Source organism: Salvelinus sp. IW2-2015, linkage group LG27 (assembly GCF_002910315.2).
Source record: "Salvelinus sp. IW2-2015 linkage group LG27, ASM291031v2, whole genome shotgun sequence".
In the NCBI taxonomy this organism is placed as follows: Eukaryota; Metazoa; Chordata; class Actinopteri; order Salmoniformes; family Salmonidae; genus Salvelinus; species Salvelinus sp. IW2-2015.
The window spans coordinates 3,578,424-3,648,624 of record NC_036867.1 but is presented as its reverse complement, the minus strand read 5'-3'; the positions used below and the strand labels follow the sequence as shown (position 1 = coordinate 3,648,624).

At 42.1% G+C, this 70,201-nt stretch overlaps 1 protein-coding gene and 1 pseudogene across 1 annotated transcript; one reads left to right on the top strand and one right to left on the bottom strand.

Moving 5' to 3' along the window:
* Window positions 1–5,042: 5,042 nt before the first annotated feature.
* Window positions 5,043–8,314, bottom strand: LOC111953858 (DNA repair protein XRCC2-like; annotated as a pseudogene).
* Window positions 8,315–9,578: 1,264 nt separating this feature from the next.
* On the top strand, window positions 9,579–26,949 carry actr3b (actin related protein 3B). Its single transcript, XM_023973330.2, has 12 exons — window positions 9,579–9,765; window positions 10,548–10,603; window positions 11,048–11,172; window positions 11,464–11,574; window positions 11,904–11,999; window positions 19,832–19,939; window positions 21,828–21,971; window positions 22,143–22,316; window positions 23,050–23,142; window positions 24,860–24,985; window positions 25,149–25,232; window positions 26,262–26,949. The coding sequence occupies exons 1-12, from the start codon at window positions 9,722–9,724 to the stop codon at window positions 26,355–26,357; spliced, it is 1,257 nt and encodes a 418-aa protein (XP_023829098.1). The 5' UTR covers window positions 9,579–9,721; the 3' UTR covers window positions 26,358–26,949.
* The last annotated feature ends 43,252 nt before the right edge of the window (window positions 26,950–70,201 follow it).

The following is a 70,201-nucleotide window of genomic DNA, read 5'->3' as shown; positions in this document are numbered from 1 at the left end:
GACTAGCAGCAAGGCCAGGTGGACCGGGGACAGCAAGGAGTCACATGCCCGGTAGTCCTGACGTATGGTCCTAGGGCTCAGGTCCTCGAGAGAGAGAAAGAAGGAGAGAATGTAGAGAGAGCCAAGATTTTCAAAATGTTCATAAATGACAAGCATGGTCAAATAATAATCAGGAATAAATGTCAGTTGGCTTTTCATAGCCGATCATTAAGAGTTGAAAACAGCAGGTCTGGGACAGGTAGGGGTTCATTATTCTGACATTTCACGTTCTTAAAATAAAGTGGTGATCCTAACTGACCTAAGACAGGGAATTTTTACTAGGATTAAATGTCAGGGATTGTGAAAAACTGAGTTTAAATGTATTTGGCTAAGGTGTATGTAAACTTCCAACTTCAACTGTAAGTTGGTAGCGCATGATGCTTGTAACCCAAGGGTAGTGGATTCAAATCCTAGGACAACCCATATGTAAAATGTATGTAAGATGCTGTGGATAAAAGTGTCTGCTGAATGGAATATTGTTGTCAGTTGTACAACTGAATGCAGTCAACTGAAATGTGTCTTTTGCATTTAACCCACCCCCTCTGAATCAGAGAGGTTTTGGGGGCTGCCATAATCAACATCTACGTTTTCAGCACCCAGGAAACAGTGGGTTAACTGCCTTGCTCAGAGGTAGAGTGACAGATTTTCACCTTATCAGATCGGGGATTTGATCCAACAACCTTTCAGTTACTGGCCCAATGCTTTAACCACTAGGTTGCCACCCCTTTTAATTTTGCAATCTGTTACTATTTTAAACCAGTCAGCAGAGATGGAAAGACGAATGCATGCCACATAGGAGACTAAAGACCATCACTCTGGATTTAATGGAGTTAGGTTAGGTGGCAACTTCCATTATGTTTTACCTTATTTCACTATTTCTCAAAGCCTAAATAAAACTTACACACACATTCAACTAAACACATAGCCAAATAATGAACCAATAACCATTGGTCTCTTGTCTTCTAATTAGGGATATGTTGTTGAACAGTTCTATTTCTTAACCCCAGGCTTGGACTACTAAAGTATATCATTCAGAGCCATAAGCCCTCCCCAGGCATCAAGCCTTTTGTTAACTGCTGAAGAACACACATAAAATCAACAGCAATAAACAAATCAATTAAGAGGAACTGTCTCCCTTTTGTGCACCGCTTGGCATTCATTTGATTTTCTGAACCTAAGTTAAAGACTGCTGTGCTGTCATGGTCTTTGAGTCAGCCAGTTTAATGAGGGCATGGGGACCCAGTTGCAATCAGTAGGTAAACAAATGGATAATTTGGGGTTGGGTCCATTTGATATTGAGCCTGTGTGGCATAATCCGTTTGATATTGATCCTATGTGGCATAATTCATTTGATATTGAGCCTGTGTGGCATCATGTAATGTGCATTACATAAAAATAGATTGATAGCTTGTGCTGACAACATTTACTCACATTTGCTGATAAAGGATTGAGCTATCTGGCCTCTGAGTGGGATTTTGTGAACTAGTATTGTTACTCGTATTCCAGAAAACTAGAATTAAGGTCTTTATAGCCAAGAGCAACACCTTGTGAATATGATTATGAAGGAGAGTATGGGTTATTACTGAACATTTCAAACATGACTGATAATATGAAGATGCACAATTGTATCATTCATGCTGGGGGACATTCAAGTTGAAGGCCAGTGTATACAGGGCATTCAGAAAGTATTCAGACCCCTTTACTTTTCCCACCTTTTGTTACGCATTATTGTAAAATGGATTAAATAAAAAAAGTTCCTCATAAATCTACACACAATAGCCCATAATGACAAAGCGGAAACAGGTTTTTAGAAAAACCTTATTTACATAAGTATTCAGATCCTTTGCTTTGAGACTCGAAATGGAGCTCCGGTGCATCCTGTTTACATTGATCATCCTTGAGATGTTTCTACAACTTGATTGGAGTTCACCTGTGGTAAATTCAATTGATTGGACATGATTTGGAAAGGCACACACCTGTCTATATAAGGTCCCACAGTTGACAGTGCATGTCAGAGCAAAATCCAAGCCACGAGGTCGAAGGAATTGTCTGTAGAGCTCCGAGACAGGATTGTGTCGAGGCACAGATATGGGGAAGGGTACCAAGAAATGTCTGCAGCATTGGCGGTCCCCAAGAACACAGTGGCCTCCATCATTCTTAAATGGAAAAAGTTTGGAACCACCAAGACTCTTCCTAGAGCTGGCCACAAGGCCAAACTGAGCAATCAGTGGAGAAGGGCCTTGGTCAGGGAGGTGACCAAGAACCTGATAGTCACTCTGACAGAGCTTCAGAGTTCCTCTGTGGAGATGGGAGAACCTTCCAGAAGGACAACCATCTCTGCAGCACTCTACCAATCAGGCCTTTATGGTGGAGTGGCCAGACGGAATCCACCCCTCAGCAAAAGGCACATGAAAGCCCGCTTGGAGTTTGCCAAAAAGCACCTAAAGGACTCTCAGACCATGAGAAACAAGATTCTCTGATCTGATGATACCAAAGTTGAACTCTTTGGCCTGAATGCCAAGCGTCACTTCTGTAGGAAACCTGTCACCATCTCTACGGTGAAGCATGGTGGTGGCAGCATCATGCTGTGGCGATGTTTTTCAGCAGCAGGGACTGGGAGACGAGTCAGGATCGAGGGAAAGATGAAAGGAGCATAGCACAGAGAGATCCTTGATGAAAACCTGCTCCAGAGCGCTCAGGACCTTAGACTGGGGCGAAGGTTCACCTTCCAACAGGACAAGAACCCGAAGCACACAGCCAAGACAAAACAGGAGTGGCTTCGGGACAAGTCTCTGAATGTCCTTGAGTGGCCCAGCTAGAGCCCGGACTTGAACCCGATCAAACATCTCTTGAGAGACCTGAAAATAGCTGTTCAGCGATGCTCCCCATACAACCTAACAAAGCTTGAGAGGATCTGCAGAGAAGAATTGGAGAAACTCCCCAAATACAGGTGTGCCAAGCTTGTGGTGTCACACCCAAGAAGACTCAAGGCTGTAATCACTGCCAAAGGTGCTGCAACAAAGTACTGAGTAAAGGGTCTGAATACTTATGTAAATCTGGCGGGTAAATGCTCAAATAGGCCTAGTTTGTGCATCCCTATCACTAGCTATCACACTACCTAACTGTGAAAAATCAGAGGGTGAGTGCGGAGCGTCACTGGGCCAAGCTAGAGCAGCTTATGAAGTTGCTGGAGCCCTTTGCAATCCACACCGATCAACTTGAAACTGACAGCCAGTCGCTGTCTAATGTGGTGCTGTGCCTTCTCAACCTTGAGGCACACTTGCAGTCAACTACTGTTGCAAAACAGTTGGCACAGGTCCAACTGAAGCCACTCCGTGAGTGCTTCGCATGCATACTAACTCCTCTGGCAGCCAAACCCTGCAGCAGCTTGCCCGATGGACCCAAGTGTTCCTCTGGCACTTCACTCAACAGAGATGGAGCCACTGATGAGGGAAGCAGAGTATTTTGTACTTCAGAAAATCAGAGAGTACAACCATGGAGCAGCATGACCCCAGGACGATGCCAGCACGATGAATCCAGCAAGGATCTCGACCCCAGTGCTTCAGAAATATAGCTTCCTCACATCGAAGATTGTGTCTGAGGTCACTGTCCAGGCGGAGTGTCAACCTAGCAGGGCATTAAGTTCCCCGTGCAGGGCTCTACGCTGACCTTTTTTACAAGGAGCATGTGCGAATCTAAGTTGAAAAATGTAGGCGCACACAAATACATTTAAAAGCACAATGAAAAATATTTGAGGTATTAAAGCTAGAATACTTAATTTTTCTAGGCATACTGGTGCTCCTAAATTAAAGTTCCAGGTAGAACAGCAAAAATATTTAGCCGCATATGAGAGTAAAATGTGCGCACTGTAGAGCCCTGCCCTTGTGAGCTGTGGAAATATCTGGAAGAGGTAAAGGGTGTCTTGTTTACAGAGTCACCTCCTCAGTTCTGGCAGGCAAGGATGGCTGTTTATTCAAAGCTGTGCCCTGTGGCACTGGATCTGGTTTCTGCCACTGCTATAGGAGGATGGGCTCATTGTAATGGCTGTGATGGAATTAATGGAACGGTATTAAATGTATCAAACATATGGAAACCACATGACTCCGTCCCATTAATTCCATTCTAACCATTACTCCTATAGCTTCTCCCACCAGCCTCTACTGCATAAACATAACTTCAAATGGGCCATGACTTCATTTGTTGTTTTTTCCTCTATCTTTCTGTTAGATAAAGGTACTTGATTTTTCTTAAATCTACTATTAAAGTAAAAAAAGCATTGGATTGGTATTAACATGGCACTTATCCAGTGTAGGAGCCTTTCCTTTTGAATCCAAGTCACATTAGGATCGATTTATAGTTAAACCTAACCAAACCCATGTCCTGGCCCATCCCCTTATGTATTACTTTCCCCCATAGGCAAGAAGTGACATCCCAAAAAAGGGCATAGGCCCACCCACTTGGGAGCCATGCCCACCCACTGGGGAGCCAGGCCCAGCCAATCAGAATGAGTTTATCCACACAAAATAGCTTTATTACAGACAGAATTCCTCAGTTTCATCAGCTGTCCGAGTGGCTGGTCTCAGACCATCCCACAGGTGAAGAAGTCGGATGTGGAGGTCCTGGGCTGGTGTGGTTATGCGTGGTCTGCGGTTGTGAGGCCGGTTGGACGTACTGCCAAATTTTCTAAAACAACATTGGAGGCGGCTTATGGTAGAGAAATGAACATTGAATTATCTGGCAAGAGCTCTGGTGGACATTCCTGCAGTCAGCATGCCAATTGCATGCTTCCTCAAAATTTGAGACATCTGTGGCATTGTGTTGTGACAAAACTGCACATTTTGGAGTGGCCTTTTACTGTCTCCAGCACAAGGTGCACCTGTGTACACCTGTCAGATGGATGGTCTTGGCAAAGGAGAAATGCTCACTAACGGGGATGTAAACAAATGTGTGCACAAAATTGGAGAGAAAGAAGCTTTTTGTACATATAGAAAAATTCTGGGATCTTTTATTTCAGCTCATGAAACATGGGACCAACACTTTACATGTTGCATTTATATTTTTGTTCAGTATAAATAAAAACTAGTAAATCAAGTCTGAAAACTAACTGAAACTAAACTGAATGTCAAATAAAGTCTAAAAATAGAAATAAAAACAAATATTAAATCACAAACCTATAATAACCTTGGTCACATGACATGGGACAATGAAGTACTGGACTGAACAGCTGCTGCTGGTTGGAGAAGGGGTGGATGGGTACTTTTATCAACTCCTCTTTGAGTAATAACAAACCATTCGGTGCCTAATTACTCTGTAAGGCTAGCCTTATAGAACAGAGAGCCGTGAAACAATACAAGGATCCACAGGGAGGGAACAAAACCCCGCTATTATGTACAGTACAGCTGGTCTCCGTCAATGAGCTACTAGCAGCCTGGGTTCCACGGGATGATTGACTGACAATGACTGTGTAATTTGTTGTTTATCTATGGTATCGCTGTGGGATGCTGGTTGGGTGTCAAAAGTAAGGGGATAATTGAGTAGGGAGAGAGTTGTCCTGCTTGAACACGAAGACCCCATTTTAATAGCAGTGCTTGCTAGATTGACCAAGCACTCCCCATATTATAAGCTAGGCCTGAACCTGGGAATTGATGTTGTGCATCAAAAGTGGAGACCAACAGCCCATGAAAAATATAAAACTATCAATCACGCTAAGTGATTAAGGAAGTCCTAAACAGGGTGAGTTTGGTGAACACTTACTGTACCCCAGACTAAACCTGAAACTGGATGACTGAGCTCCAGATGCTCTGCTCCATCCACTCTATCCTTGAACTGCCTGTCAAAACTCTCTGTCTCTGTCAAATATGCTCATCCCTAAAATACTTAAAGAAGATCTCATGTGAAGAGTAATTTCAGGTTTACTGATATAACACAACATGAAATATTTCAGGCCTTTAGGCTTTCATGAGAATATTTAACCTACAGCTATCGCTACAGAGTAAAGCATATTTAACCGCTTGAATTATACTTATATATTCAGCGCTTCAATGAAGAAAGGCATTGCTGCTCAATGAACAATGTAAATATTTACGTAAAATGAAGACTTTTATGTTGAGGGATGGAGGGTGTGTATAGTACACAAAGTTACATGTTTTGCTATAGCAGCAGGATTTATAGCATAATAACCTTAGAGTTCCCTTCGGCATACCACGTACACTCCGGACCAGACCAGAGGAATGCTACCTATCAAAAGCAAGTTCTCAGAACTTAACTGGTGTGATTTCTTTTCAAAACATTTGCGACCTCTGTGTGTAACAGTTGCCCTATCTTACTCTTTTATTTTTCCCCCTCTTAACAAAACAAACAAATTACATTCAACATAATAACCATCCACATTTGGTGGATTAAAAATAATCCAACAACTGTTAGAAATAAAATCACTAAAAGTTGCTATAGTTCAAAATCATTCTTCTAACAGTTGAACACATCCGGAATTGGAATAGAATTCAATCAAATGAGTTCAACAACATTCTTTATAAAAACTGAAATCCCCTTTACATTACACAGAACGAGGAGTGTTTAGCGCCTCATGTCTTTGTGGTGGTGTATGCAGTTGAAAACACCTGGTTTCTGTCCTTGGTCACGTCTCCTTGTGTGTCACTATCCTCTGCCAATCCCTGTTGATGTAGGCCTTGTCAAAGTCTGAGGCATGGGAGGAGGACCACCGTCTCCAGGGGCTCTGAACACTTCCTGAGTATGGCTTCCTGCTTGGCCACGCTCTCCCCTCCCCCACTCCGGTCCACCCAATAGAAGGATGAGATGCTGTCGATGACCAATAGGCACAGGGCGTGCCGGCTGCAGAAGGTATTCTCCAGGTAGTGCAGTGTGAGAAGCAGCTGGACTGAGCTGGAGCAGAGGACCACGAAGAGTCGGCTCAGGCAGGCTCGCACTCTCTCCTCAGGCTCTACCACCGCATCACCATCCTCCCCCAGGCGCTGCTCCAGTACTTTCACCAGCCTCAGCATGTCAAAGTGGTAGTTGGTGTCCACGTACATGACCTTCACCTCCAGGCCGCCACAGTCGGTTGGGAGGATGCAGTGGGTCATCAGATTGAACAGGGTCTGCGTCTTCCCAATGCCCTCATGCCATGGAACTCCACAACGTCACCTGGAGAGAAAACATGCGACTACTGTGGTTATTTCTTTATATGTACTGACATTGTCCTGTCTTGCTGTCTAAACAGCAGTTAAATGAGTCTATAGGGCCAAACTATCTTGAATTGGTCCAGGAAAGATGTCAGGTTCAATGTCCGTCAATGATCATCTCCCCTTCAATCTAGCAAACACCTAAAGGAAAATACAAACTCACTTGGTTAAAAAAACTAAAGCTTCATGACCCATATGCTAATTCTGATTTTACTTTGATAACAAAGTACTTCTAGCTGCTTACTTGAAGTTCAAGTTCACCTTCAGTAGTCATATTTAGCAATACACACAAAACACAATAATAAACATAATTGGATTTTAGGCAAAATTTTCTTCCCAATGACATCATACCAATCAATAACAGTGCACAGTAGCACCTCTCTGGCCAACGGCGGGAAAACAGGTTGGAAATAACCAGTGGCAGGCTTCAATAAAAATAAATATATAAATAAAAGCATATCAAATCAAAAAACACATAAATATGTATTCTTATTGTCATGGCTTCCACAGTGATTTTACACACCACTACTGAAAATAACAGAGTATCTTCAACCAAGATCAGAATACTAGTGTAGGACACAACCCTGCAATGCAGGACCCACAAACACTAGGGGCCCAACCCCTGGAGGAGCCCCTCCCAAAATGTGTAGAATAATATGAGATAGTTATAAAACTGCACATTTTTCTCTCTGTCCCATGGAAAAATGTGTAGAATTGCAGGAAGTACATTTTTCCCCAAAAAGGGACGTTGAGGGGCCCCGCGAAACCGCAAATCACTATAATATTTGCAATAAATTCATGTAGCTAAGTAACTGCGATGTGTCTGTGTTTAACGTTACTAGATCATGTTGGACGGAATAAATTGTAAACAGTTATCTACATACTCGTTAACCGGTATGGAGTGTCAGTAAAGTTTGATTGCGCGTAGCAATGTTGAAAACAAACACTTAAGACAAACAGGTAGTTATTAGGTGTATGCTGGTGTAATAATTAGCTAGTGTACATTGGGGAAAGACTTGACCGAATTGTGCGCTGTTGATGGGAAATGCGCACGTGGCGGTGGTGGCAAAGTCCATATTTCGTCATGTGACATCAAATTAGTTTCTTACAAACCTTTCGTCAGATACTTTTTTACACTTATAGATTAGTTTGCGACATATTTTTTGCACCGTTCTCTGTCATTTATGTAGTCATCTTCTCTTGCTTGCTGTCAGGAAAAATAACGCGCATTTTCAAATAGTCTTCCTTGCTTTTTGAAAATGTACCGTAATATCTGGCATAGATGAGCTATTTAAATGGTTACAGGATCGTTATCGTGCCTCTCTGGTAGACATAATGAAATACATAATGAAAAATAGTTAAGTATAATTGGTCTTAATCCCAACGTTATCAAGAATAAAGGCTATTAGCTTGTGTGACAGAATATTCGTCACCTCCTTTTTATTGGGCGCGTGAACAATACAAACAAGGTTGCCTAACAACTCGTGGCCAGAGAGGAAACAGTGGGATTCAGATGCCACCTTGCGGTGTGAGTATTGAAATACATTGGTGCCGTGGCATTTAGTTTTTTGCAGCTTCTTCACAAAATTACAAGGTTATTTAATTGCATACACCTTAGCCATATCATTTAGCGAAACATTATTTTCAAGAATACTTTCACAGGTTTCAATAAAGCATTTTTTTCTGTAGCCTAACAGCTGATCCTGTATTAGCAATCACTACATGACAGAGCATTTACGAATGAGAAACTGACTCACGATCAGGTATGCAAGTTCCCATTCCCGACTAAGCTCAAGTGGATAACGGAGCCAGCCAGTTTGTTTTTATTTTTTCAATTTTCCCTTTGACTCGGGAAGTACTCTCGCTGTCAAACTACTACAAATAGAAACAGAGAGAAAGAGGCAGAGCGAGAGGGATAACTGGGCCCAAAATCGGTATTCTCCAGCAGGTGGCGTTTTTGTGTTTTTTCAGTCCCAAAGCAAAGGGTGTTTTGTATGGAGGTCAACGAGAGAGTGTCGAATTTGGTTAACGAAAATGTGAATGGTTTCTTTTCTACGTATGGCTTATTTGATCGACTAGAAGTTTCGTAATGCTTATGTTGTTGCGAGTGTACTGATTTAAGTAGGACACTTGACATCCTGGCAACTTTGAGAAAAAACACTTTATATTGGAGTTGTGCCTGTTGTTGTGCGTATCTGCCCTCTCATTGGCTAGAATGGTCCCACCTAATCGTGCCCCCTCCCCACTGCCTTCCATTTTTGAAGACATTTATTTTCATTGTTAGAGCGGCCACTTGAGTATCTGGTCAATATAATGGCTACTCTGTAATATAAATAACGGTACAGGGAAATAAGCGAGCACGGGGCAGTGCAATCAGCCGTGTAGCCAACCTTTAATCATACATTGTGTTTAAACTAGCTGATACAGTTGTTGCAAATAATCTATGGTGTTCTAGTATCGATAGGACAATCGTCAACACGAGCATGGCAACTCCTCTACCCCCTTGCGTGATAGATTGTGGGACAGGGTGAGTTTGTTTACTTGAAACAGCTACGCTTGCTCTGAAGATACAGTATGTGATCTGCCTTGAAAAGGACATTTACTAACGTTAGGCTATGTTATGCCACCAATCAAGGCAACCTTTGCCACCCAAGTGGAAAGCACCTGCCTGCAAAGTTTACTTGAGAATAAGATTAAATAATACTATAAAAAATGTCATAATGTATAATATATAATAATAAATACTTTCTAATGTATTTTAGGTCTATAGCTAAGATGTTAATGTAAATAAAGTGCAATTGGCCACAGCTGTAGTGTCCTCTAAAACTTAGACTATTTTAGCCGTAGAGGAGCCTACTGTTTTCTGAATCCGAATGCCTGTAAACTCACAGGTGTGATTAACTTGATGAATAACTCAGCCTGTGGGCAGTACATTTTCCAAGATCTCTATGAATCAAACAGCTGCATGTTTTGGCTAACAATATACATTTTAGAGGAGATACATTTTTCCTCCATGATGAATTAGTATGGTTAAACAGGAAGTTGTACTTAATTAGAAAGGCTGGGGTCGAGACAGAACCTGATGCTGTACATTTATTATAGGGAACTAATTGCTAAAGGTTTCGGTTGTTTCTGAAAGGTTAATTGCAAATTGATCGGTAGAGAATATATTGACAAATGCATTCTGCTTAGTCCATGGTACAGAAAATAAATAAATGATTAAGTTGTATATTTGCACAATGCTTAGGGGCAAACATTGTACTTTTTGCTGTGTTATGATGACTTTGTGTTGTTTTTCTTTGAATGCAGATACACCAAGATTGGATATGCTGGAAACACAGAGCCACAGTTTATCATGCCATCCTGTAAGTATACTGTATAGCTTATGTTGCAGATGTTTTAAACACTATCCACTTCTAACTTGAAGATGGCTTTATTTACATCAGTTTTGGAGTTTAAGGTTTTGTTTTTTGGATTTGAATCAAGCTCTGCCTTGGGAAAGCACTAATTAAAGGCAGTGTAGCCTCCCATCTCATCACACGGCTGTGTAACCTTGAGCAAGTTACTGCACTCCAGCTGTCATTTCACTCATTACCATCAATTCATTTCTCAAGGGAACGGACAACAAATGAGTTTCAGACTGTTTTGATCTGTTCTTTGTTGAACACAGAGTTCTAAAATATGCTTGATAGCTGTGTGAACATATGGGCCTTTGGTACGTCATCTGTCCATGTATATCGACTTGATGGACGGGAGGTTTAGAGAAGAATGTAACACCTGTTCGTTACCCTTATGTGTTTCCATTTCAGGCATTGCTATACGGGAGTCAGCCGGTGTAGGAGACCAGGCACAGAGGCGACTTGTGAAGGGAGTGGATGACTTGGATTTCTTTATAGGAGATGAAGGCATTGATAAGCCCAACTATGCAACCAAGGTGATTGATCCTACTCATAGGATCTGTCCCACTGGGCACAGATGTCAGTTCAACGTCAAGTTCAATGTGAATTCAACAAAAGATTTCACCATGTCATTGGATTTCGGTTAAAAGTTGGGTGAAAAAAAGACAAAGTGCCCTTACGTTGATTACTTTTTGCTAACCCTATCAGTTTTCTACGTTGATTCAACGTCATTAGGTTGAAATGACATTTAAACAACGTTGATTCGACCAGTTTTCACCCACAGGGGTGGTTTTAAGTTGTAACCATGTGGCCTTCTGTCTCCAAAGTGGCCCATCAGACATGGGATGGTGGAAGACTGGGATTTGATGGAAAAGTTCATGGAGCAGATCATCTTTAAGTATCTGCGGGCAGAGCCTGAAGACCATAGCTTCCTTATGGTGAGAGACAGTTTATTGTAAAGGTATTATATACCCCAGTATACACCATAACACATATTTTGTTTGTTGTAACATATATGGGAATGAAATAGAGATATTGGTATTTATTTTTCTATTTTTGAAACTGGCATTTCAGTATTTATAAATATCAATGAATGCACCCATTGCCCATTCTGAATTTAGTCAATGTTTTTCAAAATGAAAACCGTCAATAGGTGCATGGTTTTTGTAAGACCTAATTTAAATTGTATTATTTTGTAGCTTTGCTGTTATTGCTCTTAGACTGCGTCAGTTGGACTGTATAGTGTTTTTTACGTTTGTGTCCCCAGACAGAGCCTCCGTTGAACACGCCAGAGAACAGAGAGTATCTGGCTGAGATCATGTTTGAGACCTTTAATGTCCCAGGCCTGTACATCGCAGTGCAGGTACAACAGAAATAATGTCCCATTCACACTATTGATCTGCCGTGATGTTAATGAGGTGTAATACCCCAATGACCCCATTCATGTATGGTTATATACCAGTAGTATATAGTATAAGTATTGAGGATGTCTTATTATTATAACAATGTATTTGATATGATCATCCATTCACTCCATGTAAGCCTAGATAGAAATATACAGTACCAGTCAAAAGTTTGGAGACACCTACTTATTCAAGGGTTTTTCTTTATTTTTGACTGTTTTCTACATTGTAGAATAATAGTGAAGACATCAAAACTATGAAATAACACATATGGAATCATGTAGTAACCAAAAATGTGTTAAACAAATCAAAATATATTTTATTTGAGATTCTTCAAAGTAGCCACCCTTTGCCTTGATGGCAGCTTTGCACACTCTTGGCATTCTCTCAACCAGCTTCACTTGGAATGCTTTTCCAACAGTTTTGAAGGAGTTGTCACATATGCTGAGCACTTGTTGGTTGCTTTTCCTTCTCTGCGGTCCAACTCATCCCAAACCATCTCAAATGGGTTGAGGTCGGGTGATTGTGGAGGCCAGGTCATCTGATGCAGCACTCCATCACTCTCCTTCTTGGTCAAATAGCCCTTACACAGCCTGGAGGTGTGTTAGGTCATTGACCTGTTGAAAAACAAATGATAGTCCCATAAGCGCAACCAGATGGGATGGCGTATCGCTGCAGAATGCTTTGGTAGCCATACTGGTTAAGTGTGCCTTGAATTTAAAAACAAATCACAGACAGTGTCAACAGCAAAGCACCCCCACACCATCACACCTCCTCCTCCAGTGCTTCATGGTGGGAACCACACATGCAGAGATCATCCGTTCACCTACGCAAACATTTTGACTCAACAGACCAAAGGACAGATTTCCACCGGTCTAATGTCCATTGCTCGTGTTTTGTGGCCCAAGCAAGTTTCTTCTTATTATTGGTGTCCTTTAGTAGTGATTTCTTTGCAGCAACTCGACCATGAAGGTCTGATTCACGCAGTCTCCTCTGAACAGTTGATGTTGAGATGTGTCTGTTACTTGAACTCTGTGAAGCATTTATTTGGGCTGCAATTTCAGAGGCTGGTAACTCTAATGAACTTACACTCTGCAGCAGAGGTAACTCTGGGTCTTCCATTCCTGTGGCGGTCCTCATGAGAGCCAGTTTCATCATAGCGCTTGATGGTTTTTGCAACCGCACTTGAGGAAACTTTCAAAGTTTTCCTCATTGTCTGACCTTCCTGTCCTTAAAGTAATGATGGACTGTCGTTTCTCTTTGCTTATTTGAGCTGTTCTTGCCATAATATGTACTTGGTCTTTTACCAAATAGGGCTATTTTCTGTATACCACCCTTACCTTGTCACAACACAACTGATTGGCTCAAACGCGTTAAGAAGGAAAGAAATTCCACAAATTAACTTTTAACAAGGCACACCTGTTAATTGAAATGCATTCCAGGTGACTACCTCATGAAGCTGGTTGAGAGAATGCCAAGAGTGTGCAAAGCTGTCATCAAAGCAAAGGGTGGCTACTTTGAAGAATCTCAAATATAATATATATTTTGATTTGTTTAACACTTTTTTGGTTACTACATGATACCATAGTTTTGATGTCTTCTCTATTATTCTACAATATAGACAATAGTAAAAATAAAGAAAAACTCTGTAATGAGTAGGTGTGTCCAAACTTTTGACTGGTACTGTATGTTTAAACACTTGATAGATCAGTGGATGCATAAAGATGTTAATGAAGGTGAGGTCCAATTAGGGCTGTTGTGGTGACCATATTACTGCCACAATGGCAGTAATGAGTAATGATGGCAGTCAAATTCCATGTGATTGCTGAGTCACGGTAATCTCCTCTTATGCACTCTGGACATGCGTTGGTAGTAGAGGTCTTCAGGGTTCAAAAACGTTGGACCCGTTCCGAAATTGACCTGAGGCTTTCCCACCCGGAACAGATATGCATAAATACATTTAGTAAATATAGAGACCTGTTTCAACAGGACCCGAGGACAGTTAGACCAGTTCTGTATAGACATAGCCCGGGCCGAATCGAGTGAGGGAAGCAGCAGAAAAGTCATGTTTTAAGATACTTTCTTAACCAGAGCTGATAAAGCGTGAGAGGGAGTGAGAGGTGGCGCTCTAGCAGGCGGGAGAGGGGCCCTACTGTGAGCCAGTGACATTCGGAGCAGTGCGGAGGGAGAGACGAGAGCAGCAACCAACCAATCCGGTTCGCGCTATAGTAGACTAATAGCTGCCATAGTTAGGTTTTTTATCATGAAATATGATTACATAGTACCTGTCTTGACTTCATCAAACTAGGAGAAGCTAGTTAAGCTAGCTAAAATTAGCTAGCTAGGCTAATTGAGGCTGCAGCTGTGCATGAGCTTTCTCATCATACACAAAATAACAACGGATCCAACTCAGACCCATGACATAATTTAGAATTCTGGATCTGGAACCCGGTCTCCGGTATTCGGGTATAGGTGGATCTGTGAAGACCTCTAGTTTGAAAATGGGCAACTCTTTATAAGATGATGATTTATTCAAATCATTTAAGACATTGCATTTAGAACACCATACACATATTCAAGCTTATGCATACTCATAGGCCTATACATTGACTTCGGGAAGTATTCAGACCCCTTTACTTTTACATTTTTTTGTTCTGTTACAGCCTTATTCTAAAATTGATTAAATGTTATTTTTTCCCTCATCAATCTACACACAATACCCCATAATGACCAAGCAAATTTTTGCAAATTTATAAAAAATATATATTATATTTTCATAAGTATTCAGACCCTTTACTCAGTACTTTGTTGAAGCACCTTTGGCAGCAATTACAGCCTTGAGTCTTCCTGGGTATGACGCTACAAGCTTGACACACCTGTATTTGGGGAGTTTCTCCCATTCTTCTCTGCAGATCCTCTCAAGCGTTGCTGCACAGCTATTTTCAGGTCTCTCCAGAGATGTTCGATCGGGTTTAAATCCGGGCTCTGGCTGGGCCTCTCAAGGACATTCAGAGACTTGTCCTGAAGCCACTCCTGCATTGTCTTGGCTGTGTGCTTTGGGTCGTTGTCCTGTTGGAAGGTGAACCTTCGCCCCAGTCTGAGGTCCTGAGCGCTCTGGAGCAGGTTTTCATCAAGGATCTATTTTTACTTTGGTCTGTTCATCTTTGCCTCGATCCTGACTAGTCCCCCAGTCCCTTCTGCTGATAAACATCGCCACAGCATGTGGGAAGCCCAGTGACGCGAGCCTACCAGACGAGCTAAATCACTTCTATGCTCGCTTCGAGGCAAGCAACACTGAGACATGCATGAGATCATCAGCTGTTCCGGACAACTGTGTGATCACGCTCTCCGTAGCCGACGTGAGGAAGACCTTTAAACAGGTCAACATACACAAGGCTGCGGGGCCAGACGGATTACCAGGACGTGTGCCCCGGGCATGTGCTGACCAACTGGCAGGTGTCTTCACTGACATTTTCAACATGTCCCTGATTGAGTCTGTAATACCAACATGTTTCAAGCAGACCACCATAGTCCCTGTGCCCAAGAACACYAAGGCAACCTGCCTAAATGASTACAGACCCGTAGCACTCACGTCRGTAGCCATGAAGTGSTTTSAAAGGRTGWRAWTGGCTCACATCAACACCATTATCCCAGAAACCCTAGAKCCARTCCAATTTGRATACRGCCCKAACATATCCACAGATGATGCAATCTCTATTGCACTCCACACTGCCCTTTCCCACCTGGACAAAAGGAACACTTATGTGAGAATGCTATTCATTGACTACAGCTCAGCGTTCAACACCATAGTACCCTCAAAGCTCATCACTAAGCTAAGGATCCTGGGACTAAACACCTCCCTCTGCAATTGGATCCTGGACTTCCTGACGGGCCGCCCCCAGGTGGTGAGGGTAGGAAGCAACACATCTGCCACGCTGATCCTCAACACTGGAGCTCCCCAGGGGTGCGTGCTCAGTCCCCTCCTGTACTCCCTGTTCACCCACGACTGCATGGCCAGGCACGACTCCAACACCATCATTAAGTTTGCAGACGACACAACAGTGGTAGGCTTGATCACCGACAACGACGAGACAGCCTATAGGGGGGAGGTCAGAGACCTGGCCGGGTGGTGCCAGAAAAACAACCTATCCCTCAACGTGACCAAGACTAAGGAGATGATTGTGGACTACAGGAAAAGGAGGACCGAGCACGCCCCCATTCTCATCGATGGGGCTGTAGTGGAGCAGGTTGAGAGCTTCAAGTTCCTTGGTGTCCACATCAACAACAAACTAGAATGGTCCAAACACACCAAGACAGTCGTGAAGAGGGCACGACAAAGCCTATTCCCCCTCAGGAAACTAAAAAGATCTGAGATCCTCAAAAGGTTCTACAGCTGCAACATCGAGAGCATCCTGACTGGTTGCATCACTGCCTGGTATGGCAATTGCTCTGCCTCTGACCGCAAGTCACCACAAAGGGTGACCCCCAAGCCATAAGACTCCTGAACAGGTAATCAAATGGCTACCCGGACTATTTGCACTCTGTGCCCCCCCAACCCCCCCCAACCCATCTTTTTACACTGCTGCTACTCTCTGTTTATCATATATGCATAGTCACTATAACTATACATTCATGTACATACTACCTCAATTGGGCCGACCAACCAGTGCTCCCGCACATTGGCTAACCGGGCTATCTGCATTGTGTCCCACCCACCACCCGCCAACCCCTCTTTTACGCTACTGCTACTGCTACCACCGTTCATCATATATGCATAGTCACTTTAACTATATCTACATGTACATACTACCTCAATCAGCCTGATTAACCGGTGTCTGTATGTAGCCTCTCTACTTTTATAGCCTCGCTACTGTATATAGCCTGTCTTTTTACTGTTGTTTTTATTTCTTTACCTACCTATTGTTCACCTAATACCTTCTTTGCACTATTGGTTAAAGCTTGTAAGTAAGCATTTCACTGTAAGGTCTACACCTGTTGTATTCGGCGCACGTGACAAATAAACTTTGATTTGATGATACCATCAATGTGCTTCACCGTAGGGATGGTGCCAGGTTTCCTCCAGACGTGACGCTTGGAATTCAAGCCAAAGAGTTCAATCTTGGTTTCATCAGACCAGAGAATCTTGTTTCTCATGATCTGAGAGTCTTTGTGTGCTTTTTGTCAAACTCCAAGCGGGCTGTCATGTGCCTTTTACTGGGGAGTGGCTTCCGTCTGGCCACTCTACCATAAAGGCCTGATTTGTGGAGTGCTGCAGACATGGTTGTCCATCTGGAACGTTCTCCCATCTCCACAGATGAACTCTAGAGCTGTCAGAGTGACCATCGAGTTCTTGGTCACCTCCCTGACCAAGGCCTTTCTCCCCCTTTTGTTCAGTTTGGCTGGGCGGCCAGCTCTAGGAAGAGTCTAGGTGGTTCCAAACTTCTTCCTTTCAAGAATGATGGAGGCCACTGTGTTCTTGGATACCTTCAATGCTGGCAAAAATGTTGATACCCTTCCCCAGATCTGTGCCTCGACATAATCCTGTCTCTGAGCTCTACAGACAATTCCCTCGACCACATGGCTTGGTTTTTGCTCTGACATGCACTGTCAACTGTGGGACCTTATATAGACAGGTGTATGCCTTTCCAAATAATGTCCAATCAATTGAATTTACCACAGGTGGACTCCAATCATGTTGTAGAAACATCTTAAGGATGATCAATGGAAACAGGATGTACCTGAGATAAATTTAGAGTCTTATAGCAAAAGGTCTGAGTACTTATGTAAATGAGGTATTTCTGTTTTTTATATTTTATACATTTACAAACATTTCTAAAAACCCATTTTCACTTTGTCATTATGGGGTTTTGTGTGTAGATTGCTGAGGATTTATTTTATTTAATCCATTTTATAATAAGGCTGTAATGTAACAAAATGTGGAAAAAGTCAAGGGGTCTGAATACTTTCCGAAAACACTGTGTACGGTATGAGCCAAAGCCCAAAAAATAAACCTGAATTAAAATAATGATTATGGCATTGGACAATACATAACCTAATAGCCTATTGCATATTATGCAAGGTGGAAAAACATTTTTTTTTTAAACATATATAGATTTAGGATGTTTTTGGTACATAATTGGTCTAGCCTATACTTCAAAATTAAACAAATTCTAGCAATCACCTTTGAATCTGGACTGTGCTATTCATACTGGTTGGACTGGTTACCTTATGATACGCTCCAATCATCAATCCATGAGTCTGGGAGAGAACATATAGGCCTAGGTGATGCTGTTGGTTCATTGATTGTGCAGGGCGGCTTACAGAGTTAGCTTACAATTATAGTGAATTTGTCCATCTCCTCCTCTCCTTCATTCCTTTTTCGAGCACGCAGAGAGAGGGGCGGTCAACAGTTTAAGTTAATTAAATGTGTTGCGTTATGAAAACATGTTACTATCGCTATTCCCAAACAGATTTAATTTGGTTTCCCAAATGAAGCACTGGGTAGCTGCAGGAACATGGTTGGAGAGCCCATAGCATACAGAGTTTGGGTGGAATATCACCTGTCGTGCAGTGAGAGGCTGCATGCTCCTCAAACAGTGGTTGATGCATGAAGTGAAATAAGTGTTCTTATAAGCCCAGACATTTCTATATGCAATTCCGTGTGATAGCAGAGTTTTTGATGGTTGCTACTAAAAAGAGGAGGATCCCAGCTGCTACCATATTTAGGTCTATTTCTCAGCTGCTCCGCTATAAAACCGGACTAGCCTCAGCATGATTTAAACTGGGAAAGCAGCCTCCATTCGCTATTCGAGTGCATACGGATGATGTCTTTTTCCCCCTGCCCCCTGTTCCTACAACACAAGGTTGGCGGTACCTTAATTGGGGAGGACGGGCTTGTGGTAATGGCTGGAGCGGAATAAGTGAAATGGTATCAAATACATCAAACACATGGTTACAGTTGTTTGATGCCATTCCATTTGTGCTGTTTCCGTACAGTAATATGAACCGGCCTCCCCTCAGCAGCCTCCTGTTGTTCCTACCCATTTGATATTGGGCCATTCTAAATCGTTTTTTTCTCCTCCATATTAGTAAAGACAAGATTAAATTGAGAATAGTCTGATGGTTGAAAATATGACCACTTGATGAGAGAACAGGGTGTGCAGCCTGAGGCAAGGAACAGAGTGTAAGCTTTTTTTGCGACTTTTTGTTGCGTATAGTCGCATCATGCAGCGCAAATATGTTTTGATTTTTAAGACAATCTAAGATTTGTATAATTCACATCTAAATTAACTCAAAATCTAGATTAGCATATAGGACCTGTTTCAAATGATCACTTTTACTCTCAACATTGCTTCGGAATGGGAAAAATATCCTTCAGCCAAGTTCAATTATATTCTTCTTACTATAAAATCATATAATATAAAATAATGGCACGGGACTTATAAGCATATCTTGTCTGCTAAATGAACTAGTCTACAGCCTATGGCAGGGCGCATAGCCAGATAACATACAGTAGGCCAACTCATATTCTGTTCTTCTGAAATACATTTTCTTCATATCATAATGTTTCTTTAGACCTGCCTAAAATAAATAATGGATTTATTGTGATGGTATATTAAATGGGTTTATTAGACTTTTTTTCATTGTAGATGTTCCAAAGGCATACATCAGCAGCATGTATGCGTGGAGGCCTGGAGATTCTAAACATGTTTACAATATTTCATGACCGCCACAGCCCTAGGTCTAATCACATTGAAATCTGTCTCTCAGTGATTGTATTGGTTCATTTCAGGCAGTTCTTGCCCTGGCAGCATCATGGACATCTAGACAAGTAGGCGAGCGAACACTGACAGGAATCGTGATTGACAGCGGAGATGGAGTCACCCATGCCATACCTGTGGTAACAAAAGCATATCAAAGTTTTTTTGTTGTTAAAAGACACTATGACATAATAGGTCGCAGGCCTAATAGGTCATAGAGGCTTATAATCACACTTGTCGTGAAAGCTTAATGCTGTCTTATGTCACGTTAAACTGTTATGAAACCGTCCATCAACATTGGGGTTTCCATAATATTCCATGACAGAAGTGCTATGCCAACCTTATGAAGGCATTATAAACCTCAAAATGTGTTGGCATTCCTCAAGAAAAGCTAGGCCATCTTGGTTGCTTAGCTTTAATTGCGGGAACAAAACAGAAATGTCTTTCTTGTGAGTGGAAGCAGCTAGCAAGCCCAACTTAACTCCTTTATTGACCTGTTTTGATTGTGTGTCTGTCCAAATTCAAAGGAATGTCAATATACAACATGATCCAAGGCATCGTGGGTTAATGGGAAGATCCAATGAGGAAAGGCATGTAAGGGGACGTTTTATAACCATCCTATCCCTTCCCTGATAGAAACAGCCCTGTAACATGGGTTGAACCCCCCCTCCCCCCACCCCAGGACATGCTTCAACTCTTTGGTCTTTTGACCAATCAGATCAGCTCTGAAAAATATCTAATGTGATTGGTCAAAAGACCAATTAGTGGAACAAATATCAGAATTGGGCTGCCTGTGTAAACGCAGCCTAAGACTCCCATACGGTTTCTCAACAGTCCACGGTGGCTTTTCCCTCCAGGTCAAGGAAAATTCCCTTGTGGGCCTTCGCCATATTGCTTTTAGCTATCCTGTCTTTTTAAATCAGGGTTGCTGTCCTGTCTTTTTAAATCAGTGTTGCTGTCCTGTCTTTTTAAATCAGGGTTGCTGTCCTGTCTTTTTAAATCAGGGTTGCTGTCCTGTCTTTTTAAATCAGTGTTGCTGTCCTGTCTTTTTAAATCAGTGTTGCTGTCCTGTCTTTTTAAATCAGTGTTGCTGTTCTGTCTTTTTAAATCAGGGTTGCTGGCAGAGAGGAAACAAGGAGAAGTAGCCACTTTAGCTTATTGAGACGCAACACCTGTGCACATGACTCTCCTAAATATAACTCCCTCTCTGTAAAAGTGATATGGCATGAAGTTCTGTGTCTGTTGTTTATGATGAGTAAAATGCTGTGTCAAATTCAATGATTGCTGGGATCCCGTATGTGGACTTTTTCTTCATGGCTATATATAATATAAAATAGAATTGGATACCATAAAATAGAATACCATACAGTGAAAAACAAGTGCTCTACCCATATTGAGATATACTGGTACTTGTTAACGTAAAAGTCCCAGCACGTTCATAGACTTGTTCAGATGCCTTCTTCACTGTCAGCTGTTTTCTAAATGCCCCCACCTCAATTCCATAGACTTTATTTAAAATAATAGTCACTGGTATACCTGTTATTACTAAAGATGCACTATGCAGAAATCGCTCCGCCATTTCCTGGTTGCTAAAATTAGAATAAGTCGCCTAATTTTAGTTTATGTGACAAAACAAGCAAGTATAGTGTAGAGAATCATTGTACCATCTAAACCGCTGGGAAATATCTTCTCCATAACCAGAAATATTGTATTTTCAGCTGTTTGAAGCTGGTGGACAAAACCGAAAGTAAAAGATGCAAAAAAACTTACGAACAGGAAGTATAGAAATAGTGCACATAGAACAGAACTATCGCTTCTTGGACTGGCTTTCAATGAGAATGACAGATCTATGTGAATTTGGTCAGGTCGCCCAAAAATATACATATTGCAGCTTTAAGTGTTTCATGTTTTGCAAATTCATAGTTATGCTACAGGTATAGAGTAACTCTTTGAGACATGATCAGGATCATGTTATGTTAACCTGTTGTTGACTGTTTGAGTCATTGTAACTTATGTGTCCTGTGCTAGGCTGAAGGCTACGTCATTGGGAGCTGTATAAAACACATCCCCATAGCAGGTCGAGACATCACCTTGTTTATTCAGCAGCTCCTCAGAGAGAGGGAGGTGGGCATCCCCCCGGAACAGTCCATGGAGACAGCCAAGGCAGTCAAGGTGAGGAGGAGAATAGTAGTGAAGCTACCTAGCAACATCTAGCGACCTCTTTAAGAGGTTTTGATTGGTGTAATGGTTGTTGGACTGATGCTACATTATGTACATAAATGAACAATGTAAGCTCACACTTGTTTATTTGTTTTTTGTTGTTTTGTTGTTTTGTTTTCCCAGGAGAGGTACTGCTACATCTGTCCAGACATTGTGAAGGAATTTGCCAAATATGACACGGACCCTGGGAAATGGATCAAGAAGTACAAAGGCATCAATGCCATCAGCAAATCTGAATTCCACATAGACGTTGGATATGAACGCTTTTTAGGTCCAGAAATATTCTTTCATCCAGAGGTATTCATTGATATTCTGAATAATGGGTAGCGTTTATTTTATGCTACACTATTTATAAGAACTAACATCACAACAGTTATCAGCCAGTGTTGTTACCCAATAAGGATCCAATTGGATTAATTACTCATTTGAAATGAGTATCTTCAAGAAAGCACCAATTGTTGTCATGTAAGATATCAGTAAAAAAAAAAAGATAAATAATTGTTATGCAGAATAAAGTTGACAAATTTAAGATTATTCTCATTTAAAGGCTCAGTGCAGTCAAAATCATGGTTTCCATGTGTTTTATACATATTAACACACTGAGGTTGGAATGATAATGCCTTTTTAGTGTAAGAGCTGTTTGAAAAGAAAGCCTAATATTTCAGCCTGTTTTGGTGGGATGGCGTTTTGGCCTTCCTGGTGACAACACCAGGCGGTAAATTAAAACATTTAAAAAAGAAAAAGAAAAAAAAAAATAGTTCCAAACCTATCTGACAACAACAGCTAGTTTTCAGTTTTCCCCTCTCCAGACCACTCCCAGACAGTCATAGCTAAATTCTTTCTTGAGAAATTGCTCTTTGCTAAGAAGCTATTTTTGTTTCTTTTCGAAAATTTTAATTAAAAACAATAACAGTAATATTCTTAATTGTTACCCAGAAATTATTTGATATTGAGATAAAAACAGCTGCATTGGACCTTGCTTTAAACATTCACATGTAATACCCACTAAATCTGCTCCTGTGTTTTACAGTTTGCCAACCCAGACTTCATGCAGCCAATCTCAGATATAGTTGACGAGGTTATAATGAACTGTCCAATAGATGTCAGAAGACCTCTATATAAGGTATGGCTTCAACACTACATTCTGCAATTGATTGTGTGATGGGGGAAACGCATGTCTTTCCAGTTTAACAATTCATTTAAGAAAGAATATGATTTGAAGATTATTTTAAATATGTCAGACTTGCTCTGCAATACATTTAGTATTGACAGTTTTGATTCTGAATAATTTTTCATATTTTGTCCACCAGGCGTCAGTGTACACCTTGTTATCTTACTGGTAGATGCATGTTGGCCTTGTGGAGGCAATGAGGGAACATAGGCTTGAACACGGCAGCTGACTTATTCAATGGCCATTTCAGTTCACATTCTACTCTTCATTTAGCTTGGATCATGCCAACAAAACATATATTTTTTCTAAACACAGAATGAGTGCAAATTATCTTGCTCATGTGTTATAAATGTCCATGATCCCCATGCCACTCATCTGCATATCAAATTAAAACATCAAACTGGGGTATTTATAAAAACATTGAGACAAGTCATTGAACTTGTAATAGCCCAGTGAACCAACTGCCTAAAATAAAATATTGCAATCTTCTGGGCAATTGAATACATTTAACAATTCATTGAGCATCCTAACGATCCCCACGAGTCACAACACCTGAGGTGGACTATAAGCTTAAACCATCTTCTTCACAAATTGAAAGGTGGTCATCTGCAGTAAAACGCTCTGCTGCTGGGCTCTCATCTCCTCCTCTGACACGAGTAATAAATGGATTCATTTCAGAAAGGCAAAACATGGATGGAAAGAGGGATGAAAGAGGGAGGGAGAGAGGGATGAAAAATAGATGGAGAACAGTACTTTTTTTATTGCCCCAGAAGTTATTCCAGCTCAGCCCAATCCAAACAACGGGATACATTTCCTCCCAAAGCCTCTAAAGTTTGTTAACAAACGATTGACCCCCTCGACCTGTAATGGCGGAGGATCGCTGGTTGATCCCCTATTATCGCTGAACGTCAATATTTAATTAAGGTCAAATGACTGTCCCGATTTTCCCTGAGCCTTTTCCTTTCTCTCTCTCACTCGCTCGCTCTCTCTCTCTCGTTAGGGTTTGAGACCTGACCAGTGTAGCCTTTACACATTTGATATCAGCAACTTTCAAGGGTTGTTATTTAAGCAATAAGGCCAGAGGGGGTGTGGTATATGGCCAATATACCACGGCTAAGGGCTGTTCTTAGGCACGACGCAAAGCCGAGGTGCCTTATTGCTATTATAAACTGGTTACCAACCTAATTAGAACAGTAAAAATAAATGTTTTGTCATAGCCGTGGTATACGGTCTGATATACCACACCTGTCAGCCAATCAGCATTCAGGGCTCGAACCACCCAGTTAATAATTTGTGATAAAGCCCTAATTCTGTGATGACATTGAAGCCTAACTAGACACAGAAAGCATGCATGCATTTAACCCTAATTGTGCCAGGTGCATCATTCATAATGACTGACCCTGGCTGTGACCCCACACTCCATCGGTGTCTCAGGGAAAGTGGGATATTAAAAAAATACATTTCCAATTCACACATGCGTATAAATTACATACTTGTGTATGTGTAAAAAAGGATAAATATAAGCGCCCACCAATTATTTATTTTTTCTGTCTCTTGATTGTGTGTTTAGCCAGATTGACTACTTCTTGATGAATGAAGGTGTTGTTATTGTTTTGATGGGCTAGAAAACTGACACCCTATAGTTGTGTTGTGTACTGACACATTACAGAATATTGTCCTGTCTGGCGGTTCCACCATGTTCAGAGACTTTGGCCGGCGGCTGCAGAGAGACCTGAAGCGGTCGGTAGACGCCCGGCTCAAATTGAGTGAGGAGCTCAGTGGAGGAAGGATAAAGGTGTGTGTCTGTTCGTGCTTTCCTGCCTCCAATGGTCATGTTTGGTACGACAACGATCATAGGAGTTGGCAATACAGATCTGACATTGTCCAGGCTATTGTGATGCAGGGTAGAAACTGGGCTCAGGATGGATGGTAATCTGTCTACTTTCCTGTGTTTTCAGCCCAAGCCCATGGAGGTCCTGGTGGTTACACACCACATGCAGCGCTATGCCGTGTGGTTTGGAGGATCCATGCTTGCCTCTACGGTAAAGACCACACACAGTGCACATGTACACATTCACACACAGAGCACGCACCCACGCATACACACAGATACACACTACATTTTCTACATGGTCATACTGCGAAGGTTAACAAGTTCTGTTATTATTATTATTATCATTCACTATCACAAATGTCTACTGTATTAATGTGTATATATAATCAATATATAAACAGTACTCAGCCTACAGATGTAGGCTCTTCATTTGATTACTCTTTTGTTGCTGAACATTTTCCTGCAGAATAGTGTATTCTAGGTTTAAAAAGGCTTCTAAAGTTTATTATTTCCACTTTAAAATGTCTGACTTTGCCCTAACGAAAAATGGATCAACTCCTACAAAAAATGTCCATTAATGTTACGTGCCTCCAATAAGGAGGGAGGTGCAGGAATCAGGAGCAGGAGAGCAAGGAAGTCCTAGTGGCACAATCGTTTAATAAGTAGTCCCAACTCAACAACAACATGGGGGGGAACACGCCAAAACGAGGTCGCCACACACAGGGAAATAAACTGAGAAACCTCTACTCCTAACCACCTTCATAAATGGTACAACTGCTGTGAGAAAAGAAAACCCTGTGGTGCAGACACGCACCCCTAACAACGTAACCACAGCAAAACAATCCCGCACAAAGACTAGCAGGCAGCGGAGGTTAATAAACCCACCGAAATCCACTAATAGGACACAGGTGTAAACAAAACAGACAGACACAAACGAAAAGGAAAAATGGATCGGTGGCAGCTAGTAGGCCGGCGACGACGACCGCCGAGCACCGCCCGAACAGGAAGAGGAGCCACCTTCGGTGGAAGTCGTGACAATTAATTAAATCTACATAATAATGCAAATGTCCTGTTGCTGCAGGATTATTTTCCTGCTATAGCAAACTGGCTCAAATTAAGATTGTACATCTGTAATAATGCTGTGTCTGGTGTTATCCAAACCTTTTCATCTGCCTAAAGTACTGAGATAAATCCCCTGTTGCTCCTTGCTTTTGTATTCCGTTTCTTTCCTTCACAGCCTGAGTTTCTCCAGGTTTGTCACTCAAAAAAGGACTACGATGAGTTTGGCCCCAGCATCTGCCGCCATAACCCAGTCTTTGGTACCATGTCCTAATGCTAAGACCCACACCTACAGAACCTGCTGTTGACCCCAGCCTGGGGTCAGTCCATGCATCGTGATTGATGTCCTTACTTTACCACCATAGCACTCTAACCTACCACACAAGAGCCCCTTAGACGTTGATGTGCAATTTAATTTCTCAACTACAGTATATTGTACAATCAGTATAGGCTAATTAGAATTAATGTGAAGGATAAAAGTCATTGAATTAGACAAAGACATCTTATAGCACACATACAGTGAATTTTCAATATTGTCATTGTAGCAACATTGCAGACTATTTAATAGAGTTAAACAAGAAAAAATCTAAACTGGAACACTTTGGTTAAAGCCATGAACTGAAGACTGTTTTCTTGCACCTACTCTCTTAGTTTCGCTGTACACTCTTAAGATTAACTTTAGATCCCATCCCAGGCTGCATGAATCGTGTGGGAAGGCAACCCACGCTACTTCTGGAGCAGCCCAAGTTACGTTTGTCCAATATCCATAGAATGTCATGCTTTGAAATTGTATATAGAATATATAGCTAAAGATACTATATATTACAATATAACATATTTAAAAATGTGTTTATATTTGTATTAATGATTATCAGAACAGATATATAAAGATGTAGATCGTATGCTGTTCTTCATTGACGTGAAATAGTGTAACGTGAAAGAAGAGATATTTCCTTTATTAGGTCCAAAAGTATTTATTAAATTATTTTTATCAGCCACAAATTATCTATGGTATATAATGATATTGAAGTATTTATTTATACATTTCTGTGTATCTAGAAGTTATTTCCGTAGGGAACTGTGCCCACTAAAAATAAAACTGCTGTATGATGTGAATAAAGGTACTTGGCACCTTCATGGCTTGTTGTTTCTGATTGATAGCTAATGTGATGCTTTCCAAGACAGACATACAGTAAATGACTGTCTTTAGTACCAGGAAACATTTAATTAATTTGTTTATTGTGTCCATTTCTGGAAAGTGTATTATGTAGACTTTGTAGTTGTATACAGCCCATTGCCTCCCGAGTGGTGCAGCGGTCTAAGGCACTGCATCTCAGTGCAAGAGGTGTCACTACAGTCCCTGGTTTGAATCCAGGCTGTATCACATCCGGCCGTGATTGGGAGTCCCATAGGGCGGCGCACATTTGTCCCAGCGTTGTCCGGGTTTGGCCGGGGTAGGCCGTCATTGTAAATAGGAATTTGTTCTTAACTGACTTGCCTAGTTAAATAAAGGTTAAATAATAAAAACAATTAAACTGATTGTCTTGTTTGGGGTTGCCACAGAGTCAGCCAAAGTTGCAATTGTTATTCAGTTATTGCATCCAATCTCTATGGCCAATGGCATACAAAATAATGGATTTGATGGTGTAAAAAAACAACTGATATTCTTGTTCCATGTGATATTAATAGCAGTGGTATTCTTTATGATATAAGCTCATGTCGTGGTATCGTATTTTTCCTGATCAGCGTTCAATCCATGTTAAAAGCTCAATATTACCAAAAGTAAGAGGCCAACTTCCTGCAAGGCTTCTGCAAACCATAAATATGTTCTCTTGTTCTTTAATGAATGCTCAGAAGGCATTACAATGGAACTAGGAGTTCTCTGAGTGAACTTGGCACACCCCTCCCGGGACACACAGTCGTTTGATCCAGAGTAAATCTGTGGGAGTCACGTGTCAATTGTACTCTCAGCAGCTTACCTGAAAAATAACCTTATAACCCTGTTGAACACTGATAAGCAGTATCATTACTATGTATTGCACTGCAATAATCTCCCACTGAAGTATTACAGATCAAATACAGTATCTTTCAAAATGATCATCCAGTATTACAAACAGAGGGAAATAAACTCTGGACCACCTTTACTCCACACACAGAGACGCATACAAAGCTCTCCCTCGCCCTCCATTTGGCAAATCTGACCATGATTCTACCCTCCTGATTCCTGCTTACAAGCTAAAATTAAAGCAGGAAGCACTAGTGACTTGGTCTATAAAAAAAATGGTCAGATGAAGCAGATGCTAAACTACAGGACCGTTTTGCTAGCACAGACTGGAATATGTTCCGGGATTCTTCCAATGGCATTGAGGAGTACACCACATCAGTCATTGGCTTCATCAATAAGTGCATCGATGACGTTGTCCCCACAGTGACCATACGTACATACCCCAACCAGAAGCCATGGATTACAGGCAACATCCGCACTGAGATAAAGGCTAGAGCTGCCACTTTCAAGGAGCGGGACTCTAACCCGGAAGTTTATAAGAAATCCCGCTATGCCCTCCGACGAACCATCAAACAGGCAAAGCATCAATACAGGACTAAGATCGAATCGTACTACACCGGCTCTGACGCTCGTCGGACGTGGCAGGGCTTGCAAACCATTATTAACTACAAAGGGAAGCACAGCCGAGAGCTGCCCAGTGACACGAGCCTACCAGACGAGGTAAACTACTTCTATGCTTTCTTCGAGGCAAATAACATTGAAACATGCATGAGAGCACCAGCTGTTCTGGAAGACTGTGTGATCACGCTCCTTACAGCCGATGTGAGTAAGACCTTTAAACAGGTCAACATTCACAAGCCAGCAGGGCCAAACGGATTACCAGGACGTGTACTGCGAGCATGCGCTGACCAACTGGCAAGTGTCTTCACTGACATTTTCAACCTCTTCCTGTCCGAGTCTGTAATACCAACATGTTTTAAGCAGACCACCATAGTGCCTGTGCCCAAGAACACTAAGGTAACCTGCCTAAACGACTACCGACCCGTAGCACTCACGTCTGTAGCCATGAAGTGCTTGGAAAGACTGGTCATGGCTCACATCAACACCATTAACCCAGAAACCCTAGACCCACTACAATTTACATACCACCCTAACAGATGCACAGATGATGCGATCTCTATTGCACTCCACATTGCCCTTTCCCACCTGGACAAAAGGAACACCTATGTGATCATGCTATTCATTGACTACAGCTCAGCATTCAACACCATAGTGCCTTCAAAGCTCATCAATAAGCTAAGGATCCTGGGACTAAACACCTCCCTCTGCAACTTTATCCTGGACTTCCTGACGGGCCGCCCCCAGGTGGTAAGGGTAGGTAACAACACATCCGCCACGCTGATCCTCAACACTGGAGCCCCTCGGGGGTGCGTGCTCAGTTCCCTCCTGTACTCCCTGTTCACTCATGTTCACTCATGCACGGCCAGGCACGACTCCAACACCATCATTAAGTTTGCCGATGACACAACAGTGGTAGGCTTGATCACCGACAACGGCGAGAAAGCTTATAGGGAGGAGGTCAGAGACCTGGCCATGTGGTGCCAGGACAACAACCTCTCCCTCAACGTGATCAAGACAAAGGAGATGATTGTGGACTACAGGAAAAAGAGGACTGAGCATGCCCCCCATTCTCATCAACGGGGCTGTAGTGGAGCAGGTTGAGAGCTTCAAGTTCCTTGGTGTCCACATCACCAACAAACTAACGTGGTCCAAGCACAGCAAGACAGTCGTGAAGAGGGCACGACAAAACCTATTCCCCCTCAGGAGACAGAAAAGATTTGGCATGGGTCCTAAGATCCTCAAAAGGTTCTACAGCTGCACCATCGAGAGCATCCTGACTGGTTGCATCGCTGCCTGGTATGGCAACTGCTCGGCCTCCGACCGCAAGTCACTACAGAGGGTAATGCGAACGGCCCAGTACATCACTGGGGCCAAGCTTCCTGCCATCCAGGACCTCTATACCAGGCGGTGTCAGAGGAAGGCCTTAAAAATTGTCAAAGACTCCAGCCACCCTAGTCATAGATTGTTCTCTCTGCTACCACACGGCAAGCGGTACCGGAGTGCCAATTCTAGGTCCAAGAGGCTTCTAAACAGCTTCTACCCCCAAGCCATAAGACTCCTGAACACCTAATCAAATGGCTACCCAGGCTATTTGCATTGCCTCCTCCCCCTCTTTTACACCACTGCTACTCTCTGTTGTTATCATCTATGCATAGTCACTTTAATAACTCTACCTACATGTACATATTACCTCAACTAACCGTTGCCCCCGTACATTGACTCTGTACCGGCACCCCCCTGTATATAGTCTCGCTATTGTTATTTTACTGCTGCTCTTTAATTACTTGTTACTTTTATTTCTTATTCTTATCCGTATTTCTTTTAAACTGCATTGTTGGCTAGGGGCTCGTAAGTAATAATTTCACTGTAAGGTGTCTACACCTATTCGGTGCATGTGACTAATAACATTTGATTTGATTTGAGCATGGTTTTTGACAAAGGAGTTCCACCATCAGTGTGATATGTACTGTGAAAAACAGGAATCTCTATCCCTGATGAAGTCTCTCCTTGGCAGCTTATTAAGTAGAAAAGTCTATCTGAAGTCACATGGTGGATGGAAAGTGCAGAGGGAAGCCGAGGCGTGATATGAGTCAAGAGGGATGTGGCCAGTGAGCAAAGTGTCAAACTGCACTTTGTCTATCCTGTAAAACTCAGTGGACAGAACAATGTGGGGAGTTACTCAACATTGGAGGGTGGCTGTTTCAGTATTTTTCCTGTCAGCTTTAAGTAAAGTGAAGTGTCCCTCTTCACTTGATACCTGACTAAAGACCAGCCATTTGGAGTCAGTTGAGCATTTGCTACGCTACCTCCTGGCATACCTTGGAGAAACGTTGAGTATACTGTAGCAGTCTAAAGCTGCCGACCAGGCTGTACAGAGACATAACATTATATGCTTTAAAATAAGAAATTTTTCCTGTCAGCTTTAAGTAAAGTGTTACCAAAGTTGTTCCATTATTTTGTTTCCCCTTCCCTCCCTGCCCACCTTTTTCAGGCCTGACATAATATTCCTCTATTCCTATTAGAGGTGTGGATGCTCCAGTCCAGAGAGACTCATTACTGAAGGGAGTGTCTGGGTGGATGTCACCCCAGGGATGGAGCTCATCTAATTAGAATTAGGGCATAATCACACCCTACCGACATACTGTTACCCTGAACACTGAGGGGGGAAATGTAAATTGAGGCCAATGGATTTCCATAGAGTCAAACTAGAGTAATGTACACAATCTAGCATAAACAGTTCATAAATCAGGAGTGTACAGTAGCTGGAAATTCAGACATAGGTCCATATCCGGAAAGGGAAATTATTGATTTCTTTGTTTGAATAATTGATTACATTTTATCAATATTTTCTTTGCTTAGTTGTCAAGTTGTTGTGATGACAAATTCATTAATGCAAAATCCCCAGTAATACATGCAAGCACTGCTCAACAAAAATAGGACATCACTGGTTGGCTGCGCTCACAACATAGCCGACATCCCACTGGGCAAAAACTGGTTGAATCAACGTTGTTCGTCATTTATTTTTATTTTTTATATGTGATGACATTGAATCAACATGGAAAACTGATTGGATTTGCATAAAGTCATCGACGTCAGGGCATTTCGTATTTTTTCACCAAACCTTTAACCTAATGTAAATCTAAAGTAGATGTTGAAATGACATATGTGCCCAATGGGATGATGCCACCAGAAGTTTGAAATGGCAGCTATTATAACATGTCATTACAGATCATAGCATTGATATCTGACATACCAACAGCTGACTTAGTTTTGAAGAGAGTATGTTTGTGTGTGTGTGTGTTCAGTGTGAGTAGCGATTAGTCTGTCATATCTTCCCTCCTCCCTCACCAATAAAGCTGGTTATTATGATGTTCATAAATTCCCTTACATCAGCAGAAATGCTGTTGGTAGCATAGCAATTACACTAGGCTCGGCTAAAAACTCAAACTCAGCAGAATGTTCATTGTTTTAATACAGACACATTGTGGGGCTTAGAAAAACAGCTGTCCCCAAAAGCTCATGAATATCTTTACATGAATGTATGCATACAAGGCTCAGCCTGCCACATTAATATTATTTGCATAATATGTAATTATGCAAATTCACGTGGATGTTAGAGGGCGTTACTGAAGAATGTGTTTGTTTCATATGATTGTTTTTTGCTTTTTGTTTTTGTTTGTTTTTCATGTATTTGTAACGGCAGCCTTCCTCCTCTTCACGAGAAGAGAAGGTGTAGCAAGGATCGGACCAACACGCAGCGTAGCCAGTGCTCAACATGTTTAATTACGAAACTGTGAACACTTACAAATAACAAAATAATAAATGTGGCAAACCGAAACAGTCCTTTCTGGTGAAACGAACACAAAGACAGGAAACAACCACCCACAAACCCCAACACAAAACAAGCCACCTATATATGATTCCCAATCAGAGACAACACAAAACACCTGCCTCTGATTGAGAACCATATTAGGCCAAACATAGAAACAGACAAACTAGACACACAACATAGAATGCCCACCCAGCTCACGTCTTGACCAACACTAAAACAAGCAAAACACACAAGAACTATGGTCAGAACGTGACAGTATTGTATAATTGATGTGTATACTGCATACAGTATATATGTATTGTGTAATTGATGTGTATAGTGTATACTGTATATATGTATTGTGCAATTGATGTGTATACTGTATACAGTTTATATGTATTGTGTAATTGATGTGTGTACTGTATTCAGTATAGATGTATATATAGTGTAATTATTGTTTGTTCATGGGTTCATGCAGGGCTCATTGGCGAAAGAGACAGCATGCTTAAATAAAGGTTAAATAAATAAATGCATGACAGAGTGAGACGTTCAGATAAGACTTAAACGTGCCATAACAATAATATATATTGTTAGGTAATGATTTGCATTGAAAACTTCTTAGGGCTAGGCCCCTTTTTTCTCCACTTCCTGTCTGATTGACATGCACAAAGTAGACTGCCTGTAGCTCAGGCCCTGAAGCCAGGATATGCATATCATTGGTACCATTGGAAAGAAAACACTTTGAATTTGTAGAAATGTTAAAATAATGTAGGAGAATATAACACAATAGATATGGTAGGAGAAAATCCATAGAAAAACCAACCAGACATTTTTGTTTTGGAGAGACCATCCTCTTAGAAATGCAAGAGTAAGGTCATATTAAAAATGATCTCACTGGATGCAATTCCTATGGCTTCTACAGGGTCTCAGCAGTCTATTTTCAAGGTTTCAGGCTTGTAACTTCAAAAACGAATAAGAAATATCAGTTTTAGCCATGAAGACATTACGCACCTGCTAAAATCGGTTTTCAATTGAACATTCTTCTTTCCATAAGAAATATTATAGTTTGATTACATTTTAGGGTATCTGAGGAGTAAATAGAAACATATTTTGACTTGTTGAAACAAAGTTTAGGGGTCGATTTTTGGATTCCTTTCTCTGCAAGTTGAAAGGGTGGATTACTCAAATCGATGGCGCCAACTAAACAGACTTTTGGGGATATAAAGTAGGATTTTATCTAACAAAACGACACTACATGTTATGGCTGGGACCCTTAGGATGACAAATCAGGGGAAGATTATCAAAAAGTAAGTGAATATTTAATCGTTATATGTGAATGTATGAAACCTGTGCCGGTGGAAAAACATTTTGATGTAGGGTGCCGTCCTCAAACAATCGCATGGCATGTTTTCGCTGTAATAGCTACTGTAAATTGGACAGTGCAGTTAGATTAACAAGAATTTAAGCTTTCAGCCGATATAAGATACTTATATGTACATACATGTTTAAAATCCATAATATTTATGATTATTTATTTGAATTGCACGCACTCCAGTTTCACCGGAAGTTGTCCCGGTAGCGGGACTCCTATCCCTATTAAGTAGCCTATAGCAATATTTACACTCCCCTCCTAATGTATTTGGACAGTGAAGCTAAAATGTTTAATATGTCTCTATACTCCAGCAAATGTTTCATATGAGGCGACAGAACAGAATGTTATCTTTTATTTTAGGGTATTTTCATACATTTATGTTTTACTGTTTAGAAATTAAAGCACTTTATGGACCAAGGTGACATTCTATACTGTCGCCTCATATGAAACATTTTATCTTAAATCCAAAATGCTGGAGTATAGAGCCAAATGTAAAATGTTTGCTTTACTGTGTTTCATTTTGACAACATATACAGATTAATCTACAGTACATTGTGAATACAATGTGATCTTACATACATTTGCTCATCAGACGCTTTTGTTCAGAATGGAGTCGGCAAAGTTATGGCTTCCACATTGTTGAACATGTCTTCATGGCCAAAATGTGCTGCCGAATTTCTGTAAGGCGAATATAATTTCTGGCCCCAACCAAATTGACCACAGTCCACTCTTGTTGGTCAGTCAGAATTTTGCCTCTGCCTCCTCTATTTTGCCTAGTCTCAATTCTGCAGGGAAAATTACAGTAAGAACACATTTAATCACATCATCTACCCTGTGACAATTGAGAGTAGCCTAATGTTTAGTGCATGGTGAAGACTTACCGGTTCTCATTGCGGAAAGTTCTGATGATTGAGGCTGCGGTTGATCTTCTGATGTTTGGTTGAATCATTGTAGCTGCCTCAGTCATTGTCATGCCATGATTTACGACAAGGTCTACAACTATTGCTCGGATTTCATTGGACACTCTTTGCTGTTGCTGCCGCTCTCTTGGTCCGTGGCCTTGTCCTCTACCATGTTCCCCCACACCTCTCAAACGAGGCTCACGATCACCTCTCAGAAGGGGTGCTTGTCCCCTGCCATTCCTTTGACCACCACATCTTCCTCGTCTTCCTCCTCCCACTGCTTGAACTCTATTGTGACCTGGATCACCTGCCGGCTCCATGTTATCGCTATGTTGTTGTAGGTGGATACCACTAATTTCACTATATACTCGTACCACAATGTGAAATCAATCATCAGTAACGATTTGGCAGTATCTGAAAAGCAATTACAAGGGCCTGCATACATACACTGGCCACTTTATTAGGTACACCTGCTCGTTAACGCAAATAGTCTGCTCCTTCAAACAGAGAATCATGTGGCTGCCTGCAACTCAATATATAGAGTATATAGAGTAGAGAGCTTTAGTTGTTGTTCGACCAAACATTAGAACGGGCAAGATGCTTAATCTAAGCAACTTTGATTGTGGTATGATTGTTGGTGCCACTCATGGTAGTTCCAGCATCTTAGAAACAGCTGCCCTCCTGGGATTTTTACTCTCTAGAGTTCTCTCTAGAGTTTACAGAGAATGGTGCGATAAACAAAACACATTCAGTGAGCGGCAGTTCTGTGGGCAAAAACACCTTGTTAATGAAAGAGGTCAGAGGAGAATGTCCAGACTCATTCAAGCTAACAGAAAGGCCACAAACGCTCAAATAACAGCCATTTAAAACAGTGGTGTGCAGAAGGGCATCTCTTAACGTACAACACCGTGAATAATTCAGGCTGTTCCAAAAGGGGGTCCCATCCAGTACTAGATAGGTGTACCTAATAAAGTGGCCAGTGAGTGTACAGTAATTTCAAATCTGAAAACATGGTCTGGAAAAGTGATACATGGGACCATAGAAACAGTTTCTGATAAAGAATGATGATGAAATATTACATCCATAGACAATGTAGTCCAATTGATTCATGTTCCACAGTAATTGGTGTCAATGGATTTGTTATCCTGAAACTTTCATGCTCTAAACATAGAATATTGTTTGTCAGTTTCCATACAACTATGCATTAAGAGTAAGACAACAGTTACTTATCATTTTGAGCAGTTGTATCAATTGATAGTTAGATCATTGTAATGAAATGAATAGACAGTCATCTCAGATGTAATGTGTAAATTGCATTTTGAAATGGTAATACTTTGATGTTAAGTTGTGCCATTTTGAACAGGTGATTTTAGTTACATAAACAAATGATCTTAGATTTATGTGTATTGTATCCAAGAAATTGGGAAAAGTGTTAGAGTTTTGATCATTTTGATCATCGATTGTGAGTTTTGTGTCTAGGGTTTTGAAAATGACATCAAGGTTCTGAAATTAGTACCAAAGTGATTGTAAAAAACTGTAATGTGTTTTCAGCGTACAGCTATGGGTTTCTGCCTCCAAATAATTTACTGAATTTATTCCAGTATGTAGAAATGTCTGTTCAGTTTTTCATTGGTGTCTAAATGGTCCTTTATGACTAAGTTCCATTGAGTTTCCCTGTGGTCCTCTCTAAGAGGTTCTGTTCAGTAGTGGAAAGATGCTTGGTGAGGGACGTTGGAAGGACATTAGATGAGTATCAAGAGAGATCAACCCCCTAGAGTCTGTCTGTTTAAACTGGAGATATCTGTGTCTGCGTCTCAATCCACCGTATCCGCCGATGTTGACCTTTCGCATCTGCGGTGGAAGGTGGCAGAGCTACAGCGGTGTTTGTCAGACCAGGAGACGTCCCGAAAACCGGTCTTCTCACGAAAACGTCTGTAGCCTCCGTACGGTTTGGGCTACAAACTAATATAACCGGTTTCAAAAATAATAAATGGCAGTATGGAAATAGTTTTGTGCCCCCAAAAATATTGGTTAAATATGGGTAAAAAATAATAAATAAAATAAATAACTTATATCTCAGATATAGAACAGACTTCAAAACATAATTCCTTTTGATAGATTTTAAATATCTGTTTATCCATGTATGAATGTGATATTCAATCGGCTTATAGCAGTAAGGCCAAATTCATCACACAATTTTTGTATGTATTTTTTTTGTACTTACAGGGGTGACCATCTTAAAACAATTCCATATGTTAGCTTAGTAGAAACCCCCCTTAGTAGAAACACCCCTTTTTGTATATATATATTGAAGCTCAGATGTATGCATCCCAATGGGTGGATTATGTTTGGCTGTGAGACGCAAGGTCAGTGATTGAAGACTTCCCCTGCCTACGTTACAATAGTAATCCTCAAAAGCCACACATGAGCATGCTAGGAGTAACGCTAACCTAAAATGTAGTTTGTCCTAAATGGCCTATGACATTGTCCTATTGGACTGGTGTTGATGCCATGGTACATGTACATGACACATGCCAATTGGAAGTAGTGTACACAGATGGGACATAGTATTCTCAACAGATCTGGAAAGTGGCCAAATTATTTTCACATTTTAACATATATTCCATTGATGCCATTTACTATGTAGGGAAATTGCTCTGTTTGCAATCATGGCACTGAAGAAGAAGAAGCCCAATATATATAAAGTCTACTTAAGTACTTATTTAATCTGTCATTTATGTTTGAAGAAGCAACTTCACGAGTACACACACATTGCCAAATTATATCTTTTCAGATTGTATTCGGGCTATTTAAGAGATGTATTTAAGTGTTTGAGGGTGGCCTCATCAAAACACCTAGTTCAACAACCCAGTTTCAAGCAGAATAAAATGCTTCAAGCCGGAATGCTACAAGTCAGAACTTCGAAGACAACCAGACAAAACTTTGGTTTAAGGCTTCGGAAATTACATTATCATTATTGCTCAGCTGTACAGTTGAATTGCATATATTATAAGGGCATCAATCACAGCACAAGCCTGTTTGATTACATGGCTGTGCATTGATCAGGTTTTAGAGATCTATGGACATGCGGGGCTTACTAAGAGAGTCTGTGTCTCTCAGAGCCGGTGTTAGACACTCATTACAGAATTTAAATGCCTAGGTCTGTGTAAACAGTAACAGTGGGGTTCCTCCTAAAGTTACTTGGGTCATTTGATGAAGGCATTTGGGTCATTTGCCTGAAAGGCAGCAGAGATTGTTTTTAAATGATCTGCCGGCTAAAAGCCTCAGGCATTGTTGTAGATTGTAAACACAGTCTGAGACTCTGTTGGGAGAAGAATGAATTCAACATAATTGGATTGGACAAGGTTGTGTCTTTATATGCACAGATTGGAGTTTTCCTTATTCCATCTTGTTCTAAGGGTAGCTTGCCTAGAGGGAAAAGACAGTTCAGTTAAGGCAAGTCATTCCAATTGGTATGATTAGGGTTTGGGGTTGGGTTAAGTTTAGGTTAGAAATCGGATCCGTTAATGTGCCCTTGAGCAAGGCACTTAACCCTAATTGCTCCTGTAAGTTGCTCTGGATAAGAGCCTCTGATAAAGGACTAAAATGTAAAACATTTCAAGTTTAAGGGTTGGGGTTGGGGTGGGACTCAAACCAGCAACCTTGTATATGACAACCCACGTTTTACACCCTCCACTAGCAAGCCTTTAACTTCTTTCACTCTCACCAGGTGTTGTACACTCGGCCAGTCAGTGACTATCAAGCTTTCATCCAACCAATCATATTTGTTCTACCCTCGAGGCACAGCTGACCTCAAAACAAGTTTGATTAAGGACACCTCCACTGAGCTTATATGCACAGACCCAACAAGTTACAAGTCATGCTAAAGCCTATGAGAATTACAGTAAATGGAGCATGCTATGATTAGGTATTTGCTGTGCACTCAGTCCCAAGGTTGTTGCAAAGAACCCAAATAGAACACTAGCATATTAACATTCACTTCTCCTCACTTCAACAGTGCTTGAATGGTGTTTCATCAAATCCTCTGTATCCAAACGAACACTTCCCCTCAGTTATAAAATCCTCCTTTATTCCATATGTGACCTTTGCCCTTTAGAAAGCACAACAACTTAATGCTGTCTTGCCACGCGCACATTCATCATGCCACAACGTAGAAAACATCTTGAGGGAAAAAGCCGTTCAGAGACAAGGACACAAATCTGTCACCTGCTCTTTCTCCAATCTCATTTACATTCCTACTTATCCCAAGAAGAGCTTTCCCCCATCACCTCTTTGATATTTAACACCAAGGGCAGCCTTGGTATCTGGTAGCCATGTAGGCCTATATTTGTTTGACTGTCACCTGGAGGCTCTTTAGGTATGAGAGATGGAAGAGGTGGTTGGTGACATTAAAAGGGAAGTGGTTGGTGACATTGAAAGGGAAGTGGTTGTTGACATTGAGAGGGAATTGTTTGGAAACATTAAAAGGGAAATGGTTGGTGACATTGAGAGGGAWGTGGTTGGTGARATTYYYASSMCWMWYYWWMSTSWKYWTGAGAGGGAAGTGGTTGGTGACATTGAGAGGGAAGTGGTTGGTGACATTGAGAGGGAAGTGGTTGGTGACATTGAGAGGGCAGTGGTTGTTGACAATGGAGGGAAGTGGTTGGTGACATTGAGAGGGCAGTGGTTGTTGACAATGAAGAGGGGCAGTGGTTGTTGACAATGAGAGGGAAGTGGTGTGTTGACATTGAGAGGGAAGTGGTTGGTGACATTGAGAGGGCAGTGGTTGTTGACAATGAGAGGGCAGTGGTTGTTGACAATGGAGGGAAGTGGTTGGTGACATTGAGAGGGCAGTGGTTGTTGACAATGAGAGGGCAGTGGTTGTTGACAATGAGAGGGAAGTGGTTGTTGACAATGGAGAGGAAGTGGTTGGTGACATTGAGAGGGCAGTGGTTGTTGACAATGAGAGGGCAGTGGTTGTTGACAAATGAGAGGGAAGTGGTTTTTGACATTGAGAGGGAGTGGTTTTGACAATGAGAGGGCAGTGGTTGTTGACAATGAGAGGGAAGTGGTTGTTGACAATGAGAGGGAAGTGGTTGTTGACAATGAGAGGGCAGTGGTTGTTGACAATGAGAGGGAAGTGGTTGTTGACAAGAGAAGGGAATTGTTTGGAAACATTAAAAGGGAAATGGTTGGTGACATTGAGAGGGAAGTGGTTGGTGATATTAGAACCTCTTAAAAATCTCTAGAGATCGGTCCCCCCCCTCGGGACGGTTGACCTAATGTGCACTAATGTGATTAGCAGGACGTTGTAAGTCACAAGAACATTTCCCAGGACATAGACATATCTTATATGGGCAGAAAGCTTAAATTCTTGTTAATCTAACTGCACTGTCCAATTTATAGTAGCTTTACAGTGAAAACATACCATGCTATTGTTTGAGGAGAGTGCACAGTTATGTACATATTGACCAATTAGGTACAACAAGAGGTGGTTGGTGATATTTAAGAGGAAGTGGTTGGTGACATTGAGAGGGAAATGGTTGGTGACATTGAGAGGGAAGTGGTTGGTGACATTAAGAAGGAAGTGGTTGGTGATAATTAGAGGAAGGTGGTTGGTGACATTATGAAGGAAGTGGTTGGTGATAATTAGAGGAAGCTGGTTGGTGATATTAAGAGGGAAGTGGTTGGTGATAATTAGAGGAAGGTGGTGTTGGGACATTATAAGGAAGTGGTTGGTGATATTAAGAGGGAAGTTTGGTTGGTGATATTAAGAGGGAAGTGGTTGGTGACATTAAGAAGGAAGTGGTTGGTGATATTAAGAGGGAAGTGGTTGGTGATATTAAGAAGGAAATGGTTGGTGACATTAAGAAGGAAGTGGTTGGTGTCATTAAGAAGGAAGTGGTTGGTGATATTAAGAGGGAAGTGGTTGGTGACATTAAGAAGGAAGTGGTTGGTGATATTAAGAAGGAAATGGTTGGTGACATTAAGAGGGAAGTGACAAACAGTGAACTCTCTCAGAGGTACTGTATGTTCTTCTATACCACTTAATTTCACTTCCGGTTTGTTCGGATTGATCCTCAACTAACCAAATAAATACATGAATTAATTACTAAAACTTGACTTTAGGTCACCATCATAACACTGTCATGAGTATGATATAGCGCCTATCATAAAACAAAATTACTTTTCATTAACTCATTATTATGATATTGCTTGTCATGGTCAAATATAATTTTTTTAAACAGCAGATATTACTATCACCATGACATAATGTCATGACAAAATCCTAAATCTCTGCAAGTAAGTCTGGAGATTGTTCATCTGGGAAAGTCTACATATAGCTGATCTGTTTCCCAACGATAATGATCAATTATGTTATGCTATACACATGAACAAAGAAACATTTACAAATTATATAAAAAATACTCTAATAAAGTACATTTTGTAGGTTTTATTTTAGGTTTAGTGTATTGTAATCGCACCTATTTGATCAGAAACAAAGCCAAGGTTTAAAGGGATAGTCCCCCTTATTGTCTTTGTGCTTTAATGTCCTTCTGTTTTGAGTCATATTATGTCAAAATTCCTCAACAGGCAAGAATCTGTAGGAGACTGTAAGAAAGTATCATTGGAACATACCCAGGGCTCTGCATGCAAGCAAATCATTACTGCACCTGGAATACAAATACAAAACCTTGAGCAAAACTGTAGTTTACTAGGTTATGTGGGTAGGGTCACTGTTTTAGTCATAACTTCAAGTTCAAGTTCGAGCTAGACATTACATAGTTGTAAATAAGAGCAAGCTAAAAGCCTCAGCCTAAATCCCTCCCACATAATATAGTGGCATTATCTCCCCCTTGAATGCATTACCTTCAGGCAAAGCTTTTAAAATGGGGTTTGTCCAATCCCTTGTGCATTTTTGCTTTCAGACTAAAAATAATCCATCAATTTGAAACCCATCCAATGGCATCCAGTTAAGAAAGAAGTTTACTTAGCGTGGAAGGAAGACTTCTTATAGAGAGAGAGGGAAGGGGGGATGCAAGAGAGAGAAGAGAGAGACAAAGGGAAGAGAGGAGAAGAGAAGAAGAGAAAGAGAGAGAGAGAGAGAGAGAGACGAGAGAAGAGAGAGAGAGAGAGAGAGAGAGAGAGAGAGAGAGAGAGAGAGAGAGAGAGAGAGAAGAGGAGAAGAGAGAAGAGAGAGAGAGAGAGAGAAGAGACGAAGACAGAGAGAGATGAGAGAGAGAGAAGAGGGAGAGAGAGAGAGAGAGAGAGAGAGAGAGAGAGAGAGAGAGAGAGAGAGAGAGAGAGAGAGAGAGAGAGAGAGAGAGAGGTACTGGTTGTATGAGTTCTTAGTTTAAGATATCAAATATCCAGAGGCATCATGCACATAGCGGGCACAGAGGCTCGTGCACCCTCAGATTTGTCCTTTAAAAAAAGTGTTTTGCTGTTGTTGATTCTCTGTAATAATACTAGCCAACTAGTAATTGTATGAAGTTGGCTGTAGCTAGCCCAGATATATTCCCAATCTCCCAACCTCATAACTAGCTACTGTAACGGATGTGAAATGGCTAGCTAGTTAGCGGGTACGCGCGACTAGCATTTCAATCAGTTACGTCACTTGCTCTGAGACTTAAGTAGGGTTTCCCCTTGCTCTGCAAGGGCCGCGGCCTTTGTGGAGCGATGGGTAACGATGCTTCGTGGGCGACCGTTGTTGATGTGTGCAGAGGGTCCCTGGTTCGCGCCCGTGTCGGGGCGAGGGGACGTACTAAAGTTATACTGTTACACTACCAAGAAGCCTTTTCAGGCTATCAATCAAGTTAGAGTAGCTAGCTTGTCTAACTATCTTAGCTGGCATGTCTGGTGGCATGTCTGGTGGCAAGGTTGGTAGACTTTAGAAAAGCAATCAATAACTGAATGTACTGAATAAGACTCACATTCCTTTCAATCTTTTACCCAGATTTTTTCAGAGATGCACAGAAGAATATTTTGTTTCTTTAAAAAAACACCTGTCAGGAGGATACAGACAGCTGTAATCTCTTCAGATGCATTCTGTTCCACAGTGTGTGAAAGTCATGTACTATGATGTACATGAGGAATATCCATTGCATACACCCCCCCCCCCTCAATAGTAGCAGAGACAGTTTGTGCATTCGTATTGCATGTGTATGAGTGTGTCCCTCCAATTCACACAACTCAGATGTGCCTCTGTGTGACATGTAGAATAAGAAGCCATCCGTCATGAACATACATTAATTATCATGAATAGTGAAGACAGGTGCCATGACATATTTGCAATCACATCATATAGTCATCATAACTTAAGTACTCATACGTAAATCTTGTAGCATATGCTTTAGTGGCTATACATCTTCTCAACAACGTTTTAGTATGCTCACCATTTCATATCAAACAGAAAATGACATTTACAAAAATACAATTGTTCAAATAACCAGATGGGTTTCTTTTCCACTCTCTCTCCATTTACTTTTTATAAGCTTTATGACCCAGATGTCTAATCATGACAGACTAGGTTGCCATTAGCGACCAGGGACCCTTGAATACCAATCTGTACACTAACTGCCATCAGGAAGCACACAAACCCTTCAAATTAATTAGAGCAAACTGATTTGTGTTAATTTCAACTATAAGAAAATACTAATTCTCTCGAGGTGCGAAATAATGGACTGCTGTGCCATTATGGGTTAACAAGCATTTTAATTAAGAAATAAATCAATATGTTAATCAATGCTTTAAAATTTCTCACGGAAACGTTGTGAATTGCTGCATTGAAATGAGGCAGTGTATAGAACAGTACAGATGTAGGATCTTCATTTTATCACTCTTTTGTTGCTGAAACTGTTCCTGCACAGCAGGAAATGCAAACGTGTAGTGTATTCAAGGTTTAAAAAGGCTTCTAAAGTTGGTAATGTCCATTTTAAAATGTCCAACCTTTTTTGCCCAAATGAAAAATGTATCAACCTCTACAAAAAATGCCAATGAATTATAATCCACATAATAATTTACCTTTCCTGTTGCTGCAGGATTATTTTTTCTGCTGTAGAAAACTAGCTCCAATAAGATCATTGGGCAGTTATACGGGAGACACTGTCAACCCAATACAACTCACACCTGACAACCTGTGTGGAAACTATAATCAACTGTGAATAATATCATACATATTAGATTAGCATGTTTCATTCTGGCCTTCAGTAAATTACAACATTCAAATTAATTTTAATTACCCTGAGTATTAGTTTCAGGAGATTGAACAGAAACTTTGCTCTTGTAGGTCACAAAGAGTGGTTATCTCGGAGACAACTCTTATGACTGTAACATATAGCACAGTCAAGGCAGTGATGTTGAAATATCTTACCACATCTACTCAATCATTCTTTGATAATTAAAGCCCCTCTCATCCCTTGTCTGTGTCGAGTGCATGAGAATATCTATTATGAATGACAATTTGCCCATTTTAATGACTGTACGTACCCTATACAGTGCCTTGGAAAAGTATTCATCCCACTTGGCGTTGTTCCTATTTTGTTGCATTACAACCTGCAATTTAATTTAAATGGATTTTTATTTGGATTTCATTTAATGGACATACACAAAATAGTCCAAATTGGTGAAGTGAAATAAAAAAAATTACAACAGAAAAGTGGTGCGTGCATATGTATTCACCCCCTTTGCTATGAAGCCCATAAATAAGATCCGGTGCAACCAATTACCTTCAGAAGTCACATAATTTGTTAAATAAAGTCCACCTGTGTGCAATCTAAGTGTCACATGATCTGTCACATGATCTCACCTGTTCTGAAAGGCCCCAGAGTCTGCAACACCACTAAGCAAGGGGCACCACCAAGCAAGCGGCACCATGAAGACCAAGGAGCTCTCCAAACAGGTCAGGGACAAAGTTATGGAGAAGTACAGATCAGGGTTCTGGGAAACTTTGAACATCCCACAGAGCACCATTAAATCCATTATAAAAAAATTGAAAGAATATGGCACCACAACAAATCTGCCAAGAGAGGGCCGCCCACCAAAACTCACGGACCAGGCAAGGAGAGCATTAATCAGAGAGCCAACAAAGAGACCAAGGATAACCCTGAAAGATCTGCAAAGCTCCACAGCGGAGATTGGAGTATCTGTCCTTAGGAACACTTTAAGCCGTACACTCCACAGAGCTGGGCTTTATGGAAGAGTGGCCAGAAAAAAGACATTGCTTAAGAAAAAAATAAGCAAATATGTTTGGTGTTCGCCAAAAGGCATGTGGGGGACTCCCCAAACATATGGAATAAGGTACTCTGGTCAGATGAGACTAAAATTGAGTTTTTTGGCTCAAAACCAACCCCTCTCATCACCCCTTGGACACCATTCCCACAGTGAATCATTGTGGTGGTAACATCATTCCGTGGGGATGTTTTTCATTGGCAGGGACTGGGAAACTGGTCAGAATTGAAGGAATGATTGATGGCGCTAAATACAGGGAAATTCTTTAGTGAAACCTGTTTCAGTCTTCAAGAGATTTGAGACTGGGACAGAGGTTCACCTTCCAGCAGTACAATGACCCTAAGCATATATAAAGCAACACTCTAGTGGTTCAAGGGGACACATTTAAGTGTCTTGGAATGGCCTAGTCAAAGCCCAGACATCAATCCAATTGAGAATCTGTGGTATGACTTAAAGATTGCTGTACACCGGCGGAACCCATCCAACTTGAAGGAGCTGGAGCAGTTTTGCCTTGAAGAATGGGCAAAAATCCCAGTGGTTAGATGTGCCAAGCTTATTGAGACATACCCCAAGAGACTTGCAGCTGTAATTGCTACAAAACGTAGCTCTACAAAATATTGACATTGGGGGGTGAATAGTTATAGTTATTCAAGTTTTCAGTTTTCTTGTCTTATTTCTTGTTTGTTTCACAATGTAAAATATTTTGCATCTTCAAAGTGGTAGGCATGTTGTGTAAATCAAATGATAGACATACCCCCTCAAAATCTATTTTAATTCCAGGTTGTAAGGCAACAAAATAAGAAAAATGCCAAGGGGGGTAAATACTTTTGCAAGCCACTGTATGTGTGAACACTGTTCACTCACAAAGGTTGACATGACAAAGTGGCTTTGAGGTTTGCGCTTCCAGATCCTTGTCTGCACACATAACTCACATGTATCTGTCACTATGAATTCTCAACCTGTCATGGTCAACAAGAAATGCGCCTAATTGGTACCTAATTGGTAGGAAATTGGTAGGAAATCTTTTCCTACCAATTAGAATGCTCTGAAGCAAATCAGTTGATCAATACAAATGCTCATTAATGACAGTTTTCCTATGCTATTAGATGGTGGAAGCCCTAGATTATCCAATGTAATTTTATTAAAAGGAAGAAAAACATTTTTATTTTATTAAATACAATCTTTCCCAATTCTATTGTTGCGCTGTCTTGATAGGTCTGATTTGACGTTTACTGAATGCCATTGACCACTAGTTTCTCTTCCACCTGGCCCCTCAAATAAGACATGCAAAAAGAGTGTGTGTCTATTCTGCTCTATTTGCAGAGAGGTAGGAGCTTCTGGAGATGGGGTGGGCCCCTAGGCCCCTGACATTAGGCCCTTTGGGGCCTCATTAAACTGGGGTTATGGCATTCCACCATATCAGAACTGCACATGTATACCACCATCCCATGCTAGTGGATGATTTCAGAGAGAGATAGAAGGTAAAAGGAGAGAAGGAATGCGGGATAGGGATTGCAGTGCCTGTAAAAGAGAGAGAAAGAGAGAGAAAGTAAATGAGAGAGAAGGAATGTGGGATAGGGACTGCAGTGCCTGTACAAGAGAGAGAAAGAGAGAGAAAGTGAATGAGAGAGAAGGAAGGTAGGACAGGGCTCTGATAAAACTCTAAAGCTCTACTCTGACTGTGAATCTGATAAGAGGCTTGAGCATGGGAATGATGCACCTTGCAGAAAAGCTTCCTGTGTTTGTGAAGGATGACTTTGTATCAGAGGTCAGAGTTTATAACCATTCATGTCTGTCAATGTTGGTGTAGGTGTGCTCTTCTTAGAGTATACTAAAGGTCATAAAGGTTTCACATTGCCCTCATGGAAAAGACACATGAATTTCACATGTGAACACGATGCTATATCCATAAAATAATTACATGGTTGTAAATGTGAATTTATTCAATGGATGCATTGCATCTTTTATCAACAGTGTTGGCTGACCAAGACAAGAGATTAAGCTGAAATAATCTCATGAAATAATACAAAAAACAAGATGAGCCCCACATTAGATTTATTTTAATTTAACCTTTATTTAACTAGGGAAGACAGTTAAGAACAAATTCCTATTTACAGCCTAGGAACAGTGGGTTAACTGCCTTGTTCAGGGGCAGAACAACAGATTTTTACCTTGTCAGCTCGGGGATTGGATCTAGCAACCTTTCGGTTACTGGATCAATGCTCTAACCACTAGGCTACCTGCCGCCCCGATTCCAGCATTACCACACAGGATTTACCTGGTTCCATAAACTATCCAAATATGCTGTTGCAATGATTCTCTGGAGTGAAAGAACAGAGTTAAAATTAGGACATCTCCCCTTTCAGACATTCTCCAGGGATAGCCCTTCCCCAGTGTGACTGTGACAGACTGTGGAAAACAAACACCTCCACAGGGCTTACATCCCACAGTGTTTCCCCTATTGACAAATACATACTGAGAACACATTCCCTCTGCCAATTCTCTCCTACGGTGTACATTTTAGGACAGCAAAGGGTGAGGTGTGAGGCTTTATGCTGCCGGTGTACTAAAATGTACACTGAATCTGCCCTTAAATCCACTTAGAAGTAGACTTGGGTTGAAATAATAATTTTTATCTTTCTAATACTTTAGTGCTGTAGACCCAAAAGTGCAAATCCCGCCATATCTGAAACTATAGGCTACGCTTTAGCAGACACTCAAAGTATTTGAAAGAAAACAAGTACTATTTGAACCCAGGTTTTCTCAGAAGGCCTATAGTATCATTGTGTTTGATCTGTGTTCCCAACTGATGTTCCCAACTTCCCAATGAGAAGCGTTTCACCAGTGCTTGACTTGGACTGAAATAAGTTCCGGTACTTATTTTGGGTGCCGATACTGTTTACATTTAGGTGCAGGAGCTCCACAATACTAATATTCTATAAGAATGACATGAGCAGTAGAACATTTCAGGTGCCAGTACTCAGCTCCAGTGAGCTCCTGCCTAAGTCAAATGCGTTTCACCCAGTAGCCCCAGAAGGAAAGAGAACCCTAAAGGCACAGCATTTTTTATTGGCAAGATAAACAAACTAAGGGATGACATGCCAGCAACAAATGCTGACACTACACATTCAAGTATATCTGACCAAATTATGAAAGACAAGAATCGTACTTTTGAATTCCGTAAAGTCAGTGTGGAAGAGGTGAAAAAACTATTGTTGTCTATCAACAATGACAAGCCACTGGGGTCTGACAATCTGGATGGAAAATTACTGAGGATAATAGCGGACAATATTGCCACTCCTATTTGCCACATCTTCAATCTAAGCCTACTAGAAAGTGTGTGCCCTCGGGCCTGGAGTGAAGCTAAAGACATTCCGCTACCCAAGAACAGTAAAGCCTCCTTTACTGGCTCAAATAGCCGACCAATCAGTCTGTTACCAACCCTTAGTAAACTTCTGGAAAAAATTGTGGTTGACCAGATACAATGCTATTTCACAGTAAAAGAATTGACAACAGACTTTCAGCATGCATATAGGGAAGGATACTCCACAAGCACGGCACTTACACAAATGACTGATGATTGGCTGAGAGAAATTGATGATAAAATTATTGTGGGGGCTGTCTTGTTAGACTTCAGCGCAGCTTTTGACATTATCGATTATAGTCTGCTGCTGGAATAACGTATGTGTTATGGCTTTACACCCCCTGCTATAATGTGGATAAAGAGTTACTTGTCTAACAGAACATAGAGGGTGTTCTTTAATGGAAGCCTCTCAAACATAATCCAGGTAGAAGCAGGAATTCTTAAATGACTTAAATGAATTCCCCAGGGTAGCTGTTTAGGCCCCATGCTTTTTTCAATCTTTACTAACAACATGCCACTGGCTTTGAGTAAGGCCAGTGTGTCTATGTATCCGGATGACTCAACATTATACACGTCAGCTACTACAGCAGCTGAAAAGAGTGAAACACTTAACAAAGCCGACCAATCAGTCTGTTACAAATATGATGGCGCCGACGGAGATGGCAACATCGCGACTAGCTCTTAAGCAACTCTGCAGTATTTTGTTTATGTACTATTTGTTTACGTTATTAGCTCAGGAATTGTTTTATGTCATTATATTGTCATGTTTTGTCTTTGATCATGTCTTGTCCCTGTGCTTCCCTCTGCTGGTCTTATTAGGTTCTTTCCCTCTTTCTCTCTCTCTCTCTCCTCCTCCCTCTCTCCCTCTCCCGCTCTCTCTCTCTATCGTTCCGTTCCTGCTCCCAGCTGTTTCTCATTCTCCTAACGACCTCATTTACTCTTTCACACCTGTCCCCTATTTTGCCCTCTGATTAGAGTCCCTATTTCTCCCTCTGTTTTCCGCTTCTGTCCTTGTCGGATTCTTGTTTGATGTTTGCTGTTCCTGTGTCCTTCTTCCGCCCTGTCGTGTTCTTTGCCTTCTTCAGATGCTGCGTGTGAGCAGGTGTCTATGTCAGCTACGGCCAGTGCCTTCCTGAAGCGACCTGCAGTCTGTGGTCGCGTCTCCAGTCGTTCCTCTCTATTGACGAGAGGATTTCAGTTTCCTGTTTTGGATTTACCATTGATAATATCCAGGAGAATCATTATTTGTTTAATACTGGAATAAAGACTCTGTTACTATTACGTCGCTTTTGGGTCCTCATTCACCAGCATAACAGAAGAATCCGACCAAGATGGACCCAGCGACTATGGATTCTCTCAACACTGCCGTCGAGTTCCAGGGAGCAATGCTCGGCAGACACGAGCAGGAATTGTTTGCTGCTCGTCATGCCGTTGAGACCCTGCGCTCAGGTCTCCGATCTCTCTGGACAGTTTCAGAGTCTTCGTCTCGTGCCACCAGCTACTTCCTGGTCTTCCGAGTCTCCGGAACCTAGGGTTAATAACCCACCATGTTACTCTGGGCAGCCCACTGAGTGTCGCTCTTTTCTCACCCAGGTGATATTGTGTTCTCTCTCCAGCCCAACACATACTCAAGAGAGAGAGCTCGGATCGCTTACGTCATATCACTCCTTACTGGTCGTGCTCGGGAGTGGGGCACAGCTACTGGGAGGCAAGGGCTGAGTGTTCTAACGATTATCAGAACTTTAAAGAGGAGATGATACGGGTTTTTGATCGTTCAGTTTTTGGGAAGGAGGCTTCCAGGGCCCTGGCTTCCCTATGTCAAGGTGATCGATCCATAACGGATTACTCTATAGAGTTTCGCACTCTTGCTGCATCCAGTGACTGGAACGAGCCGGCGTTGCTCGCTCGTTTTCTGGAGGGACTCCACGCTGAGGTTAAGGATGAGATTCTCTCCCGGGAGGTTCCTTCCAGCGTGGACTCTTTGATTGCACTCGCCATCCGCATAGAACGACGGGTAGATCTTCGTCACCGAGCTCGTGAAGAGAGCTCGCGTTAACGGTGTTTCCCCTCTCCGCATCTCAACCATCTCCTCCCACCGGCTCAGAGACTGAGCCCATGCAGCTGGGAGGTATTCGCATCTCGACTAAGGAGAGGGAACGGAGAATCACCAACCGCCTTTGCCTCTATTGCGGTTCTGTGGACATGTCATGTCATGTCCAGTAAAAGCCAGAGCTCATCAGTAAGCGGAGGCTACTGGTGAGCGCTACTACCAGGTCTCTCCATCAAGATCCTGTACTACCTTGTCGGTCCATCTACGCTGGACCGGTTCGGCTGCTTCCTGCAGTGCCTTGATAGACTCTGGGGCTGAGGGTTGTTTTATGGACGAAGCATGGGCTCGGAAACATGACATTCCTCTCAGACAGTTAGGAAGCCCACGCCCATGTTCGCCTTAGATGGTAGTCTTCTCCCCAGTATCAGATGTGAGACACTACCTTTAACCCTCACAGTATCTGGTAACCACAGTGAGACCATTTCCTTTTTGATTTTTCGTTCACCTTTTACACCTGTTGTTTTGGGTCATCCCTGGCTAGTATGTCATAATCCTTCTATTAATTGGTCTAGTAATTCTATCCTATCCTGGAACGTTTCTTGTCATGGAAGTGTTTAATGTCTGCTATCCCTCCTGTGTCTTCTGTCCCCTCTACTCAGGAGGAACCTGGTGATTTGACAGGAGTGCCGGAGGAATATCATGATCTGCGCACGGTCTTCAGTCGGTCCAGAGCCAGCTCCCTTCCTCCTCACCGGTCGTATGATTGTTGTATTGATCTCCTTCCGGGGACCACTCCCCTCGGGTAGACTATACTCTCTGTCGGCTCCCGAACGTAAGGCTCTCGAGGATTATCTGTCTGTTCTCTCGACGCCGGTACCGTGGTGCCTTCTTCCTCTCCCGCCGGAGCGGGATTTTTCTTGTTAAGAAGAAGGACGGTACTCTGCGCCCCTGCGTGGATTATCGAGGGCTGAATGACATAACGGTTAAGAATCGTATCCGCTTCCCCTTATGTCGTCAGCCTTCGAGATTTTGCAGGGAGCCAGGTGCTTTACTAAGTTGGACCTTCGTAACGCTTACCATCTCGTACGCATCAGAGAGGGGGACGAGTGGAAAACGGCGTTTAACACTCCGTTAGGGCATTTTGAATACCGGGTTCTGCCGTTCGGTCTCGCTAATGCTCCAGCTGTCTTTCAGGCATTAGTTAATGATGTACTGAGAGACATGCTGAACATTTTTGTTTTCGTTTACCTTGACGATATCCTGATTTTTTCACCGTCACTCGAGATTCATGTTCAGCACGTTCGACGTGTACTCCAGCGCCTTTTAGAGAATTGTCTCTACGTGAAGGCTGAGAAGTGCGCCTTTCATGTCTCCTCTGTCACATTTCTCGGTTCTGTTATTTCCGCTGAAGGCATTCAGATGGATCCCGCTAAGGTCCAGGCTGTCAGCGATTGGCCCGTCCCTAAGTCACGTGGTCGAGTTGCAGCGCTTTCTCGGTTTCGCTAATTTCTATCGGCGTTTCATTCGTAATTTCGGTCAAGTGGCTGCCCCTCTCACAGCTCTGACTTCTGTCAAGACTTGCTTTAAGTGGTCCGGTTCCGCCCAGGGAGCTTTTGATCTCCTCAAGAAGCGGTTTACATCCGCCCCATCCTTGTTACTCCTGACGTCACTAAACAATTCATTGTCGAGGTTGACGCTTCAGAGGTGGGCGTGGGAGCCATTCTGTCTCAGCGCTTCCACTCTGACGATAAGGTCCATCCTTGCGCTTACTTTTCTCATCGCCTGTCGCCATCGGAGCGCAACTATGATGTGGGTAACCGCGAACTGCTCGCCATCCGCTTAGCCATAGGCGAATGGCGACAGTGGTTGGAGGGGCGACCGTCCCTTTTGTCGTTTGGACTGACCATAAGAACCTTGAGTACATCCGTTCTGCCAAACGACTTAATGCACGTCAAGCTCGTTGGGCGTTGTTTTCGCTCGTTTCGAGTTCGTGATTTCCTATCGCCCGGGAAATAAGAACACCAAGCCTGATGCCTTATCCCGTCTCTTTAGTTCTTCTGTGGCTTCTACCGACCCCGAGGGGATTCTCCCTGAAGGGCGTGTTGTCGGGTTGACTGTCTGGGGAATTGAGAGACAGGTAAAGCAAGCACTCACTCACACTGCGTCGCCGCGCGCTTGTCCTAGTAACCTTCTGTTCGTTCCTGTCTCTACTCGTCTGGCTGTTCTTCAGTGGGCTCACTCTGCCAAGTTAGCTGGCCACCCCGGCGTTCGGGGTACGCTTGCTTCTATTCGCCAGCGGTTTTGGTGGCCTACTCAGGAGCGGGACACGCGTCGTTTCGTGGCTGCTTGTTCGGACTGCGCGCAGACTAAGTCAGGTAACTCTCCTCCTGCCGGTCGTCTCAGACCGCTTCCCATTCCTTCTCGACCATGGTCTCACATCGCCTTAGACTTTATTACCGGTCTGCCTTCGTCTGCGGGGAAGACTGTGATTCTTACGGTTATCGATAGGTTCTCTAAGGCGGCACATTTCATTCCCCTCGCTAAGCTTCCTTCCGCTAAGAGACGGCACAAATCATCATTGAGAATGTGTTCAGAATTCATGGCCTCCCGTTAGACGCCGTTTCAGACAGAGGTCCGCAATTCACGTCACAGTTTTGGAGGGAGTTCTGTCGTTTGATTGGTGCTTCCGTCAGTCTCTCTTCCGGGTTTCATCCCCAGTCTAACGGTCAAGCAGAAAGGGCCAATCAGTCGATTGGTCGCATATTACGCAGCCTTTCGTTTCGAAACCCTGCGTCTTGGGCAGAACAGCTCCCCTGCTGAGTACGCTCACAACTCGCTTCCTTCGTCTGCTACCGTCTATCTCCGTTTCAGAGTAGTCTTGGGTACCAGCCTCCTCTGTTCTCGTCCCAGCTCGCCGAGTCCAGCGTTCCCTCCGCTCAGGCTTTTGTCCAACGTTGTGAGCGCACCTGGAGGAGGGTCAGGTCTGCACTTTGCCGTTACAGGGCGCAGACTGGAGAGCCGCCAATAAACGTAGGATTAAGAGTCCTAGGTATTGTCGCGGTCAGAGAGTGTGGCTTTCCACTCGTAAACCTTCCCCTTACGACAGCTTCTCGCAAGTTGACTCCGCGGTTCATTGGTCCGTTCCGTGTCTCTCAGGTCGTCAATCCTGTCGCTGTGCGACTGCTCTTCCGCAACATCTTCGTCGCGTCCACCCTGTCTTCCATGTCTCTTGTGTCAAGCCTTTTCTTCGCGCCCCCGTTCGTCTTCCCTCCCCCCCCCCGTCCTTGTCGAGGGCGCTCCTATTTACAAGGTACGGAGAGCATGGACATGCGTTCTCGGGGACGTGGTCACCAGTACTTAGTGGATTGGGAGGGTTACGGTCCTGAGGAGAGGAGTTGGGTTCCATCTCGGGACGTGCTGGACCGTTCGTTGATTGATGATTCCTTCGTTGCCGCCAGGGTTCCTCCTCGAGTGCGCCAGGAGGCGCTCGGTGAGTGGGGGGGTACTGTCATGTTTTGTCTTTGATCATGTCTTGTCCCTGTGCTTCCCTCTGCTGGTCTTATTAGGTTCTTTCCCTCTTTCTCTCTCTCTCTCTCCTCCTCCCTCTCTCCCTCTCCCGCTCTCTCTCTCTATCGTTCCGTTCCTGCTCCCAGCTGTTTCTCATTCTCCTAACGACCTCATTTACTCTTTCACACCTGTCCCCTATTTTGCCCTCTGATTAGAGTCCCTATTTCTCCCTCTGTTTTCCGCTTCTTGTCCTTGTCGGATTCTTGTTTGATGTTTGCTGTTCCTGTGTCCTTCTTCCGCCCTGTCGTGTTCTTTGCCTTCTTCAGATGCTGCGTGTGAGCAGGTGTCTATGTCAGCTACGGCCAGTGCCTTCCTGAAGCGACCTGCAGTCTGTGGTCGCGTCTCCAGTCGTTCCTCTCTATTGACGAGAGGATTTCAGTTTCCTGTTTTGGATTTACCATTGATAATATCCAGGAGAATCATTATTTGTTTAATACTGGAATAAAGACTCTGTTACTATTACGTCGCTTTTGGGTCCTCATTCACCAGCATAACATATATACAGTCGGGAAGAACTATTGGATATTAGAGAGGCGGTAACTCACCTAACTGACCTAAGACAGAGATTTTTACTAGGAATAAATGTCAGGAATTGTGAAAAACTGAGTATAAATGTATTTGGCTAAGGTGTATGTAAACTTCAGACTTCAACGGTAGATTAGGAGTCACTGGCCACTTTTAGAAATGTATCACTAGCCACTTTAATAATATTCCATGTCTAGCATTACTCATCTCATATGTATAAACCTCACTCCACACTACTCTATGGTGTCTTAGTCACTTTTAAATTGGGGTTACATATTGCATCACCCATTTCATATGTACTATATACTCTATTGTATTCTAGACTACACCAATGACTGTTAAACAGACTTCTCCAGCACATCAGAGGCTGCTGCCTATAGACATAGATTAGGAATCTCTGGCCACCTTAAGGAAATGAAACACTAGCCACTTTAATAATGTCACTGTATCTTGCATTACTCATCTCATATGTACATACTGTACTCCATACTATGCCACTGTATCTTAGTCCAATGCTGCTCTGACAAATATGTATATATATTCTTAATCCATTCATTACTTAGATTTACGTGTATTTTGGGTATATGTTGCGAAACTGTTAGATATCACTTGTTAGATATTACTGCACTGTCAGAGCTAGAAGCACAAGCATTTCGCTACACCCGCAATAACATCTGCTAAACACGTGTATGTGACCAATAAAATTTGATTTGATTTGAAAAAGGAGCTGCAGTTAGCAAGGAATAACTTAGTCCTAAATATTTCCAAAACTAAAAGCATTGTATTTGGGACAAATCCTTCACTAAACCCTAAACCTCAATTACATCTCGGAATGAATAATGTGGAAATTCAGCAAGTTGAGGTGACTAAACTGCTTGGAGTAACCCTGGATTGTAAACTGTCATGGTCAAAACATATTGATACAACAGTAGCTAAAATGGGGAGAAGTCTGTCCATGATAAAGCGCTGCTCTGCCTTCTTAACAACACTATCAACAAGGCAGGTCCTACAGGCCCTGGTTTAGTCGCACCTGGACTACTGTTCAGTCGTGTGGTCAGGTGCCACAAAGAGGGACTTGGGAAAATTGCAGTTGGCTCAGAACAGGGCAGCACGGCTGGCCCTTAAAAGTACACGGAGAGCTAACATTAATGACATGCATGTCAATCTCTCATGGCTCAAAGTGGAAGAGAGATTGACTTCCTCATTACTTGTTTTTGTAAGAGGTGTTGACAAGCTGAAGGTACCGAGCTGTCTGTTTAAAATACTTGCACACAGTTCGGACGCCCATGCATACCCCACAAGACATGCCACCAGAGGTCTCTTCACAGTCCCTAAGTCCAGAACAGACTATGGGAGGTGCACAGTACTACATAGAGCCATGACTACATGGAACTCTATTCTACATCAGGTAACTGATGCAAGCAGTAGAATCAGATTTAAAAAGCAGGTAAAAATACACCTTATGGAACAGCGGGGACTGTGAAGAAACACAAACATAGGCACAGATACATTCATACAAACACATGATAACCTACGCACTATACACACACGTACACAAGGATTTTGCATTGTAGATAGTAGATATGTGGTAGTGGAGTATGGGCCTGAGGGCACACACTTAGTGTGTTGTGAATTCTGTTATGAATGTATTGTAATGCTTTTAAAAATAACTGCCTTCATTTTGCCAGACCCCATGAAGAGTAGCTGCTGCCTTGGCAGCAACTGATGGGTATCCATAATAATACAAATATGATTAAACAACACCATCCGTCCCTTTCGCAGTCCCTCTCTCTCATGTTGAATGTCAATGGAGCACTTTATGGCACCTTGTTCAAGGTCATTGCATCGGTTCACTCCCGATTTGATCCTACTTCAAAGTCTGTCTGTCTCTGTCACTTTGATTTGGCACAAGTTTACAACACGTTGGCAACTGTCTGTGTAAAACCGATTGGGTCTCATTATCAAGAGTCTCATCTGAAATGTAGCAAAGGTATTTCAAAGGTTATGACCACCTTTGTTCTTGGAACCTTCCATCAGAAACCAAAGATAGACAAAAGGTGTCCTTTAAATGATCCCCACACAGATTTGAAGTCATGCCTCGGAGTCAGTCAGTCCCTAGGTATTCAATGAAGAGTGATGAGATTTCAGAGTTTAAAGAGATTCTCTGGTACTTTTGTATACCATTATCCAGTAGTTCTGAAAGTAGCGCTCACGAGCCAAAAGTGGTCCCCGAAAATTGCTAGTACGTCGCATATGTACACCATGTCATTACTCTCTCTCAATTTGCTGTGTGTGCATCTTGCTAGCTGTCACATAAATGGTGACGGGCTAAAGCTCATTGGCTAAAACTCAAATTGCTAGGGGGCTGGCCCACGTGGGGGGAAATATAGGGAAAATGGTGCAGAACAGCTTCCAGTAAACATTAGCTTTCAAACTAGGGAATACTTTTGCTGATTGAGGTTAGAGAGTAATTCTGCTCATAGATTATGCATGTATGACACATCCAGCCCAATGTGGGAGGTTTAATAAATATTTACTTGTTAGAGCCTCGCTGTGTGAAAGTAGTTAATTAATGTTACCTGTAGAATAGTATAATGGTGGCAGGTAATCCAATAAGCCATTTGTGAGCATGTCCGCTTTAAAAAGGTTAGTATTAGGTGTTAGGCTGCAGGTAGCCTAGCGGTTAAGAGCATTGGGCCAGTAACCGAAAGGTTGCTGGTTCAAATCCCCGAGCGGACTAGATGAAAAATCTGTTGATGTGCCCTTCAGCAAGGCACTTAACCCTAAATTGCTCTGGGTAAGAGTGTCTGCTAAATGACTAAATTGTAAAAATGTCAACTGTAACTCAGAGAAGCATCCTCTAAAAGGGGTGGGATCAAGCCCCACATTGTAGAGTGGTTAGTGTTGTGTTAAGCATCCTGTTGATGTTTCACTGTAACATCATGATAGTGTAACACACCTCTGACCCTCCCAAAGTCCTTCTCTAGTTTGACCTCTGACCCTCCCAATGTCCTTCTCTAGTTTGACCTCTGACCCTCTCAATGTCCTTCTCTAGTTCGACCTCTGACCTCTGACCCCCCCCCCCCCCAATGTCCTCTAGTTTGTGCCATATGGCCTGTTACATTTCTCCCTTTTGCCAAAAGTCACACAGACAGAGCCAATTCTCAAAGGAACTTACTTCTGGCCTGTTGTTGGTCATGTGCCCACTCCGTGTGTGTGTGTGTCTCTGTCTATTGCTCTCTATCTGTCTCACTCACACAGAGAGCGAGAAGAGAGAGAGAGAGAGAGAGAGAGAGAGAGAGAGAAATAACATTTGTTGTTTTGTGTGTGGTGTGTGGTGTGTGTGTGTGTGTGGTGTTGTGGTGGTGTGTGTGTGTGTGTGTTGTGTGGTGTGTGTGTGTGTGTGTGTGTGTGTGTGTGTGTTGTGTGTGTGTGTGTGTGTGTGTGTGTGTGTGGTGTGTGTGTTGCGTGTGTCGTTCATGAGTGTACATGTATCTGTTCGTGAGATGGAAGACCCTGACAGTAATATACAAGATCGTCTTGTTCTGAAGCCTCAATTCCCTCCTCCCCCGTGCAAATAATGTTCTTCCTTCACTGAGGTGCATCCCATGGTGAGGTGAGATTTCATAGTACGAGTAGAGCCCTCAACAAATGTTCTTCTTCGGGAATGTTTACAATCTCACTATACTATGTTGTGATAGTGTCGGAGGATAGATATACCCTTGGTAGATAAAACAGAAACAAGCATCTGTAGATCCAAGGCCTTCGGTTATGATGCCTCAACAATCCCCATCATCTGAAGAGTATTGTCATGGTTGACGTCGTTTTGGGACTTGAAATACGAGCGGCATCTAGACATAAGCTAAAAAAACGGTATTATACTTGTATAATAATAGTTTTTCACATATATGCCTTGGGAGAGATTCTGAGTTTGGAGCATAGTGGCTTTGATCTACTTGGTGGAACAGTAGGAGAATTTGTCTACAGAATCACATACTGCAAGTAGATTCTGCACACCAATATACATTTCAAGATACGCCAAGTCCATATGCATACCATTAAAGTTAAATTTTATTTACTTACAGTATGTGATGCTTTAGACAAATATGTTTTCGTACCCTTCTACCGATGATTAACATAATCATATCAACAACAACAAGAGAAGACTCAAAACCATATTAGTGATGAAAGCAGTGGCTGTTTAACATTTCAAAACATTCCAGGACCCCATATCCTATTGCTGACAACTCTGCATACAATTCCCAAGGACCCTGGCGTGACAGCTTTTCAATCTCACTCTGTACACGTTACAGTAGAAAAAGCAATATGGCGCTACAGCAAGACATTTCCATAAACTGGTTGTGTTTTGCTTGCAGGGTTTAACAGACCGTGCAAGACAGAGAGGGAGAAATTGATTAATAAAAGCAGTAGACTGTGTTATTTTATATACATTAGCATTGATATTCATTCACCATTCAGCAAGGAGAATCCTTTGTAACAGAGACATAGTAACAGAATGGAGCTTGTACTGCACGTATGAAATCACTCCAATGGGTCCTTGGGTACGAATCAAAAGGGATAAAGGTATGAGTGAAAGGATGAAGTTAAAGAGACTGTGCAAGTATAAAAAAAAAAAACACAGACAACGTTTTTCTGTTCACTGAACTGTTCACTGAAGTCTAGCTGGCCCCAAAGGATACTTTTTGCTTGTTTAAACTAAGTATAGCCATTAAATTAACAAAGTACTTATTGTGGTCCAGGAGCTTGAATACGTTTTTAATATACATTTGAGTTGATTTATTTGAATATCATTAATGTTATTGGAGTATGATCACATTTTAAATTAGGACATAGTACCACAGAGATATTTAAATGTTAATGTGGTTGTGATTTTTTATATTTCCCCAATGCTGTTTGCGTATAAAAGCTGGGATGCCCTCAAGACCTTGCCATCGGGTACCATTTTAATTTAGCTTTTGCCAACAAATAAATTGGATATTGTGTCTTATGTGCTTTCATTAATAATACATGTTAGGGAGGTATGTGGCTGTTGAATACAAACAGAAAATGTGGAGTCAGGTGAAAGCATCTCACTGTGCAAAAAATGGTTGAATCAATGTTGCGTTCACGTCATTTTAACACAAAAAATCTATGTGGTGATGTTGAATCAATGTGGAAAATTAATTGGATTTGCAAAAAGTCATATATGTAAGGGAATTTTGTCTTTTTTTCAATCAACTTTGAACCTGATTTCACAAATTTAGCTGACAATTCAACCAAATGTAAATCAAAACTAGACGTTGAAATTATGTCTGTGCACAGTTGGTTGCTACATAGAGACAACATGTTATAAGTCTGCCTGGAATGGCATCAGGGTAGGGTTTGCATTTTTTAAAACTTTTTTATTAGTTCCAATGTATCAGGCAAGTTCAATCAAGCAGAACTAAAGTACTGTATTCGAAATGATTTAATATGAACCCAAGTCAGGAGTTCATATAATAGATCCTATAACTTGAAACAGCTATATTGCAAACAGGAATCCCTGACCTTAGGGTTTCAGAGGCAGCAGCCACCATTATAGAGAGAGAGAGAGAGAGAGAGAGAGASAGAGAGAGAGAGAGAGAGAGAGAGAGAGAGAGAGAGAGAGAGAGAGAGAGAGAGAGAGAGACTACGGAAAAAGCATGAATGGCACGTCAGAAATCAGCTAAATGTAATTGAAGAAATCTTAAAATCTAACCCCACTTCTAGGAAAATTGGAAAACTCTAAACAAACAACAACACAAAGAGTTATCTATCCAAAATGGAGATGTATGGATAAACCACTTCTCCAATCTTTTTGGCTCTATAACAAAGAACAAAGAACAAACAGCAAAAACATATACATGATCATACACAAATCTTACAATCAACTATTAAAGACTACCAGAACCCACTGGATTCTCCAATTACATTGAATGAACTACAGGACAAAATACAAACCAACCCAAAAAGGCCTGTGGGGTTGATGGTATCCTAAATGAAATGATAAAATATACAGATCACAAAATCCAATTAGCTATACTTAAACTCTTTAACTTCATCCTCAAATATTTTAAACCAAGGACTGATCACCCCAATCCACAGAGGTGGATTCAAATTTGACCCCAATAACTACATTATCATTAACAGCAGACTCATACATTTCCTCAGCAAAAACAATGTACTAAGGAAATGTCAAATTGGCTTTTTACCAAATTACCACACGACCTGCCAACGTACTCATCCTGCACACCCTAATTGACAAACAAACAAACCAAAACAAAGTCAAAGTCTTCCCATGCTTTGTTGATTTCATAAAAGCTTTCGATTCAATTTGGCACAAGGGCCTGTTATACAAATGGATGGAAAGTTGTGTTGGGGGAATAACATACAACATTATAAAATCCATGTACACAAACAACAAGTGTGTGTTTAAAATTGGCAAAAAACACAATAATTTCTTTCCACAGGGCTGGGGGGTGAGACAGGGATGCAGTTTAAGCCCCACCCTCTTCAACATATATATCTACAAATTGGCAAGGGCACTAGAGCAGTCTGCAGCACCCAGGACCCTACTAGAATCTGAAGTCAAATGTCTACTGTTTGCTGATGATCTGTTGCTTTTGTCCCCAACCAAGGAGGGCCTACAGCAGCACCTAAATCTTCTGCACAGATTCTGTCAGACCTGGGCCCTGACAGTTAATCTCAGTAAGACAAAAATAACGGTGTTCCAAAAAAGGTCCAGTTCCCAGGACCACGAATACAAATTCCATCTAGACACCGTTGCCCTAGAGCACACAAAAAACGATCGATCCCTCGGCCTAAACATCAGTGCCAAATGTAACAAATCAAAATGTATTTGCCACACGCGCCAAATACAACAGATGCAGACCTTACAGTGAAACCTTACAAGCCCTTAACCAACCAAAAAATATATAAGTGTTAAGTAGAAAATATAAAATAAAAGTAACAAATAATTAAACACCAGCAGTAAAATAACAAGCAAGGCTATATACAGGGGGTACCGGTACAGAATCAAAGTGCGGGGGCACCGGTTATGTCACGGCTGTTGGAAGGAGCGGACCAAGGTGCAGCGTGATTGGAATACATCTTTTAATTCAACGAAGAACACTTAACAAACTAACAAAATAACAAACTAACAAACGAAACGTGAAGCCAACGTAGTGCTCACAGGCAAGTAAACATGGACAACTACCCACAAATACAGGTGGGAAAAAGGCAACCTAAGTATGGTTCTCAATCAGAGACAACGATAGACAGCTGTCCCTAATTGAGAACCACACCCGGCCCAACACATAGAAATGCAAAATCATAGAACATACAACATAGAATGCCCACCCAAACCACACCCTGACCAAACCAAAATAGAGACATAAAAAGCTCTCTACGGTCAGGGCGTGACAGGTTAGTTGAGGTAATTGAGGCATTATGTACATGTAGGTAGAGTTAAAGTGACTATGCATAGATTATAAACAGAGAGTAGCAGCAGCGTAAAATAGGGGTCTGGGAAGCCATTTGATTAGCTGTTAAAATGTCTTATGGCTTGGGGGTAGAAGCAGAGAGAATAGTCTATGACTAGGGTGGCTGGAGTCTTTGACAATTTTTAGAGCCTTCCTCTGACACCAGCTGATATAGAGGTCCTGGATGGCAGGAAGCTTAGCCCCAGTGATGTACTGGGCCATATGCACTGCCCTCTGTAGTGCTTTGCAGTCGGAGGCCGAGCAGTTGCCATATCAGGCAGTGATGCAACCAGTCAGGATGTTCTTGATGGTGCAGCTGTAGAACCTTTTGAGGATCTGAGGACACATGCCAAATCTTTTCAGTTTCCTGAGGGGGAATAGGCTTTGTCGTGCCCTCTTCACGACTGTCTTAGTGTGTTTGGACCATGTTAGTTTGTTGGTGATGTGGACACCAAAGAACTTAAGCTCTCAAATTGTTCCACTACAGCTCCATCGATGAGAATGGTGGATTGCTCGGTCCTCCTTTTCCTGTAGTCCACAATCATCTCCTTTGCCTTGATCACATTGAGGGAGAGGTTTTTGTCCTGGCACCACATGACCAGGTCTCTGACCTCCTCCCTATAGGCTGTCTCGTCATTGTCGGTGATCAGGCCTACCACTGTTGTGTCATCGGCAAACTTGATGACTTGTGTTGGAGTTGTGCCTGGCCATGCAGTCATGAGTGAACATGGAGTACAGGAGAGGACTGAGGGGCCCCCGTGTTGAGGATCAGCAGAGGGAGGTGTTTAGTCCCAGGGTCCTTAGCTTAGTGATGAGCTTTGAGGGCACTATGGTGTTGAATGCTGAGCTGTAGTCAATGAATACCATTCTCACATAGGTGTTCCTTTTGTCCAGGTGGGAAAGGGCAGTGTGGAGTGCAACAGAGATTGTGTCATCTGTGGATCTGTTTTATTTAGGCAGGTTACCTTAGTGTTCTTGGGCACAGGAACTATGGTGGTCTGCTTGAAACATGTTGGTATTACAGATGCAGGGACATGTTGAAAATGTCAGTGAAGACACTTGCCAGTTGGTCAGTGCATGCTCAGCGTACATGTCCTGGTAATCCATCTGGCCCTGCGGTCAAATGTTGACCTGTTTGAAGGTCTTACTCACATTGGCTACGGAGAGCCTGTTTCAGTGTTACTTGCCTTGAAGCGAGCATAGAAGTAATTTAGCTCGTCTGGTAGGTTCCTGTCACTGGGCAGCTCATGGCTGTGCTTCCCTTTGTAGTCTGTAATAGTTTGCAAGCCCTGCCACATCCGACATGCGTCAGAGCTGGTGTAGTACGATTCAATCCTAGTCCTGTATTGACGTTTTTCCTGTTTGATGGTTCGTCGGAGGGCGTAGCGGGATTTCTTATAGGCTTCCGGGTTAGAGTCCCGCTCCTTGAAAGTGGCTGCTCTACCCTTTAGCTCAGTGCGGATGTTGCCTGTAATCCATGGCTTCTGGTTGGGGTATGTACGTACAGTCACTGTGGGGACTACGTCATCGATGCAGTTATTGATGAAGCCAGTGACTTTTGTGGTGTACTCCTCAACGCCATCAGAAGAATCCTGGAACATGTTCCAGTCTGTGCTAGCGAAACAGTCCTGTATCTTAGCATCTGCTTCATCTGACCACTTTCTTATTGACCGAGTCACTGGTGCTTCCTGCTTTAGTTTTTGCTTGTAAGCAGGAATCAGGAGGATAGAATCATGGTCAGATTTGCCAAATGGAGGGCGAAGGAAAGCTTTGTACGTGTCTCTGTGTGTGGTCTAGGGGGCAGCATTTTCATGTTCGGATGAAAAGCGTGCCCAGAGTAAACTGCCTGCTACTCAGGCCCAGAAGCTAATATATGCATATTATTAGTATATTTGGATAGAAAACACTCAGAAGTTTCTAAAACTGTTTGAATTATGACTGTGAGTATAACAGAACTCATATGGCAGGCGAAAACCGGAGAAAAATCCAACCAGGAAGTGGGAAATTTGAGGTTAGTAGTTTTTCAAGTCCTTGCCTTTCGAATATACAGTGTCTATGGGGTCATATTGCACTTCCTAAGGCTTCCACTAGATGTCAACAGTCTTTGGAACCTTGTTTCAGGCTTCTACTGTGAAGGAGGAGAGAATAAGAGCTGTTTGACTAAGAGGTTTGGCAGAATGCAATGAGCTTAGTCAGGCGCGCGGCCGTGAGAGCGAGCTGCGTTCCTTTTCATTTCTAAAGACAAAGGAATTGTCCGGTTGAAACATTATTGAAGATTTATGATAAAAACATCCTAAAGATTGATTCTATACATCGTTTGACATGTTTCTACAAACTGTAATAGAACGTTTTTGACTTTTCGTCTGGACTTTTGTCTGGACTTGCCCGTGCCTTGTGAATTTCTATTGGTGAACTAAACGCGCTAACAAAAAGGAGGTATTTGGACATAAAGATGAACTTTATCGAACAAAACTAACATTTATTGTGGAACTGGGATTCCTGGGAGGGCATTCTGATGAAGATCATCAAAGGTAAGTGAATATTTATAACGCTATTTCTGACTTTTACTGACTCCACAACATGGCGGGTATCTGTATGGCTTGTTTTTGTAGCTTAGCGCTGTACTCAGATTATTGCATGGTGTGCTTTTTCCGTAAAGCTTTTTTGAAATKTGACACAGCGGTTGCATTAAGGAGAAGTATACATTTAATTCTATGCATAACACTTGTATCTTTTATCAAAGTTTATGATGAGTATTTCTGTAAATTGATGTGGCTCTCTGCAAATTCGCCAGATGTTTTCGAGGCACAACATTACTGAACATAACGCGCCAATGTAAACTGAGATTTTTGGATATAAATATGAACTTTATCGAACAAAACATACATGTATTGTGTAATATGAAGTCCTATGAGTGCCATCTGATGGAGATCATCAAAGGTTAGTGATACATTTTTTCTCTATTTCTGCTTTTTGTGACTCCTCTCTTTGGCTGGAAAATGTCTGTATGTTTTTCTGTGACTTGGCGCTGACCTAACATAATCGAATGGTGTGCTTTCGCTGTAAAGCTTTTTTGAAATCGGACATGATGGCTAGATTAACAAGAAGTTAAGCTTTAATTTGGTGTATTGCACTTGTGTATGAAAGTAAAATATTTCAAAAAAATATTTTTGAATTTCACGCTCTGCCATTTCAGCGGATGTTGGCCTTAAGAAGTTTTAACATGCTGATAGAAATGATGTAAAACTGAGTTTTCCTACATTAAAGTCCCCGGCCACTAGGAGCCCCGCACTCTGGATGAGCATTTTCCTGTTTGCTTATGGCCGTATACAGCTCATTGAGTGCGGTCTTAGTGCCAGCATCAGTCTGCGGTGATATATAGACAGCTATGAAAAATATACATGTAAACTCTCTTGGTAAAGAGTGTGGTCTACAGCTTATCATGAGACACTCTACCTCAGGCAGGCAAAACCTTGAGACTTCCTTTGATTTCGTTGCACCAGCTGTTGTTTACAAATATGCATAGGTATCCTAGGTATGCTATTCTATCCTGCTGAAAAAGCTTTAAACCCTCCAGCTGTATGTTAATCATTTCGTCGTCAGCCACGACTCCCATTGGTACGATATACATGCTTGTGGTTCGTCTATTTTGTTATCGATTGATTGTAAATTGGCTAAGAGGACCGATGGTAAAGGTAGATTACCCTCTTGGTGACAGATCCTTACAAGGCACCTGGACCATCGTCCACGATATCTTCATCTTTTCCTCCTGCGAATGACGGGGATAAGGGCCTTGTCGGGTGTCTGGAGTAAATCCTTCCCATCCGACTCGTTGAAGAAAAATAATTTCCCCCAGTACGGGGTGTGTAATCGCTGCCTTGATATCAAGAAGCTCTTTTAGGTCAGAAGACACGGTGGCAGAAACATTATATACAAAATAAGCTACAAATAACACACACAATTGTAACATCTTCTTCCAACTCACACTCTCAAACACGTAGATCCCCTGAATGCAGCTCACTTTCCAGCTCACACTCTCAAACACATAGATCCCCTGAACGTAGCGCACTCTCCAGATCCCAATCACCTGAATTCTGATCACCTGTTCACACACCTGTATGTCAGTATCACACACTATTTAGTTCAGTTCTTTGCACCCCGTCATTGTGAGGTATTGTTTGTTTTGTGACACACCATTCGGAGCTCTGTTTTTCCGCGTAATTTAATCCTCACGTGTATGATCATTTTTGTCTGCCTCACTAACGACGCCTTTTGCCTATTCCCTGCCTGTACTTTAGCCTATTGGATTTCCTGTTATCAACCTATTGCCTGATCTCCCGGACTACGTTACTAGTCTTTTCCCTGCCTGTACTGTTGCCTTTTTGGACTCCCTGTGTATAACCTTCTGCCTGCCCCTGGTTTGCCTATTCCCTGCCTGTACTTTAGCCTATTGGATTTCCTGTTATCAACCTATTGCCTGATCTCCCGGACTACGTTACTAGTCTTTTCCCTGCCTGTACTGTTGCCTTTTTGGACTCCCTGTGTATAACCTTCTGCCTGCCCCTGGACCCAGCTACCTGCCTCCTCCTGTGGTCCTTCATAATAAACACCTGCTGCGTCCTGCGCTTGAAACCAGCTCTCTGTCTCCCATCGTGTTCATTACAACAATAGCACAACGATCTGAGAGACAAGGCAAGAAGGGCCTTCTATGCCATCAAAAGGAAAATAAAATTTGACATACCAATTATGATCTGACAAAGAAAAACTTGAATCAGTTGTAGAACCCATTGCCGTTTATTGTTGTGAGGTCTAGGGTCCGCTCACCAACCAAGAATTCACAAAATGGGACAAACACCAAATTGAGACTATGCATGCAGAATTCTGCAAAAATATCCTCCGTGTACAACGTAAAGCACCAAATAATGCATGCAGAGCAGAATTAGGTCAATACCCACTGATGATCAAAATCCAGAAAAGAGCCGTTAAATTCTACAGGAAGCGATTCCCAAACCTTCCATAACAAAGTCATCACACACAGTGTCACGCCCTGATCTGTTTCACCTGTCTTTGTGATTGTCTCCATCCCCCTCCAGGTGTCACCCATCTTCCCCATTATCCCCTGTGTATTTATATCTGTGTTCTTTGTTTGTCTGTTGCCAGTTCGTTTTGTTCGTTCAAACCTACCAGCGTTTTCTCGCTTGCTCCTGTCTTTGCTATAGTTCTTGTTTCCTAGTTTTTCCGGTGTTGACCTTTCTGCCTGCCCTGACCCTGAGCCTGCCTGACGTCCTGTACCTTTGCCCCACTATTCTGGCTTACCGTAATCTTCCTGACCTGGACCCTCAGCCTGCCTGCTGTCCAGTACCTTTGCCCCACTACTCTGGATTACAGACCTCTGCCTGACCTTTCCCTGAGCCCGCCTGCTGTTCCGGTGCCTTACACCCTCTCTGGATTATTGACCCCTACCTGCCTTGACCCGTCATTTGCCTGCCCCTGTTGTAATAAACATTGTTACTTCGACAGTCTGCATTTGAGTCTTACCTTAAACATGATATACAGAGAAATAAACCTGGAGAAGAGCCCCCTAAGCAAGCTGTTCCTGGGGCTCTGTTCACAAACACAAATAAACCCCACAGAGCCCCAGGACAGCAACACAATTTGACCCAACCAATCATGAGAAAACAAAAATTGAATTACTTGACACATTGGAAAGAATTTACAAAAAAACAGAACAAACTAGAATGCTATTTGGCCCTAAACAGAGAGTACACAGTGGCAGAATACCTGCCCACTGTGACTGAGTCAAAATGAAGGAAGGCTTTGACTATGTACAGACTCAGTGAGCATTGCTATTGAGAAAGGCCGCCGAAGGCAGACCTGGATCTCAAGAGAAGACAGGCTATGTGCACACTGCCCACAAAATGAGGTGGAAACTGAGCTTCACTTCCTAACCTCATGCCCAATGTATGACCATATTAGAGACACATATTTCCCTCAGATTACACAGATCCACAAAGAATTTGAAAACTAACCCGATTTTGATCAATTCTACTGGGTGAAATACCACAGTGTGCCATCACAGCAGCAATATTTGTGACATGTTGCCACAAGAAAAGGGCAACCAGTGAAGAAATAACACCATTGTAAATACATCCTATATTTATGTTTATTTATTTTCCCTTTTGTACTTTAACCATTTGCACATCGTTACAACACTGTCTTTATTCTTTTGGAATGTCTGTGAGTGTAATTTTTATTGTTTATTTCACTTTTGTATATTATCTACTTCACTTGCTTTGGCAATGTTAACATACAGTGGCAAGAAAAAAGTATGTGAACCCTTTTGAATTTCCTGGATTTCTGCATAAGTTGGTCATCAAATTTGATCTGATCTTCATCTAAGTCACAACAATGGACAAACACCGTGTGCTTAAACTAATAACACACAAATTATTATATTTTCCTTGTCTATATTGAATACATAATTTAAACATTCACAGTGTAGGTTGGAAAAAGTATGTGAACCCCTAGGCTAATGACTTTTCCAAAAGCTCCAAAAGTCAGGAGTCAGCTAACCTGGAGTCCAATCAATGAGACAAGTTTGGAGATGTTAGTTAGAGCTGCCTTGCCCTATAAAAAACACTCACAAAATTTGAGTTTGCTATTCACAAGAAGCATTGCCTGATGTGAAACATACTGTCACGCCCTGACCATAGTTTGCTTTATATGTTTTATGTTTTGTTTGGTCAGGGTGTGATCTGAGTGGGCATTCTATGTTGTATGTCTGGTTTGTCTATTTCTATGTGTTTGGCCTGATATGGTTCTCAATCAGAGGCAGGTGTTTTTCGTTGTCTCTGATTGGGAACCATATTTAGGTAGCCTGTTTTGTCATTGTGGGTTGTGGGTGATTGTCTATGTGTAGTGTTTGTGTCAGCACAATTGTTCATTAGCTTCACGGTTGTCCCTTTGTTGTTTTGTAGTGTTCAGTTTTCCATTAAAATGACGAACACTTACCACGCTGCCTATTGGTCCTCCGATCCTTCAAACTTCTCCTCCTCAGAGGAGGAAGAAGAAAGCCGTGACACATGCCTTGAACAAAAGAGATCTCAGAAGACCTAAGGTTACAAAAGTATCTCTAAAAACCTTGATGTTCATCAGTCCACGGTAAGACAAATTGTCTATAAATGGAGAAAGTTCAGCACTGTTTCTACTCTCCCTAGGAGTGGCCGTCCTGCAAAGATGACTGCAAGAGCACAGGGCAGAATGCTCAATGAGGGTAAGAAGAATCCTAAAGTGTCAGCTAAAGACTTGCGTAAATCTCTGGAACATGCTAACATCTCTGTTGACGAGTCTACAACACGTAAATCACTAAACTAAGTATGATGTTCATGGGAGGACACCATGGAAGAAGCCACTGTTGTCCAAAAAAAAGTTTGCAAAAGTACACCTGGATGTTCCACAGCACTACTGGCAAAATATTCTGTGGACATATGAAACTACAGTTAAATTGTTTGGAAGGAATACACAACACTATGTGTGGAGAAAAAATGGCACAGCACACCAACATCTCAACCTCATCCCAACTGTAAAGTACGGTGGAGGGAGCATCATGGTTTGGGGATGCCCCAGGGCCTGGACAGCTTGCTATCATCAACGAAAAAATTAATTCCCAAGTTTATAAAGATATTTTGCAGGAGAATGTTAGGCTATCTGTCTGCCAATTGAAGCTCAACAGAAGTTGGGTGATGCAACAGAAGTAAATCAACAACAGAATTGCTTCAACAGAAGAAAATACGCCTTCTGGCGAAAATACACCTCAAACCGATTGAGATGCTGTGGCATGACCTCAAGAGAGAAGTTCACACCAGGTATTCCAAGAATATTGCTGAACTTTTGTAAATACGAATGGTCCAAAATTCATCCTGACCATTGTGCAGTTCTGATCCGCAACTACAGAAAACGTTTGGTTGAGATTATTGCTGCCAAAGGAGGGTCAACCAGTTATTAAAACTTCTTAGGGCTAGGCTCCTTTGTTCTCCACTTCTTGTCTGAATGACATGCCCAAAGTAAACTGCCTGTAGCTCAGGCCCTGAAGCCAGGATATGCATATAATTGGTACCATTGGAATGAAAACACATTGAAGTTTGTGGAAATGTTAAAATAATATTGGAGAAT

Coding starts and splice junctions, on each gene's coding strand:
- actr3b (XM_023973330.2), top strand. CDS start 9,722: ATGGCAACTCCTCTACCCCCTTGCGTGATAGATTGTGGGACAGG. Junction 21,972..22,142: donor AGACAGCCAAGGCAGTCAAG/GTGAGGAGGAGA, acceptor TTGTTTTCCCAG/GAGAGGTACTGCTACATCTG. Junction 24,986..25,148: donor TCAGTGGAGGAAGGATAAAG/GTGTGTGTCTGT, acceptor CTGTGTTTTCAG/CCCAAGCCCATGGAGGTCCT.